Source organism: Ixodes scapularis, unplaced genomic scaffold, assembly GCF_016920785.2.
Source record: "Ixodes scapularis isolate PalLabHiFi unplaced genomic scaffold, ASM1692078v2 PGA_scaffold1__304_contigs__length_218370807, whole genome shotgun sequence".
Lineage (NCBI taxonomy): Eukaryota > Metazoa > Arthropoda > Arachnida > Ixodida > Ixodidae > Ixodes > Ixodes scapularis.
This window is the reverse complement of record NW_024609846.1, coordinates 35,743,414-35,804,361: the sequence shown is the minus strand read 5'-3', so window position 1 is coordinate 35,804,361 and position 60,948 is coordinate 35,743,414. Positions and strand designations below refer to the sequence as shown.

At 44.2% G+C, this 60,948-nt stretch overlaps 1 protein-coding gene across 1 annotated transcript; it reads left to right on the top strand.

Moving 5' to 3' along the window:
- The first annotated feature begins 1,141 nt into the window (after positions 1-1,141).
- On the top strand, positions 1,142-56,247 carry LOC115316324 (cytochrome P450 3A41). Its single transcript, XM_040216521.2, has 14 exons — positions 1,142-1,318; positions 2,514-2,610; positions 3,914-3,966; positions 5,041-5,137; positions 5,364-5,483; positions 11,413-11,501; positions 12,385-12,530; positions 27,006-27,121; positions 28,221-28,296; positions 29,738-29,862; positions 31,937-32,025; positions 49,318-49,455; positions 51,394-51,556; positions 55,867-56,247. The coding sequence occupies exons 1-14, from the start codon at positions 1,266-1,268 to the stop codon at positions 55,945-55,947; spliced, it is 1,443 nt and encodes a 480-aa protein (XP_040072455.2). The 5' UTR covers positions 1,142-1,265; the 3' UTR covers positions 55,948-56,247.
- The last annotated feature ends 4,701 nt before the right edge of the window (positions 56,248-60,948 follow it).

The following is a 60,948-nucleotide window of genomic DNA, read 5'->3' as shown; positions in this document are numbered from 1 at the left end:
CCGAGGCCTTAGAATTTTAAGAGGCCTTGAAACCTCTTAAAATTTCTTAGAAAGAGAGAACACACTGGCACGCTGGCGCCACCTAGGCAGTGACCCTGGAATTGCATTACGCTAGGGCGAAGGTTTTGCGGAATTTCCGAGCTCAAAGGTGCGTAATGCCTGAGAAGCTGCGTTTATGACGTTGACAAAAACTTTTCAAGCCAAGAGGGAGAGGATGGTGCGCGAGAGAAATAGAAAATATGCGGTACCGCCAAGTTTCCCCTGCTACCCAAGAGATAGCACCAGTGTGCCCTCTCGTTCTAAGAGATATTAAGAGGTTCCAAGGCTCTGTGGCTTAAGAAGTCTCAAGTGTGTGAACGAGCCTTTATGTTTGTTTGCTAGTTTGTTTCACTCGGCTGGTTGTGGGGTTGACGGGTGGAGTCTCTGACGATGTGGGGTGTTTCGTTGTATGCAAGCTCTCGTAAAAATAGGCTTTTGTCCGTGTCTTTTGTTCCCCTTTGTCTTGGTATTCTCTTTCAGCAGGACCGTGCACAATCTCGCCTGCGCCTAAACTCTTACTTCAAGCACATCTTGATGGGTTAAGATCAGAAGAGTAAATGAGGCGGAATTTGTGTGCGGTGTTTTGCGCGCGAGACGCACTTCCTTAGTACCATCCTTTTATTACTGTGTAGCACCCGACAGGACTACTCGGCCACTGCAATATGACAAACGTAAAAAGCACAGGCGCCTCAGCGTACATGGCAGAGACGACGACGCATGTTGTCGCCGGCGCCGGTGTAGATGAAGACGTGTATCGGTGCCCTTTCGCCTGCCACCTCTCAGCCTTAGATCCACTACCTCACTCTCCGGCCAGGGAACCCATTTTACAGCTATCAAGGCAAACATGTGTGGAGATTAAACAATTTGCGTCTATCTTTCGGTATCGTCAATTGTTTCTACTGTCAAGGACATTCGAGTTTTGTAAATACGTTTACACGACTCCTCCTGGTTTACTGTTCGCCGTTCGTGTTTTCGTCATGCCGGCAGAATGCCAGCTCTGTTGGCACGCTCGGGACTGCCTACGCCTATTGACAGTTACTTTTTGCGTGCGCCAAGGACGCCCAAGTGCGCCGCGCAGATAGGGATGAAGCCATTTTTATCGTTGTCGTTGCACAACTCGATTTTTCTTCGTTGAGCCCATGATAGCGACAAGCTCTGCCGTCTGGGTCACTTTGTCGTGGCGCGTCACGGGTGAAAAGTAAATTAGTTCGGACATCGACTCGACCATGCTGCAAGCGACGCTGGCTTTGGTGTTTCTATTGATTTTTCTAATTTTCTGGTAAGTCAGTTTCTCAGACTCTTTCTGCACTGCTCGCTTCTATAAAAAAAATGTATTACGCGCAGTAGCTTAGAGGGACTTTTTGGATGTGCAACAGACTGCGAAGTAACGCCTGAAGCAAGGATAACATCATTGTTATTTGAAACGTATTTTTGGTAACTTTATCTGTCAGAAAACTTCGTCAGGAATAAATTGAAAGTAAACCTATCGCACAACGAAGAGCTTGAATCAGCAACGTTGCTAAAAAAAAGACATATAAAGACAAATAAGTTCCTGGTAAACGTCAATATTTATGAGTGCACAGTCGAGTGATCGGAGATTTTGTTCACTCCCAAATTGTGTCAGAATAAATGTGCTCTGAGCACAAGCATTCCAACAGTAAGCATAATTTTTGCTTTACCGTGTAAAAACAGCGTCGAAGTATATGACCCTCGAGCTATCAAATGCGTCTCCAAGAAGACAAAAAAAAATGCAATAGGTCCTTTTTTTTTGGGGGGGGGGGGGGGGGATGGGGGAGGGGGGACATGGTTTCTTTTTTTTACAAAATTATTAGTTTTCTTTTTATAATGGGCCTTTTCAACTCTCATATATTTCGCCATCAATGCCCACGAAACAATAAAACTAAAGCTCCTAATTTTTCTTGCTCCTACTTCCTGGCTTTTCTAAAGTCCGCTATGGTCCCGGTAGGCTTAAAGAACGCACGGGGCGGCGATTCCCGAGAATGTCATTAACGCTTCACAGCCGATGAGATTGCGACAATAGTCGGTAAGGACCCCGAAAAATGAATCGCGAAGCAAGGAACGTTAAGATAAAAAGTCGGGCCCCATGGGTTTCAGGGACGCTGGGAGAAGGTGTGTGAAATGCATGGTGGTCTGTTCGGATGACTTCCTTTGAAACCTCGGTTTTTATTAAATCTACATGGGCATTGCCCTGAATCCTGCAGAACTACTTGCACCTAGGCACCTGTGCCACGATGAAAAATATTGGTTATAGGTACTGAAATGCGAGCGATTCCTTCTCGCAGCTTTGTGAAGTACAATTCTTGTTGAAGCAGTGATATTTCTCTCTGAATGCGACTGTACATTTTTTTTTACGGTGTCTGTTTCAATACTAAGATCATTCATCGCCGCTTTAGGTGATTACGTTTGTAATGCAATTATGCTTGACATCTCATTAGGGATGCTTATTTTTTCAGGGTAATAAGAAGAACCTATAGTTTTTGGAATGGAAAAGGAATTCCATATCTGTCTTTTACCGACTACGTGAAGTTGGTATACGATAATTTCACAAAGGTAAAGGTGTACTTTTTATTTGATTGTAAACCTTGATACACTCTACGAGGTTATGTTAGACTGCGTTTTGCCTTGATATGAGCGGGTCAGAAATATTTTAACATGAAAAAGCTTTCTTTACTACCAGATAAAAAAGCAGGTGCCAACACTATTCTTTTGCACTAATTGAAAATGTCCGGAATAATTATAACTTAAGTGTAATCAATGATCAGACACTTCCGCGCATCCTATTTTGTGAGTTTCGCTAGCGCCCATGAGCTGCTGAAGCTGCGTGCCCTCGTTTTCATATTTGCTTATCATTTGTTTGGGTGCATAAATTACCCCTTGACGTTTAACGTAAAACGTTTTTTCGCCATACCTGTTTTCACCTCAAGAACCGAAGTAAAACAAGTCCGGCTCCTCGCGGAGCATTACTAATTTCCCACTTCATGTGGATAACTAACACATATGTAGGTGCCTTTTAGGTTAGATGTATGTTATCTCATGAAGACGCACACGTTCCAAACGCCAAAAGCATCGCTTTTTCCTTCGACAAGCAAATCTCGTAAGAACTACTTTGCGCCGCGTATGAGCCATGCGCAAAACTTACTTTTTTCTTGAGGTGAAAACGGGTATAGTTGATAAGGAGTTTTTGAATCCCGCAAGGTGAAGCCTGAGAGGCGTGGCCGCGAAGCTCGACGTTGGTTGGTTAACGGAGGACGTGACGTGACCAGAGGGGTAGGCGAGGAAGAGCTCGACAACTTGTGCTCAGTGAGGGAGTAAAGCTCGAGATTGTGGAATGCTTTCGAAGATCACCGGGTTTGTCAGCTCGACCAGAGGACACCATGATTAAAAGAGATAACTTTCGTATCACACTGTTCATAATTTTTAATTTAGATTTTTACCTATGCTTTGAGTTTAAATTGCAGTGAACATAATATTCATATATGTTGTCCGGAGTGTACTTTAAGGGACCAAATTATAGCTTTAATCATTAAAGTTTAGCAGCGCAAGAATGAAACCCTAATATAGAGTTGTCTTCGTGACACTTGGAAAAAATAGTTGAATCGTTTTGCTTCTTTTTTTTTTTTTTTATTAGGCTCGTCCCTTCCAACTTTAAAATGATAGATAGGTCTGAGGAACGGGCTACAATTCTAAAATTTGGAATGGCTAAAACCCCATGAATGTTAGTTTACTATAATTCATTATTCGCCACCATAAAACATTCTGCACTTACAAATTTGTGCCCGTCAAAGAAAAAGTCCGGTTTAGCTGGGTTAAAAGGGATGTGTTTTCCTTCTAATAATTTTTTTTCTCGTTACAGCCCATGCATGAGGTGGCCCTCAAAAACTATCGCCGACGTGGTCGTCTTTATGGGTTTGTTCCTACAATTTTACTTTCTGAACAAACTAAAGAAGTACAAATTAATGATGTTAAAGGCCAGCACGACCTGAACTCCATAATCAAAGATAGGTGATATAGATGAACAGCGAGGAGAAATTGTAAGACGTGAGACAATCCTAATCGAAAGTCATGACACAAATGCATTAGGCTTGCATGAGGTGATCTGACGAGCAGCCAAGCCAATCCAGTACTAATGGGTGGGGCCTGGAGCGGGGCGTGGCGAGTGTACCTCCACCTAAATTGTGTGTTCCGGCGTAAATGCTGTCCAACATTTTTAAGGGTTGATTTTTTACATAAAAGATGACAGGCACATAGAATGTGTGTGTGGGTTCAGTTTTTTTTAAAATTGGCCCCAAGTCCACATTATGCAATTAATACTATTGTATTTATTCGAGCGAGAACACCAATTAAAAATAATTATGAATCACGAAACTTTGCAAGACGAATTAAAGCCGTATTTTGTTTTCGGTAATAAGACGTTTACTTTGTTTTACATATAAAAACACGTTATTCGTTTTAAAAGAGATCGAAGAAAGGCAGTTTGGGAAGCGATTTGTAAACTATTATAAATCTTATAATATACTCTTTGTGAAAGAGTAATATGTTATTATTTCTGTTATATCTACGCTGATCTCTCCACGACCTCGTTCTTAAATGCGTATGCTTTTAAATTTTAACTGTTTAAAACGCTTTATTTAGTCGAAAAATGTGTTATGTATATTTCGCAGCATGCTGGATGGCGAGACAACTTTAACATGAAACCACTGTAAAACTTCGCAAACGACCTGTGTCATATATTGACCTCCAGGATTAAGAATGGCATCCATTCATATTTTTTACCAAATAATTATGGTTAGATCAATATCAGTCTCGAGTTGAACCGCTCTCATTTGAACAGTAATGTTTAGATGTTAACAGGACATTAACAAGTTTAAAAGTGGAATGGACTGGCCCGTACATTTCAAAAACAAGTTTCGAAAAGAATTTGTTACGCTCGGAAGGGCAGTTATCGTTATCATAAGTAAAATAGCTCCTGTTAATTTGCAGCTCCTACGAAGGGTTTGTGCCCACTCTCGTAGTCGGGGATCCACTGCTCCTGCGAGACATCTACGTGAAGGATTTCAAATCCTTCTCGGACAGAATTGTAAGCACTGCCAACTATATTTTCTTGATACTATTCTTAGTATCAGTAGCACGTTAAATTGGGATCCAATTACATTTCTTCCACAAAAGGCGTGTACATAAAATTACTAAAAAAACAAAGCAAACAAAACAACAACTGAAGATTAAAAAATGAAATAAAGAAGAAAAGCGTTTGTCAAAGGAGATGCGTTTTTCTGATTTCCCGGACACTTCACTCTTCGTTTCAGGCATCCAATGCCACGGGAAACCCCTTGTGGGACAAGATGATGTTAAACTCCCCGGAAGAAGAGTGGAAAGCTACAAGAACTATGATGTCACCTGCATTTACAACGAGCCGATTGAAAGCAGTTAGTAACCAGTTTGAGCCCCTTTTGTTCCTAGCATACTTACTTCTTTTCATAAGAAAAAAAAAGTAGCTGACCTAGACGCCCGCACTGTGTGAAACGTTAATTGCGTTGAGTTCTTCGGTAGGTTTTTTTCTGTCTACCAGTTTCGTCAAAATAGATAATTTACCCGTGGATCTCGAGCTTATGGCGGTTAGAACAGCTACTTCTTAGCGCTTGAATTTTTCGTTTTAAAGCCCGATTCGCGTGGTCAGACTTAACTTGCAATTTCGCAGGTGCCGTTGAACACCGCAACTTCCACTGCAATGCATAAAATCGCATTTTGTAACTCGTGTTTTAGACGCCTTTGATATAAAAGAAAACAAAAACTAGAGGCAATAGTGACCAACGTTTTAAGATGATACGGAATGAATCCATATACAGGGATGCCTCGCTAATATGGACACTATATGTGTCCCCCGAAAGCTTCCATATAATGTGAATTTGTCATAATGACGAGACAAAAATGCATTAATATTTTTCCAGTTTGTCCCCGAAAATAATGTCCATATAGCGGGGTATTCATATTGACGAGACATTCCTGTATACCCTGAATAAATTGAGAAATAATTCGCCAAAAAACCCTCTAAATATTTGTATAGTTAAAAAAATACACACAGGCTATAACGACCGGCTTTTTAAGGTTAAAATGAAACGATTTATGAATGGATATTTAAAAAACTACCCCCCCCCCCAAAAAAAAAAAAAGAGAAGAAAACGTGATATTTTAATCTATATATGTCAAAACTGTTTCAATGTAAAACATAAAAAAAAAAATAAAAAGAAAGTGCTGAGAATTATACACTGAACGGACTCTGTCGGGTAAGTTAGATGCGATCCGGAGCGACAAAAGTGAAACGATTGAACATCCTTCTCAATTTTTATGTTTTCATAGCCATTGATTGACGATCGGGTCTGCTTCCGCTTCGTAAACGTCGTGGTAAGGGTACACACTTGCCTGGAAAATTGTTTCTGCACTCAGCGCTGCGTTTTGCTCAAGAACAAAAACCAAAACAAAACAAAAAACGGGTAACCTTGAATGGCGTTTTAAAAATGAAAAATAAGCGGTGTATTCGCAAAAATACACAAAAATACAAGAACTTTTTGTATTGCTTTTGAAACGTTTAGTTCAAGGAACACAAGGCTCGGCGGGTCCTAAAATAGCGTCCTATATACTGACAAAACCTGGCGGATCGTTACGAGAAGCGGCCACTGAAATGGAAAAGGTGGAGCAGCAAAGGACGGATGAGGGGAGAACCACGTGACTGGCGCCCCGCTGCGACGAGGCGTCGAAACACACTTCTCCTGAGCGAAGGGGTGTGTTTCGAGTCCTCGGCCACAGCAAAGGCTAAGCGCTGACGTCCAGGTTCCTCGAGAAATGGCTCTTTGATGCTTTGTGCTACCAGATCCTCGCGCTCCAAATCTGCGAGCGGGCCTCTATGGCTCCGTCGTCGAACTGCCAGGCTTTGTGAGTATGGAGGTGGTAATAATCCTGGCCACCTTACTCTTATTCCGAAAACAGTGAGATTGCGCCAGTGACAGAGAACACCGAGGAAGGAATTAAGACACAGAAAGCTGAAACATAACAAAGTGGTGGGCTGGCAGGCGCTGCACGTAAGGTTTCTCATCTATCTGTCCAGCCCGGCACACCGCCACCTGTGTCCTTGGAAGTGCAAATAAAATTATTGTTATTAATAATAATAATAATAATAATAATAATAATAATAATAATAATAATAATAATAATATTATTATTATTATTATTATTATTATCATTATTATGATTCTTAAGGAACGCCTTGCGTCTATTAAACTCCCGGTGACTAGACACCTTCTTTGAGGAGAAACGTTTTGAGCAATGCAGTCATTATTGGAATACCTTCAAAAATGTTTAGGTAATTAAAAGTGATTTGAAGGACACTGTTAATAGCGGAGACCATTTTGGCGCCCGACGTCAAAATAACTTCGAAATTATTTTGACCTCTATGAGGTTAGTTCCCTAAGACATTAAAATAGTTTTTAAAATATCGTGACGTCCACCGTGGAAACAACAACTTTGTTATTATGACGTCTTAGCCGTTATAGTGGTACGTAGCTGTATCCGTTTCGTTCTATTTGGCAGTGTATACGATGACGGCGGTTCTGTTGTGTTGGCGAAGCCACGTGTCACTGTGTGGCAGGTCTAAAGAAAGCTACGGTTCTACTTGACATTGGAAATGTTTCATTCAGCGAGAGTGTGTTCCTTTGTGCTCGACAGTTCAACGATTTTTTTTTTTCGGCCGTGACAATGATATTGCTGCGTGCGTTGCGCAGCTGGTAACGCACGCGGCCGCCACGTGGATGAACGAGGTTCTATAACTGTATGAACCCCACACGGCACGGATATTTAGTATTAGAATTTGATACTCTTTTGGAAAACTCCAGCACATCTTCGGGTTGTTATCGTGTGTTCTGCTTCGGAACATTTCTGAACTATACCGCGTGTATAAAAGCACCGGTAACGGCCTGGTTCGGACAGTCGCCCTTCCGTCGCCCACGTAAGAAGATGGTACCTTACTGTTTTCGTTTACAGACATGAGTTCGCCTTCCTAAATATCATTTTCTGTTTCAATTTATCTTATATTTTTATTCGTGGCAGTATCGCCCGGCTGCGATGCTGCCGGGGGATGCTGCCTAGTCGTCCTCCGTCGTCCAACTGCCAGGCTATGTGAGTATAAAGGATGCTTTGCGCATGCGCTTCCTGCTACAAAGACGCCGTCCGCGCTCAAACGCGTTCAAAGGCAAGGGTGTTGATGGGCCTTCTTATATAATTTTGAGCCCACAAGAAAGACGAGCTGGACAACTCCATTTTTTGTCTTCACGTAACAAATTGAAGTGCGTAAACTACGTATACCACTGAGAGTTTTAAATATGTTTTGTACATCTATGCCTCCACTACCGCACGAGCGCGTCTTTGAATGGTTGGGAAGTCTCGCTTTGCATCTTGTTCGTGGGTTTGTCGTTTCGTTCAGATTGTGTTCTTCTTCGTGTTGACGAGCCTGGGGCTGCAACTAAGCGAGCGAGACGTTGAATATAGTGTTGCAAACTTTAACATAGCCTCCTTGATGCTTTTTGACCAATACGAACGAACAACGAAGTCTTCAACCCGCCGAGCAAAACTGAATCGCGGTTTAACACGGATTTTCGGACACTAAATGTTGCGCAATCGACTGCAAATTTTATAACCCGATTTTTGAAGAGATTCAGAACTCCTTTTTTCTATTATTAATTGGCGGCGTGCGCGAACTACAGGGGGCGCTTCTGTAGCTCTCATCATCATAGTTTGTGACGTCACGGGTAGAACAGACTGGAACAGATCGCGTAGATCTCGGTTCCCTTTCATGTGCTGTTTGAGAAACGCGCAGCAAAGCCTGTTTCACGCGTTGTATTTATTTGGTGAAGTAATATTTTTAGTAGGACACTTTACCAAAGCTAGAAACCGTGGCGCGCGTTGTCGTGCTGACACGCACTTTTGTCGCTGAGGTGTCGAAGCTTTCGGATGCTGGTGTGCTGTTCTGTATCCTAGTACAAAAAGCTGGATGATGAGAAAAGAATATCCAGCGCTTTACCCAATTACAACATCTACCACGGCAAATAGGGTGTCTTTTTTATTATGATACGGACAAACTTACACTAAGAGAGGAAAATTTTGTCAAATTGCAAATAGAAAAGCGAAATTCGAGAACCTCTTGCATGTGTAGTAAACACTTAACTGAAAGCGACTCCTCCTATCCTGTTGGTACCAATTTAATCTCTGAGCGGTGTCTCTTGTTGGTTCCGAGTTGATTCCTTTTTGAATTTCATAAAGCAGTAAACAAACATTTCCTCAAAATAATTCGCAGGAAGAAGCGGTGGCTAGCTTCTGGAGTCATTTCAATGAAATCCCTGCTTATTCACTCGGTCGATGTGAAACGTGCAAAACCCCCTTGCGATCGAAGCCTTAAATCCAGTAACGCGGTGGCATTTCAGCGTCCCAGAAAATGAGGTATACACCCACTATGAATTACTACCGTTTGTATGTTTCATTTTTTGCGGACACAAATGCGCATAATACGAGATGCGCTTCTCAGAGAGATATTTTAAATTTGTAAACAATATTTAGTTAACACTGTTTAGAACAAATACGTCAATCGCCTGAATTTTCCGGATCATGTCCGACATTTTTAGAATTGATGAAAATTATTTCTTTTTTTTTTTCGAGCAGAAGTCGTAATGTGACAGAAGTCTTTTCCACGTGTTTGGTGCGGGTGGAGCTAAACATCAGTTGCTGACGAGCATTTGCCCGTCAGATACTTCGAGTCACGTTTGGATAGAAGCGTCAGCTTCGGCAGCAGGATGAATGTAGCTAAAACAGTGTGCGGCGCTTTGCATCACAACTGTACGCGCGTGCACAATTAAGAAGACAGCACGTCATTTACTCTGGGGAATGCAAAACATTTTTGTACAACAACCTCCATAGATAAAAAAAAAAGGAATGAGAGAGGTTGTGAATAGCCCTGACGCACGCCTCGGGCTTGTTTTCGGAACATTTTAAAGCCTTTTAATAGAAGAAAGCAACCTCGAGGTGCTGTTATTCATTAGAAAGATCACTCACGAAAACGTCATACACGTTTTCTTTAAATAAATAAGCCGTTTTTAATCGGCATAGGTGCGAACAAACATAGCCACTCCGTGCTTTGACGTATCGCGTCATCTGCTCGCATCCTACCAGTAGCGTCACTGGAGGGCGCCCGCGAGGTCGCGCCTCCAAAACATCTTGTATCCAATAGCGTAGAATAAATCATGCATTCGGTGTTGTTTAGCACAGCAAGTAAATGTTACGAGGGTTATATTTCTAAGTCTTTTTGGAGATTTTGGTATAAAAGCTGAAGTCGATTGAATGGCATTTCTTGTCCGAAAATTGCGCGACGCCGACTGCAAGCAGGGTGATAGTGTTTTGAGCGCAACTTTCGAATGCTTTCCATTCTGACACTCCACAGTTCCCTCCCTTGTTTGTGATGGCAAGTTTGACGGTAGATGTCCAAATAGGGAGACAGATACTTGATGGGGGGGGGGGGGGGGGGGGAGAGAAGGGGGGGGGGGCAGACATATATAAAAAAGATATATATATATTTTTTTTTACACGTCCTCAGGAAGTGGCGTCACAGACGTCAAAATAATAGTGATATCGTTTTGACGGTGGACGTCGAAATACTCCCTACCTCGTTAATAACACGTGTTAAAAGTTATACCATTGCGACTAAATGTAGCGAGCAAAAGCTATGACTGCTTACAGCATATAGTCTGCTTCAGTAAAATAAAATCCCATCGTCACGGTGCTTGGCCGTTTTTGCGCATTTACTCTCGTATCACGCACAGAAGAAAGCGCAGGTTCATGGTGCATTCACTGGAGGTGATTGTTTTAGCCCATGCAGGTAGGAAGCTTCTAGAGGTGACATGACGTCACCAAAGGTGAAGCCAGAAGTGTGGAAAGACACGCCCCCAACAATGACCAAAACCACAGCTGCCTTTGGTCATGCTCGGGAGCACCAGAGCGTGACCAAAAACAGTTGTGGCCATCGTTGGGGGCTGTGTCCCTCCGCACTTCTGGCTTCATCTCTGGTAACGTCATGTCGCCTCCAGAAGCTTCCTACGTACGTGGTTTAGCCGGTAACGGCAGACGCAGAACGACAGCGATTGCCGTGACCATGGTCTTTAACCCACATTGATCCTATCCCATCGTAGCGTCGGCTGCTCTAGAGAATAAAGTGAAACTGAGCATAGCAGATGGTCGGTTCAACCGATATACAAAGGTTTTATTCTATTTGTAGTTTTTTTCTCTCTTTTAGTTAAATGTTTCCTTCTGTTTTCTTAGATGATTCCAAAAATTATCGCTACGTCCGACGAATTCTGCAAACGACTGGTGCTGGAAGGAGAAAAGAAAGGTGCTCTTGAAGTTTCCGAGTAAGTCGCTGACCCACTGCGATATGGCACGTTAAAATATTGAAATATACAAATTACATGTTTATCATATTGACCGGACGAGTCCCCTTATAGACTGGTACCTTCAAGTTTTGCCTTGTCTAAGAGAATCTAGCCGCTGCTCGCCCAGTTCTTGTTTAAAATGTCTAGTAATAATCGAGGCAAAAAAATAAAAGACGTTTACAATTCTTTGTAATGCCAAATTAGAGCGCTGCTCTTGAGGAGGAGGAGGGGAGGCTACAGAGGGGAGGGTGTGTCCCTCCCCGCTAAATTTAGCGGGAAAATATTCCCGCAAAATTTAGAGGGGAAACTGAAATGGTGATGAGGTCACGTGACGTCCATTTCCCCGCTAAAGTTTGCGGGGAGATTTTTTTCGCTAAAATTCACGTGACGTCACATTCATTCCCATGACTTTACACGTGACGACACGTGTGACTTCACGAGGGTAAGATTTTCCTGCTAAATTTGGCGAGAAATTTAGCGAAAATTTCTCGCTATATCGGACGGGGGCAGGAGAGGGGGAGGTGAGGGTACGGAGGGGGAGGAGGGGCATACCCTCCACTTCGTACCCTCCCTTCCTCCTCCTCAAGAGCTGCGCTTTAATTCTGCATTACAAAGAAGCGTAAACGTCTTTCGTTTTTTTTGTGTGTCAATAACTGCTGTGTGTGACACAACAACTCTTACACTGCGGTGAACATACCGTGAAACAACCACTTATAATGCCTAATAATCTACAAAACAAGTACGCATATAGTTCAATGTATTCATAAGTGTGTGACAGGTTGAAGAAGGAAATATTTATGTGATCTTGATAAATAGGTCGCGATGTCTTCTTCTAAAATAATCTGATATATTTCCCTTGCAGGATGTTCGAGTCATGCGCCATGGATACAACGGCAGCCCTGGTCTACTCTCTAGACTTGAACACCCACGAAAATCTCGACCATCCATTGGTCAAATGCTGCAAGGGATTTTTCGGAAACCTGGGTGGATGGAAAATGATCTTGTTGTGTGAGTTTTAGTTAAATATTTTATAGTCCGCCCAACTATAATCAATATTAATATAAAATAACAAATGGACGAGTTGAGAGTCCGATTTTCATGTAATACTGCTTCAAGAGCCTCTTTTACTTTAAACATATTCTCCGCGCACAAAAAAAATAAATGTAAACAACTGTGTTCAAAAACTTACTTCTAGACTCTTTTAAGTGCCGAAGTGTCTTAATAAAAATGTAATGTTCTGATACGCTTTCATTATATCATTTATATTTACTTGCGTTTTTGAGAAAACAAAATGTTTCAGCATTAATCTGGAACCGATACGCCGTTTAGAATAACCGGCTCCTCATTAACGCAGCTTGTTGCTATTATCTGAAGGGGCGCAGTTGGGTCCCACGCGTACGTTCTAGGTGTCTAAAGGATATCTTTATTATTCTGAGAGCTAGAAATGTACGCGATAAAAAACTATATTCAGCATGCTTTAGTTGGCTGTGGGAAAGTAGAAAATATTTATTTTAAAACCGCGTCATTTTTCCCTAGAAGAGGGAATATAAAAGGAGATTTATGTATTTATTTATTTATTTATTTATTTGTTTATTTGAAATACTATCGGTCCTACGCAGGACCGAGATAGGATTGGATTTGCACAACAGAAAAAATACACGCGCTCAAAATTCACCGATCAATAACACGCATTCAACACAACGATGAAATGACAACTCTAGGAACTGTTGGCAGAAATCAATAAAACAAGGGTACGAAACTCTTCTCGAGTTCCAGCGGTCACGACATGTGCCGGTAGCTTGTTCCATTCTCGCGCTGTCTGCCAAAAGAAGGAGTACCTTTAAACAGTCCTTGGAAAACTTCTGTTCCTCCACATACCGAGCATGCTTGTTGCGGGTAATACGCGACATGCTCTGATTAATATACTGTTGCTTATTTACTAGAACCAGTTTATTCATTATGTTATAAAAAAGGTTAAGCTGCTTCTGCTTTCTCCGCACTTCAAGGTGGGGTAGATTTGCCCTATTATAAAGAGGTAACAAAGAGTCCAGCCGTCTATAACAAGAGAAAACAAAACATAAAGAACGACGTTCAACTTGCTCCAGATTTGATAGTAGATATTTAGCATGCGGGTCGCAGACTTCATATGCGTATTCTAATAAAGGCCTTATTATCATCTTGTACGCTGCGATTTCTGTTTCTGAGGAAGTGAGTTTAAGAGGGCGCCTGGTGTATCCTAGTCTTTTATTAGCTTTTTCGACTATATCGCTAACATGCGGTGTCCAACTTAGGTTTGAAGCTATAAGACTAGGTATCTAAACTCTGACACTCGGCTTAATGATTTTTTGTGCAGCGTATACACATATTCTCACGGCCGTCGTTTATGAGTGATCGTCATAATACTGTGTTGTCTAAGTTTAACGACATTTGCCACTTAACACACCATTCATTGATCTGAGACAAATATTGGTTTAGCACAGTTTGATCATTAACGGAGTTCACTTCAGCATAAATTGCACAATCGTCCGCAAATAATCTGGCTTTTACAGGTGAATCTTTGATAAGGTCATTAACAAAAACCGGAAACCAGGGGACCCAAAACAGAACCCTGTGGAACACCGGAGTTCACGTAACATTCATCCGAACTAACCCCTTCAATACTTAAAAAACTGTCGACGATTATTTCAGCAGGCCTCAATCCACCGAACAATCTTGTTTTCTCCCAAGATGGAAATCAATTTAATTAACATTTTTCTATGATTAACCTTGTCGACTTAAAGTTTAAAAATATGTATGTTTGTCCATTACAATCCAATACCTCACCAAAATGATGCATGGTTGATGATGCAGGAACAATTGGTTGATGGGGCAGAAACAAAAATGATGCAGGAACACTGAAATCGGTTACGTAAAAACCCACAAGTTTTCAGGAGTATTTTTTCAAGAAGATTTAAATTGGTCTTACCATATTGATCGGATTCTACCCGACATATTACGGGCAATCGGAATTATAAGTAGGCTAAAATGTATTCTTCCGGTTTGTTTAAAGCGCCAGCTCTATTATACTCTTTTTCATTCTCGTTTAAGCTATTGCGGTTTAGTATGGGGTACATGATCAAAGACCTGTTTATCCAAGTTACTTCTGTTGTATAAAAAAGTAGTGCGCTCAATTGCCAATGTATCATATCGGGAACACTCCCGCCCATATTTCATCAAATACTCCCTTCTTACAACAGAACAATCACTCACTCAGAAATTGGCAATATACATGTTCCACAAAATTAAACTACACCCTGAGTCCGTGCAAGAGAATTACATCAACAGGGCATCCGCATACACCTTCCGTCCTACGCAAATACAGTCGAGAATACGCACCAATTATGGTAGCCAAAAATGCTTAATTAAATCGCACAATTATAAAAGAACCATCCGAAAATACTGTCCATGATTAATAGCTGTAATACAATACACACATTTAAAACAACTATAAAAAAGTTTTCTTCGTTTTCATTTCATTTTCATTTTATTACCTTAAGGGCCTCTACGTGAGGCATTACATAAGGGGGGTACATCAAATTCACAAAAATTGGGGAAAACATTGAATGAGAACAATGAGAAAGCATCATTACACAGAGATTCCTCAAACAACTTAACAAGCTCCTGCGTAAAATGGTTATGGTCACATATCGTCACCAGGCTTGAGGGCATGCTATTCCATTCAGAAATGCATAGAGAGAGAGGTGAATATTTGTAGGCGTTAGTTCTAGAGAAAATGGGTTCGACTTTACATGGATGATCTAGGCGAGATGAAATATGATGAGCCGGGAAAATAAATGTTTTTGGTGACCATGGTATGTGCATAAAAGAGAGCCGTTCGTTTTTTCTACGAGTTTCGAGTGTATGGAGAGGTATGGACTGTTTTAGACAGGAAATGCTTTTTTGAGAATAATCGCGAGTACTAAAACGAGTGGCGCGATTTTGGACACCTTCGAGTTGGTTAATGAAATACAATTGATGAGGATTCCATATGATGGACGCGTATTCCAGTTTCGTCCGAACTAACGTAGTGTATGCTAAACGTTTGACAGACGGGTTTGCGAGATGAAGATGTCGTCTTAAAAATCCTATTGTTTTATTTGATTTAGAGCAGATATAGCCAACGTGGCACTTCCATGAAAAGTCTGCAGAAAGGAACACTCCTAGATATTTAAATGTGGCCACACGTTCTAGTTCACAAGATGAAATAGAGTAGGTGTAAGTGAGTTTATTTTTTGATCTGGAGGACGATATAATTTCAGATTTATCCAGATTAATCGTCATGAGCCAAGATTCACACCAGGTAGTTAATTTTTCTAGATCGTCTTGTAGAATTATGCAATCATTGATGGAAGAAATTTTGCGATAGAGCACAAGGTCGTCAGCATACAATCTCACGGTGGAAGAGAGGGAAGAAGCAATGTTGTTTATAAAAATTAGGAAAAGAAGTGGGCCAAGAACTGAACCCTGAGGTTCAGTTCTTGGCCCACCAACACAGATTACGTCTAACGTAATCTGTGTTGGTATTTTTATGTGTTTGTTTTATTATATCACAATTCGTATATGTCACTGTGTCCTTGTGTAATAATATAATTGTTTTGATTCGTTTTGTTTTCTGTACATTTTGCTGCTGGGCTGTGCAGGAGGACGAGCCCTTGTCAGGCGCCTTTTGCCCTATCCTCCCGAGACGTTTGTCTGGATAAAGTATATTCAATTCAATACTAGCTGCGTGACCCTTGACAGCCCCTTACGGAAGCCGTGCTGGTACAGGCTGAGCACGTTATTTGATAATACAAATTGCCGGATATGTATAGAAACGATATGCTCAAGGACTCTGCACGATGTAGACGTTAACGCGATGGGCCCATAATTGCATACTCACTTAGCATCTCCACTTTTCAGTATTGGAATTATCTTGCTGAGCTTCCAGTCATAGGGATTCATAAGGGAAGGTGCTAGTCAAATTCGACTTTTTAAAAATTAGGTGTAGATACATTGCCGTCCATTCTGCATATCGCTTTAGAAAAGAAGTTAGAATTTCGTCTGGCCCCACGGATTTGGAAGTTTTTGAGGCAAGCAGCAAAGTTCAAAATACCCTGAACTGACAGTTGCTGGTCATCATCAGCCCGTGAAATTTCAGCAGATGATCCAAACTCTACGGACTGCTTATCGTCTTTCGTGAAGACGCTTGCAAAGAACTCGTTGAATTAATCCGCGTCGCCATTCTTTTTCCTTTTTTAATTGAATAGCTCCTCTCGTCACCCAAGGATAGCTCATTCGTTTACGTTTTCTTTTCAAGGGTACATACATATTTATACATTTATCAACGAGTGTTTTAAATTTCAACCAGAGGTCATTACCACTTACTGACTCATCACGACTAAGTTCCTCAAATGGTCCATAGCGGTAATCTAGCTCGTCGAGAATAGCCGTGTCATTGGCCATGCCCAAGTCTCTGTAGGACGAAACGGGTCTGGGCGTTTTTCCAGACGGCGCCAAGGTCATGGTCACGCTAACTATCACGTTATCTGAAAAACCGGGGAAGAGTTCAACTTCGTACGGCCGAGATGAGACCCCTTCGCTTAAAAATATGAGGTCGAGAACTGACTTACCATTGCCTTGAGTGTATACTCTCGAACAACCTGTTTTAGCCCATGGGAAAAACATAAATCTAGGATCCCAGCGGCAGTTTTACGTTCTTGCGTTCCAGGCAACATTTCTTCATCCCACATTACGCCCGCTATATTAAAATCTCCCGCAAGTACAACATTTTTGTGCTCTACGCGCAAGTGGCGCAGAACGTCATCTAGTTTATCAATGGCTAAGTATTAAACTTTTTGCACTCTAATTTCTCAGTGAACGTTCTGGTGGCAATGCAACGATGCTCACAACCTGGCAAAGCGAGGCAAAAAATCAACTTCTGCACTCAGCGCTAAACAAAAAGAAAAAAAAAACGATAAAAACTTAGTATGAAATATGTAGTTTGGTGGTTGATTTTGAGTTGTCAAGGAAACGCTTCCAGGCACCGCTCTCATTTCCGGCCGAGAAAGAAAAATGAAATAAATATTATCGGCGTGCCGGACCGTACGACCGACTTTCACATAGAGCGCTCCAATCAGGCGGTATCGCCACAGCAGGCTCGTACGATACTGATCACAAGAAATTGATTTTTAATAAAATGAATTGATGGGCTAGTTGTTTAAACTGCCCTCGTCCTGTCCAAGTCTTCTAGTAGTCTTCGTCCTTCGCGAGGTTTGTGTCCGTAATCAAATTACTTATGATCAATTACTTGTTGGAGTAATTTTGTATTCATTCGAATATATTTATATATGAAGAAACCACGAGACTTCTGTGGTTACTTTCGGAAGTACTAAAATTGCTTTAACCGCTATTATATTCCCTTACCTTTTTTATGGCGTTCTGTTTGTACAAACAGGACGCCATACGCTCCTCGAGGAGGCAGCGCTCCTCGAAGAGGTACGAGCGTGACAGCGCATTTTCCACTTCGGCGCTTTCTTGAATTGCACTGAAATTTATGGTAGCTGGAGACGTGAACATTGGGCTAGCAGACGGCCGGAAGAGCGCAGTGGCGCAGTGAGCGCAAGTGATAATTTATCTCGGCCTCAGCGTGCGCCGTGTTTCGGGAGCGATGCGAGAGGCAGCGCAGGTAATACCGTGCACAGGCCGGAGCGCTGTTTCAGCTCATATTGTCCGCGATAGTACAAGTTTCCTACCAAAGAACCCTCGAAGTTAAAGGGACCATGAAATGACTTTTTTTTTTTTTACTTTTGCCTACTAACTTTTACATTAACTTTCAATATTCACTGAACGTTAATGTAAAAGTTATAGCATTTCCAAAGGCATCTGATTCGTTTCTGTTTATTAACTTCTACATGGAAAATTAATCGAATATCGCGTTTTTCTTCCTCTTTAACTGACCGCAAAAGCAAGCCGAGGTGTAATTTTGACGGTCGTGACGACCTCTGGCAATTTCACCGGAAGTTCTCTCGGCTGTAGGAGAATAAAAGCGTTAGCGGCGAGCTTCCGGTGTGCCGGTAGGTTTTTACCTACCGGCACACCGGAAGCGCAGTGTTTTACTGCGCTGATGGCACCGATGCCACCGATATATTTTCTGAATCGGCGCCTCTCATCATCGCGATACACATTGACACATCGCAGCTGATCTAAATTCAGTTAGATATGTTGCGCAACAACGGTAGTATGAGATTGGTCCCATACGCCGGTACGCCTGTTAAAAAGTGCGGCAAATCTTCCCACGAAGACTCCAGTTCATCGTCAGAATCGGACGACAAGGAGTGGCGACCCCAGGGTACGGAATGTTTCGAGCACACACGGAGGACCTCAGTTAGATCTGGGGTCCCTCAAACCGATGAGTCTGCACAAAGTGCTTCGACGTGGTTCCTTGAGTTGTAAACGGTGAAACTGCAGCCGATTCTTTTTTAGCTCCAAACTGCACAAACTAATTCGGGCACTTGCAACAAGCGCGTTAGCTACGACTGCGTCCGTGGTGACCGGAGCGACCGGAACAACCGCTCTGCGCCGCGCGTACACACTCGTGCAACCACTGCAACAAGCGCAGCAGGTCATCAGCACGATGGCCGCTTCTCCGCCGCCGTCAGCTGTTTCCGCGGTGCCTCTAAAAAGGAGGGGACGCGCTGCCACTCACTGGCGTAGCACAAAATGGACAAACTTTTCTATGGGCTCAAGCTTTATTAATTTTTATTTTGTAAGGATAGCCTCGCAGGGAACAGAGTATGAAAAAAGAAAAGAAAAAGAAGCAGTACGCCGTCTTGGACGATCAGGACTATAAACACACGACTTTACCGATAGTACAAATCTCGCCACACGCCTTTTCTACGAGTTCGAAAGACGATGTAATCTTGGCAGCAATACAGCAACGTAGAAATATGATTTTTAGATCATATACACGTTGCAATAGTTCAGGAATTCTAACATTAATCACTTTTCTCGGGTGGTGAAAACGCCTCGAAATTCGGATCCGTCATACACGCTTTTAAATACAGTACGCACCAGTAGTACCTTGACTTTAGCACGCGCATGGAGTGCGCTAAATAAGAAATCCTGGGATGTTCGAGGACACAAATGCTAAGAAAGCACCACAGTAGTCGAAGTAAACAAACAGGACGGCACTAGTGTTTCTGCCGTCTTCAGAGTGCCGCCACAACATCGCAGCACGAGCAGATCGATCTCGCATTCTAGGACGTGTTGGGTTATATCATCGCAACACACGACGAGAATTCAGTCCGTGGTGATCGCCCACCACGTCGACGATCACCACCGACGCCATGTTTTTTTCAGGAGATACCAGAAACCGCGACCGGCTTGCAGCGCGCGTGGCTGAGCTCTCTTCAGGAGACGACGCTCGTGGGTTGACAGCGTTGACGGAGTCTGATATTTCTATTTGCTCGTTTACCACAGGATAGATGGCGCATAGCTCCGAGATATTATACAATTCGGAAATTTCCGTCACTTCGCTAATTATGCTCCAAAATGTAGGTAAGAATGTTCTTTAACAAAACTTTTAACAAAACATTCGCCGGCTATTTATTATATAAGATAGCGGTACTGCTGGGGTAGGTTTTTATACAATAGGCGAAGTGGATGTAGCTGACGTGCTTTGGCCCCGCGGATGCATCGCAGTGAAAATGCAGAGAGCTTTCGAAGGAAAGACGATCTAAAAGAGTCCGTTCTTCTTTAAACAATTCTATGGCGAAAATAATTTGTTGTGTCTCTATTTTTGTGTTTTGGTTTTCTTCCTCCAACAGGAAAGTGGTTTACTAACATTGGTGGTTTAAGAAGAGGTGTAGCTTGTAATTCGGTGATTCTGATCCAACAATATAGAGTACAAAAGACCCGTCTTCGAACCGGCAGATAAATTTGTATTTCTGATAACCCGAAGTAATTTGGAAAACTAATGGGTACTTTTCAAGCAATTGAGAATTACTTTTCTTCTCGAGTAATTGAGTAATCTAATTTATTACTTTTCAACCGAGAGTAATTGTGATCGATTACCTTTATTGAGTAAAGTGAACTAGACTGCGCCAAAGGTTATTGAAATATTGCAAACGGGAAGGGGGGGGGGGGGCGGGAAAGGAGGAGCGGCGTGGAGAGTCCTGAGCAGATTATTAATGCGAAAGCATTAACTGGTCCCATGGAGCGAGCCGACATCATCAGTTTGAAACGCGCCAAACGGCACCTTAAATCCTTTCTCCAAGTAAAGCCAGCTCCCAGCTATGAAACTACGCGGAAAGCCTAGACAACGGCACCAAGCTTCCCCGATCCCAAAGGAGCAGAGTAAAGCAGATGGATTTCGCCTTCGATCCCATTGGCTGGCGCGCGTTGACGAGGCTCCCATTGGCCGCTGCGCGCGTCAGTTTCAACGACCGCCGCCCCATGGCGCTGCGTGTCCGCGCCGCGAGCGCGCCTGTAACACGAAGCGTCCAAGGTCAGAGTTGCGAGGAGAGCTGGGAGAGCGCTCGCACGGCCGGCGCAAATACGCCGCAAGCGAAACGGCACGCATGCTTTCGCATTCACGACTCATAAGTGCTTAAAGACCGACCAACGAAATCATTTTCCGCAAGGTAGGAAAATACACCTCGCGCCCTCCTCTTTTCACCCTCTCCCAAAAATCACGTGACGGCAGGGGCTTCTTTTGTGTCGGCTTTTTCTGTAGGGATAATCCTCAAAAACCGCGAAATGAGCAGCTAGCTGCGAGCGCCACAACGACCTTGAGACGTCCAGGTGTCTTCCCTCGTTGACGCGGGCACGCTCAATCCGCGAGATTGAGGAAGCCAGCGCGACCGAACGCTTTTTCCCATGAGCTGCAGGTCCGAGGCCGCTCGGTCGGTGAAGATAGAGGGTCTTGGTATGCTGGGTTCGTTCCAGCAGCCGCTTTCCGGCATCGCGCGGCTGCTGGAACCATTCCCGTCTCTGCAGAATGATTGGCTTGGGCAATAGAGGGTTCAGGCTGTCGATAATACATTTATTTTTGAAACTGATAAATCAAGTGGCTTTCCCTAGTCTCTTCATTACTGTTTGAAACACATCTCCTCTCATAGGTTGTTCATCCCATTTTGGACTCTTTTGCGTATTTATTCGGTCTTACCTCTGCTTGATGACTGTGTTATAACTTGATAAAGAGCTTTAAATATTGGAGCGGGCTTGCAAGGTCAACGCTGTCCCGGATTTATCCGAAATTGGAAAGATTGGCGTCAGGAGGGGTTGAAGAAGCAAACCGAAATTCTTGCTTCTAATGAAGAGGGCACAATCGTAAGATAGGTCTTTGCTTCACTTGCCTCCACAACGCCCCATCGTTTACACTATCGCAAATTCTCAGTAACATAGCTGTATACCACATTTTACTCGTGGTTACTTTAGATGTGGCCCCACAGGCTTTCCCGTTATCTGCACGTCGACATTTTAACGACCGGCGACTCTCCTGAGTGAGAATAAATATTATCACCTTCCCACAAAATCCACCCCTTTCTCTCCCCCCCTCTTGCTTTCCCGAGTTGGGGAGATATCAGGCCACTCCAGGAAGCAGCTTGCAGACTCCGATTTTCGGCTACTCATTCTCAACACATTCGAACGTGGAAGGAAACACATCGCATGAACGACGCCCAGTTTATTTGCAACTTAAATAATCTGGCTCTACTGTTGGGGCCCAATCAATTTCATCATCAATCATTATTTGTTACGATTTCATGGTGAAAGTATGTTCGTCGTGATGCCACAAAAGTGGTCGATTCAAAGGGAGAAATAGGTCCTCGTATTTATTTTGCGCAAATTCTCGCTCCTGTGACGCTCTAGTGCGTAAGGTCAATGCACCCGAGGCAGTGCGTAATACTTTAAAACTGTCGTTGACGATTGTATTTATAGGAAGTGCGTAAAATCGTTTACACCACAAAAGCATACCTAAAGACAGCAAAATACCGCAATGGCAAAAAAAAAAAAAAAATCAGCTTGCGAAAACCGTTGTTTTCCTCTCTCTCTCTAACTCTCTTTTTTTCGCGCCACTACAAAAAATAGCGGCCGAGCAACGAAATTCTATCAAAACCTCGCTTCTTGGAGGAAGGAGACCAGGCTATATGGTAGTGAATCTGCCAGGAAGTTTGTAGAAATAATAGGCGACCATTGAACCTAGCCTTCTGCACAAATCATGCCCGGGATATTTTCATTTTCCTTCCACGCGATTAGAAGGCAAGACGCTGGGAGAATTCATGTGCACTAACATGCTGCTTCTAAAAGAAATTACCACATTTATAGTGCATGTCAGTTTAGATGTAAATAGTTTAATCACTGTGCACTAACATTCGCGGCCTGGAGGATGACATGGAAGCATGGCGGAAAGCAGCTTGCTAAAAATAGAAGTCTCTATTGCATTGCACTGGAGTGAAGAATTATTACGTATTTTTGTCTTATTTCCGTGCCAAAATAAAAACAGCGTTTAGAAACCGAACCATGTGCGTTTTGAGGAGCGCCGAAAGGACATGAAAAACTGGGACAACCAGAGCTTGTCCTGCTTCCTTGTTTGTTCGGAGCCTTTCAAAAGGGGATGAAAAATTATGAGCCGAGTGACCCGATTTACCACATTAGAGCAGTCAGTTCATTTTCATTGCAACAGGCTGTCTTCAAGCGTCTTGCATAGTCCAGCTCGTACTGATCCGTTTTTATTTTCGGTTCCTTTCAAAACGTGGGGCTCTAAGCCACTGGACTAAACTACCACAATCATAATCTGCGGAAGTGGAGAAGTGGAAGTGCAACAAAATGAATGATTTGCCCACGTTATTTGAGGCCTATAGAAAAGCGGACCGGATAGAAGGGGGCCGAAATTTTTTCCAGAAACACAAAATCTTGTTTTCAATTCTGTCTAACAATTCGATGTGAAGGCGTACTTGCCTATGGCATTATTCGTTTAGGAATCAAGCTAAACTTTATATCGGATCATTATACGTCTATGTTCATTCCCAGTTGATGCTTATAATGTTTTAGACTATGTACATGGGGTGGTTTTCAGCGGTAGGTTTTTAATCTGATTGCCGCCAGAGCGCGAGCCAGAACGCACTACGGCCGCGGGCCGTCGCGCTCTTCTCCTTCTTCTCCGTATCAATGTACAATCAAAGACGCGGGCGGAGCCGTCAATCGTGCTGGTGTCGGGAACCATTAAGTCTGACCCTTGAAAAGCAGGCGTGACGCAAAACCCAGAGGCGTCTCGTTCGCCCATCGTTCTTCCCAGGCGGCGGAGATTGTCGTTTAGAGGGGATTATCTTCTGAACGGATCCAAGTTACTCGAGCAAGCTCGCATTCTGCTCGCAAAGCCCAGCCACTAAGCAAAGCTTACGGACGGTGGTTCGAAAGGCGTGCAACCCTTGCCCGCTTGACCCTCCCAACCACTTCTCCGCTTCCGTAAATATTGAATGTTGTAGGTTTGTCGAGTGGCTTAGAGCTCACTTTTTGAAAGGAACCGAAAATAAAAACGGACCAGTACAAGCTGAACTATGCTAGACGCTCTAAGAGAGCCTGTCCTAATGAAAATGAACTGCTCTAATTTGGCAAGTCGGGTCAATCGGTTCATAATTTTTCATCTCCTTTTGAAAGGCTCCGGAAAAACAAGAAACCAGGAAAAGCTGAGTGACGCAAGACGCCTCGTATTGTTCAGGTTGTCCCGGTTTTTTATGTCCTTTCGGCGCACCTCAAAACGCACAGTGTTCGGTTTCTAAACGCTGTTTTTATTTTCACACGTAAATAAAACAAAAATACGTAATAATTTTTCACACCAGTGCAATGCAAAAGAGACTTCTATTTCCAGCAAGCTGCTTTCCGCCATGCTTCCATGTCATCCCCCAGGCCGCGAATGTTTGTGCACACTGATTAAACTATTTACATGTAGATTGACATGCACTAGAAATCTGGTACTTTCTTTTAGAAGCAGCATGTTAGTGCACATAAATTCCCCTAGCGTCTTGCGTTCTAATCGCGTGGAAGGAAAATGAAAATATCCCGGGCATGATTCGTGCAAAAGGCTAGATTCAATGGTCGCCCATTATTTCTACAAACTTCCTGGCAGATTCACTACCATATAGCCTGGTGTCCTTCCTCCAAGAAGCGAGGTTTTGATAGAATTTTGTTTCTCGGCCGCTATATTTTTGTAGTGAAGCGAAAAAAGAGAGAGAGAGAGAGAGAGGGGGGGGGGAAGCAACGGTTTTCGCAAGCTTATTATTTTTTTTTTTTTTGCCATTGCGATATTTTGTTGTGTTTAGGTATGCTTTTGTGGTGTAAACAATTTTACGCACTTCCCACAAATATTTCATCGTCAACGACAGTTTTAAAGTATTACGCACTGCCTCCGGTGCGTTGACCTTACGCACTGGAGCGTCACAGGAGCCAGAATTTCCGCAAAATAAATACAAGTACCTATTTCTCCCTTTGAATCGACCAGCTTTGTGGCATCACGACGAACATACTTTCACCATGAAGTCGTAGAAATAATGATTGATGATGAAATTGATTGGGCCCCAACAGTAGAGTCACATTATTTAGGTTGCAAATAAACTAGGCGTCGTTCATGCAATGGGTTTGCTTCCACGTTCGAATATGTTGAGAATGAGTAGCCGAAAAGCGCAGTCTGCAGGCTGCTTCCTGGAGTGGCCTGATATTTCCCCAACTCGGGAAAGGGAGGTGAGGGGGGGGGGGGGGGGAGAGAAAGGTGTGGATGTTCTGGGAAGGGGATAATATTTATTCTCACTCAGAAGAGTCGCCGGTCGTTAAAAAGTCGACGCGCAGATAACGGGAAAGCCTGTGGGGCCACATCTATAGTAACCATAAGTAAAACGTGGTATACAGCTATGTTACTGAGAAGTTGCGATAGTGCAAACGATGGTACGCTGTGGAGGCAAGTGAAGCATAGACCGATCTTACAATTGTGCCATCTTCATTAGAAGCAAGAATTACGGTTTGCTTCTTCAACCCCTCCTGACGCCAATCTTTCCAATTTTGAATAAATCCGGGACAGCGTTGATCGCGCAAGCCCGCGTCAAGATTTAAAGCTCTTTATCAAGTTATAAAACAGTCATCAAGCAGAGGTAAGGACGAATAAATACGCAAAAGAGTCCAAAATGGGGTGAACAACCTATGAGAGGAGATGTGTTTCAAACAGTAATGAAGAGATTAAAAAAAGCCACTTGATTGATAAGTTTCGGAAATAAATGTATTATCGACGACATGAACCCTTTATTGCGCACGCCAATCCTTGTGCAGAGACGGGAATGGTTCCAGCAGCCGCGCGATGCCAGAGAGCGGCTGCTGGAACGAACCCAGCATACCAAGACCCTCTATCTTCACCGACCGAGCGGCCTCGGACCTGCAGCTCATGGGAAAAAGCGTTCGGTCGCGCTGGCTTCCTCAATCTCGCGGAATGAGCGTGCCCGCGTCAACGAGGGAAGACACCTGGACTTCTCAAGGTCGTTGTGGCGCTCGCAGCTAGCTGCTCATTTCGCGGTTTTTGAGGATTATCCCTACAGAAAAAGCCGACACAAAAGAAGCCCCTGCCGTCACGTGATTTTTGGAAGAGGGTGAAAAGAGGAGGGCACGACGGGCATTTTCCTACCTTGCGGAAAATAATTTCGTTGGTCGGTCTTTAAAGGGGTACTCCACCGATTTTTTGAGCTACCTCAACTAACTATATTTTCTGACTCCCCGGCCTTTACTCTCTCCGGTATGCTATTTAGAATCGCGAAATTCATAATAGTTATTGCGAAATCAGCAAATGAGAATGATGCAAAAACCAACATTCAAATATACGCGCGCTTTTCAGGGCCGTGACGTCAGTGGCAGGCAGGCTTGCCAGTCGAGCAAGCAGCCAAAAAATAGAATATGCCAATCATTTGTTCCGTGCTGGAGCGCGGGTACTGCAGCGAGCTTCCCAAGCATTCATTTGACACCATGAAACTGCTTCGAATCAGTTTAAAACGAAATCTACAGCCCAAAGAGTGAACCCCTGCCTTTCACTGACGTCACTTTTTCATTGTTGCCAGTAGAGGCTTCGAGCTTGAAAAACACGGTGAGGACCAAAACTGTAAATTCAATAACTTCGCGAAAAAACAATATTTTGACCTAATATTTGGGATACTATTTTCGCGATGTTTGTTGGTTAGTTTAGCAAAATTTCAAGCAAATCGGAGACAATGAAAAAATCGGTGGAGTAGCCCTTTAAGTGTACCTCGAGCCTTTTATCACTCACAAGCCTATGCGATTTCAGCATCAACCGGTAAGAATGTCGAAGGGCAAGTTACTATCCAAGAAGCGTGAAGGTGATAACATACACTCCACGTTTATTAATCAGTCGACGAGTAAACAGAATTTGGCGATCAATTCACTCGTGTAATTCTTTTTCACCTTCACACGCAGTCACCATGTCAAGAGTCTTCAAACTACTTCCGTTGGAGTTTCCCAGCAAGAAGGGCACCGAATACGTCAAAGAATTCACGAAACATATGGCGCATCAGCGCTGCGGTTCGAAAGAGGTAACGTTAATTAACGTGTTTTGTGCATCAGTTATCTGTAGAGTTCATATAATAAGTCCGCAGGGAAAGGCCCGCACTGTTATTGTGACGCATTTCAGCCACCTCGGAACGGCGGGAAATAGAAACAGGTGATGGTGGCGCCAGGGGATCCAGTTAGATTGCTGGCGAGGCTTTAATGAACAAACACTAAAGGAAAGCTAAATATCCCTCGGAATGTCGGCACCTTGTCTTCTTATTGCCGCTGACAGTTTTAGAAACGCGCAATGTGGCATATTGTGTTCGCATTTCTAGATTTGTGATTTGTTCTTTTTGTCATTTTCAACGGCTGATTCGGCAATCTAGCTGGCTGATGATCGATTAAAAAATTTCGGGACCCGCGTGCTCGGACCACACCCTGGGCTATAAGTAATAAAGCTGGTGGCGACTATCCGAGTAGAAAATGAGGGAGAGGAGGAAGAGACGAGCGGGAACGTCTGAACGCCGATTCCTGATTGGAACGATTAGTGGGTAGACCTAAAGCTGCTGCCTTTGTGCCCACTGCGGACGTTGAACGCGTTCAAATGCGAGAGCCAGACGCCAGACCAGTCACCCGCTGACAAGCCCAGATCCTTCTGCTTGAACATAAGCCCATGGTCAGAGAGATCACGGGGGGCCGAGTTCACTGTTGACTGCTCTGAGCAATTATGAACGGCTTAATCATGTTACATGCTTCATGTGGATCACATCAGTCTCACACATTTTGTCGACTAAAAAAGGAAGAAAAAAATATTAAACACTTAGAGTACAACCATGTAACCGATGTCTTCGCATTCTGCGGTAAAATTTGACTAGTGTTGCAGCGAAATCCTCGAATATTTTCAAATTAATCAGACAGCAGGAATTTTAGGTGAGTTCCAAAGAAGTTTAGGACTTCATTTTTTATATATAGCAACCGTAAATATTCAATGAGAAGTATTCGATTAATGGAAGTTATCGTCCCTTTAACAACAAACATTATAGATAGCGTATATTGACCCCAATATACTAACTCGACACATCTTGTTCCATTTGACATTTTGCGTAGACGGCAAAATAATAATCTTGGGTATTGTTTTTCCAGAGATTTGAGGACGTCCTTGAACTCTGCCTCAATGCTGTGATGAGCGGACGAAGCCCCGACAACTTCAAACTATCCGGTATGCAGTTTCATCTCGACTTATTTAAGCGCCTTTAATGCATACGCTCTTGGACAAAGTAAACTGGAACGACGGAACAACAAACGACAGATGGCAGTGTCCTCACCCGGAGGCACGAAATAAATGACAGATGTGCTACGGAATTACGTATTCCTGGCCGCACTAAACCCGTGCAGGGAAGTGCGAGGCAAGCGCACAGCCAACCATGCTAGTTTGACAGAAGGGTCGTTCCCGGTGTCACCATTCACATTTGAATCAGACGAAACACCGGATACTATCAAGATACGCGTAAGGACTTTAGAAATTAATACTTTAAGCCCCCGCGTATTAGGCGAGCTCATAGGAAGGGTTATTTCCCCGTGCCGATTTGTCTGATATTGCTACGTGCCCTCCATATACAAACCCACATCAAGCTATCTTTGTCGGTCACCGTGTTTAAAAGCATCGACTCTTGCGCGAAGCGTGTCGCATCTATAGAGGGGTCCACTCCCGAAGCTGGCACGGCGTTCGTGTCCAATATATTTTAGCCCATGTCCACGCCGAAGGCCCACTTAGTACTCCTGTCCAATAATTAATGCTTAGCGCGCGTGCCCAAAATACGACAGCCTCAGATAATCGGCACTGCATAGCTACTGAATGGTTGACGACTCCTAAGAGAAGAGGATTATATCACAGTTCGTCGTCACTTCTCAGTGAAGGCCCGCGCTGCGGCTCCCTCGGTGGTCGACGCATCCCATTGCAGTTTAAAAGCTCTGTCAGCGTAGTTACAAATTGACGTGGTCCTTATGCGACTAAAATGCAATTCTGAAGAAAGAAAAAGGATGCAGAAATGAAAAACGTATCAATTTCTTGGTGATCGACTTGAGAGAAAATATGCGTTATGTTATGGGCGATTCAATCTCGCCCCAAACGTTTGAGCAGTAGCCCTTCACATTTGAAGTAGCTGGGTCGCGCATTTGTTTGGAAGATATAAAACAGCCTAATGCAGGACGTGCTCCACAATGTATAGCAAATGTTTTCCGTAGCCCTACGAGTTCATGATGTCAATGCGCCACCATTCCGAAAGTGGTGAAGTCACGAACGGCTTGGAAATCTCTATTTCGGGTCGACAATTTCTAAGTCAGGGTCTTCTCCGATGCCTCACGTTCGTCCAAACTCCAGAACTAGTCTCGCAGAGGGAAATGAGAAAAGCTGGAAAATTATAATGGTTTTATTAGAATTGCTTTCTGCAACCTAATATTGCACAGACACTCAACGTTTCGCGCCGCCTACATTGTCGTGAATCTTACTTCGCTTGTTTCAAATTTCACAAGTTGTAAAGCATCGAGAGCAGGTGAGTGCCAGAGAACACTCGTTCATTATGCAAATTTAGACAATTAACATACTGTTAGCAAGTGCTTCTAATGCCTGTGAACTTATTCTCCCTATATTGTTCTTTTAGAATCAGAAATAGAAGACATCGCAGCGCAATGCATGCTCTTCTTCATCGCCGGCAGTGACACCGTCACGCTAACGTTGACTTGGACGGCCTACTCCCTCGCCTTACATACGGAGTGTCAAGAAAAGGTGATCGAAGAGCCGACGACGGAGCGCACTTGCCTTCGCCATCGCGCGTTACCTACGTGTTCTCTACGGGGCCATTTGATGGGCGTGCTCCTCTTCGCGTTCTAATGCGCAAAAGACGCACTTTGGAATACTGGCTAGCCATATTGTTCGGAAGCCATAAATATTGCGGCACATAAGAAAACTCAAGAACGATTCACGAAGCAACAAGCAGAAACATAATAAAACACGGCCTGCGTTTCTTCAATGTCAGTGACTATATAGTTCAGAATTTGGCGCAGAACGCATTTACTCAATGTTGAATAAGGTCCCCCTTGAAGATACATCGGTTGCCTTGATGGCATGTTTCAAAAGCACGCATAAAATGGTAATTAGTTATGCATTTAGTAGGGGAGGAAGTGGGATCTGATATTTTACGTTTTGGATACGTTTTAGATTAGGATTGGGGAGAGAATAATATATAGCTGAAAATCAACGAATTAAAGATGGCCTATGTTTGTACTAGATTTAACTTCTCTACAGGGTGTGGGCGCCACTTCCGGCCGGCATGAAGGGGAGAGAGAAATACTTCCGGTTCTCCCATGCCAACCTCATGTTTGGGTGGATACGCGACGGCTCTTGGTTCGCTAGCAAGCAATCCCGTGAGAGCTACACTCTAGAAATGCCCGGTGTCATGCGTTTACGTTGCCGATGCTTACCGGTACGAGCAAAAATGTCGCAAGTGTAGTTACTTCGATTATCTCAAAACCAGGGACGCCACCGACGCCGCGGAGCCTGGGTGATCGCAGGACAATGGCATTGGTAGACGGTGCTAGCCCACTTCGATGTGCTGCCGACAGATGGCGCCACACGACAGCCGCGAGAATGCGGCGCCGGCGCCGCGGCGTCTCCTTCGACCTTCTCCGCACAACGATGGGCCATTATGGCACGTACAAATGCAATATGCACGGTGCTCTGGGAAAGAGACCTTGAATACTGAAGCAACAAGTCAAAACAATAGAAAATCGAGTTAGAGAAGCACGCGTCGAGCTAAAGGAAGCCTAATAAAACCTCTTGGAAGATTGTCCGCTAAAACTAAGACCCGGCTCGGCTACACCCACTAAATGAGATCGGCACTCCGTTCCCCGACATTGTTGTGGGCACCGCCATTTTGGCTGGTATGCACAGCAGACGCCACTGTTGATCGTTATGATTCAAAGGTGCGACTTCCTCAGCATTAAATTCGGTGTTAGGAAGCTCATGCAATATTGATTTGGTTTGTCGCGAACTGTTGAAACATTTCTAGAGGGCGGAAAAACGTTTCTTGTGATTTCAGATAAAGCTTCGGATAATTGGCAACCATGATTTTAAGTCACAATATGGCAAAGGGTCGTTACTCTGAAGCGTAGCTTATTCAGTGGCGCTAGGCTCGGCGACCCCTGCGAGGCACCTCGGCCTTAAGATGCGCCAACGATACCTTCGGCAGATTTGTCATTTCCTTGAGGAACAAGTGCTCTTTCTTTTCATCCAAGGGAACAGGAAGGATGTCTATCCCGTATAAGTAAATTTCAGTGGATACCGCAGTTAGACGGCGGTGAGACTTTCAAAGTATGCGCTACTTACTGAGAGTGCTCGAAAACAAGCGAAAGCAATAGCCCACCGGAAGCAACACACTCCCCCCGGAAGTTCGGATTTGCTTTTCTTTACCTCGACATACCCTGCATACATGTCATAGGCAATAATTGTTTTCGAGTGAAATCCCAGCTAATAGTCTCCGTTACTTAAGTATTCACACAGCTCCCATTTCTCAGAAACAAATCACTGTGTGTGGCAATGCATATTATCTTGGTGAATGTTTATAATATGCCCTTACACTTGCTTCATCCAAGCAAACTTTAACAAAGCTATTTGTACACTTGGATCACTTGATTAGGAAATCCTTAAGAGAAGTAAGATTGTTCTGTTTGTGACCTCGTGATTGCGAAAATGTAGAGGGCGTGTGAATAGAGAATCATTTTTGCGTGGTTACAATCAAATAGAACGTGCGTTACGTACATGATACGTATATGCTTAAGAATGTACCGCCCCCTTTCTCCAGAATGGCGTCACCTACGAATCCCTCAAGGACATGCCATATCTGGAAGCCGTCATCAACGAGACTTTGCGCTTGTACCCACCTGACTCACTGTAAGTGTGCCTTTATTGTGATGCATAAACTGTAAAATGATCAAAAAAGGATGGAACTCGCTTGAAGAACAGGCGGCTTCTGGAATCTCAGGTGGCGAGTTTGAATCCCAGCCAAGATGTCTGCAATCCCTCGACGAAAGGCACCTTTAACTTAAATATCGTTGGTGATTTCGGCGTGAATGAGAGGCTCTTCCCGCGCTTCCTTTGCTGGAACGAACAATGTCTTGCAAGGAAGGTGTTGTTGGTTTCTGAGTTGAGCCCTCAAAATAATATTTATACGTGTTTCTTCAGTGACTCAACGCCCAAACAATAGATAAATTTGAACACTTCACCAGGGCAAACCCGAACAGAAAGTTTGTAAAAACTTTTTGCGCATCATGTTTTTTTATTTTAATTTTTAATTTTTGTAGGTTATTTTGATTTAAAAAAGGCTGCAGCCGTTCTATGGTCAGCGCTTGTACGGCTTGTGTATTTGGCTAGGCGGATATTAGATGAAGGAAGATCCTGGAAAATCCAATTGCTTATTAAAAAAAATCTGCTAATTACCTTTTCAAAGAAATCATTAAGTGTTTAAGCTGTAATTGTCGAAAGGGGTGACAATCTTACACTCGTCACCCCTTCAAAGAGAAAAAAAAAATCAGTGTCGATTATAATCGAACACATAATTTATCATGATGATTGTAATCCGAGACTGGGGTAGAAGGAGGAAAATACTTTGACAGTAGTGGAAAAAGAAACAGAACCAGAGAACGTCTCGTTTTGGTACACATCATTTATTTGTGCCGAAACTACGTCTCAGAGGAACAGTCATGAATATTTCACTGTTGATATTCTGTATCAGCTGAAAGTGCCTAACTGCAGGTGGTAATTTAAGACTCCAATGTTGTCATGGTTACATTGAACAGTATTTTCCGGGCTGTAGTTCGCGGACTCCTTATGTTTAAAAGTTGAATACTTAAGCTTTGCGGACTCTCTATGCATTAGGACTATACAAGAATTTTGTTTTTCAAGATCGTTCGTTATGACGAGAAATGATGATTTATGTAGAATACGAGCTTCTTGGCGGGCTGAGAAATCAGGCATTTGACAAGGTGTGCTGTGTATGAGAATAGTTTTGTGTCTACTAAAGCACCAGGTGCGGACTATGCGCGGCATGCGGACTATGCACCGGGTGCCGACTATGGCCCGTAAAAAATAGTAGACATGCTAATCCGACAACGAAAAAAACATTAAGGGAGCGAACGTCATGTTTACAAAGGGATTCGAGTCGAGAGTCAAATAATGGCAACAAAACCATTTCGCTACTTTTATATCACGTCTTTTCTTAGAGCGCAGATCTTAGGCGCCCGTTTCCGCGTTGAGCGGTGCGGCGTCGCCGTCGGCGTGACCGCGCGCGTTGCATTGTGAGACGTCACGATTTCCCCGATAAATATAGCGGAGAAATTGAATTGATGTCGAGGTCATGTGACGACAGTTTTACCGCTATAATTAGCGGGGAAACTGCATGCACAGTGTTGCATTATGGAACGTCACAGACCTACACACATATTCAGTTTCTCCACTAAATTTAGCGGGGAGTTGAATTAGTGTTTAGGTCACGTTGCGTAAATTTTCCCGCTAAATCTAGCCGAGGAGCAGAATTTGTTGATAGGTGATGTGACATGAAGTCATCTGAGGTAATTTTCCGCTCTAAATTTAGCGGGGAAATTGAATTGGTGTTGAGGTCACGTGGCGTCAATTTTCCAGCTAAATTTACCGGGGAAGCTGTGGGAGGGGGGAGGGTATAGAGGAGGAGGGGAGGGTACGAAGGAGGAGGAGAGGAGGGTACGGAAGAAGAGGAGGGGAGGGTAGAGAAGGAGAAGGGTACGAATGAGGAGGGGAGGGTATGGAGGAGAAGGAAAGGAGGGTAGGGAGGAAGAGGAGGGTAGGGTATGGAGGAGGAGGGGGGTACGGAAGAAGAGGAGGGGAGCGTACGAAGGAGGAGGCGAGGGTATAGAGGAGAAGGAGAAGAGGGCACAAAGGAGAAGGAGGGGAGTGTATGGAGGAGGTTAGGGTACGAAAGAAGAGGAGGGGAGGGTACAGAAGGAGAAGGGTACGAATGAGGTGGGGAGGGTATGGAGGAGGAGGAGGGGAGGGTATGGAGGAAGAGGAGGGGAGGGTACGGGAGAAGAGAAGGGGAGGGTACAGAAGGAAAAGGGTACACATGAGGAAGATGACATGGAAGAGGAGGAAAATGCAGAACCAGTATCTGAGTGGAGTGGTCTATATATACATATATATATATATATGGGTGGTTTCATCTCAAATCGTGCAGGCAAAAAGGGTCGAATTTTTAATTTCGATGAAAAAAATATATGTTATGCCGCCGTTTCTAAAACCGCAGTCGACACAAACCGCAAGTTCGTCGGATTTTTTCTTCTCGACTTATGAATTTTTAAAGAGGCCGCGGCGAAAAGCAGTGTTTTTCACACCCGTCGTGGGTCGGATGTTTCGCTTGATCTCCCGCCATGGATTTTCAGTCCACATTATATTATCTTCTTTGAAGCACTCTGTGGACAAATTTAAAAGGCTCCAATACCATGAAATAATTTTAGGCTTTTTGCTTTTTTTCTGTAAAAATGTCAAAAACGCCTCCTCGGTCAATTGTTGACGAACTTTGACAATTAATTACTGGCGATCTACTTGGGTTACACCGATATTTTTTATGTCCACGGAGAGCCCAAAACACGCTCTTTCTATTTATTATAAAATGCCTTGACTGTATAAAATATCCTTTGCGGTACGTTTACGTTAATATTATGCAAAAACCAAAAAGTACCATTTTTGAAATTGATTTTCTCAAAAAACCCATTTTTTATTTTTTTTATTTTTTGTTCAACTGTAGATATGATAGTTCTCTACACGAAAATCAAGCCTAGAAAGTGTATATTTTGTTTGCATGTTTTATATTTAGGCCTCAATATCGGAAAAAGACGTCTTTGTTATGCAAGACCTAAGTCAGACTTAGCGACCCATGCGTCTCTATGAATTGTGAAAAAGTTTTCTTGAATTTTCTTCTGCATTTTGTAATCAATTATAAACGGATTTTGTGATATTGAATATTTATGTATGTTTTGATAAGAGCGGGAACCATGAGATACATATCTAACCAAATCAGCAGGCCTAGTAGACTTTCAATAACAGAAAGGCAAAGACGTTGTATTGTTTCGATTTATAAACCTTTCAAAGTAAACTAGCACGACTAGCTATTAGCTGTCATATTACTAAGACAAAGAAAGTCACCACATCGTCGATATATTATATACAATTCTTTACGAAACCAAACACTGGGGCTTGTTCACCGCACATCGCACAGGTCACCAGGGAATGTCCTTTCACTTCCGTAATACACAAAAGTGGTGACACAGAAACGGTCCGAAACACACAAAGAGTGTGTCATATAGAGGGGTAGGAAATAAAAATAAATAAATAGGAATTAAATTGCCCAACTCCGATCTTAACGAAAATTGCGTTAAAAAAATAAATAAAGTATTTAGGTTCGAGCGGTGGTAAGGCGATAGGTCCACGCCTGGTGGAGAGTCAGACAAAGAAGTCGACGGCACGTAAAGGTAAAACAAAACAAAAAATCAATAATTTAATAAAGACGGGAAAACTCAGCCGCACATAGCAAGAACATAAACCAACTCCCCCGGGCATTCCCGAAACGGGACGCAACCAAATGCGTGCGAACACGCTCTCTACATCACCGCCAGGCCGCTCCGCCACGATGAAATAAACCCAACAACTGAACAGTGCTAACAAACAGTTAGTAAGAAAACATTGAAAAAAAAAAAAAACGTTCAGAAAAAGTCGCACCCGAGAAACAAAGTTCAGCGGGGCGAAGAAACACACACGAGTCGGTCCCACGACATTGAAGTCTGGCAGGATGACGGCGTCCACATGATGCTCGAATCTGTTCCTCCCTCTGTTACGCACATCCACGACGGCTGTGCGGAACAGCACGTGGCTGTACGAAAGAAAGTGAAGAATAGATTCCAGCAGGCGATGCGCGAGAAGGTAACCGAGACTATGCTTCAAGCTTCACATCGGGAGAGGAGCTTTCGAGGTAGTTTCTGCAGTTACTCAAACTTTCTCTTTCCCCTTCCCTTTTTCAAAAGAACACGTCAGCCGGCGCTAACGTTTCATCTCGGGAGAAGCCCACTCTTCACAAACGGTTATACTTGACAAGGAGGCTGACTTCGACCCAACTAGTCTCCGGGCAGAATACAAACACAAGCATATTTACCAACACGCTCGTTTTAATATCAGTCTCCGGGCTTTGCTGTTTCCAAAAGAGATAACCCTTTATAAGGACAGAACAAGCGGGTTGGTGGGGATAATTAAACTTAAACACTCCCTTCTCGTTTTCTTCCTCAAGTTTAATAGATAACCCTTCGGTGCTATCGGATCTCCCCGGAGAGAGAGAGAGAGCACGGCCGTTTCAAGGTAAGGATAGGGCGCTCGAAGCTAGGGCAAACAGGCGGTATCGTTTCACGCATGCACGGATGGCTGGTTTCAAATTTCCCCACATCCCTAAAGAAACCGGCCCATCTTCGTGTGTGCGTCTGCGGGATTTCTGTCCCGCGCCGCCGGTTTTAGCGCGCACGCGGCGTTGTTTTGGCTGGCACAACAGTTGTTGACCGTCGACATTGTAAGGCCGTGGTGTCCTCATCCTTTCAGGCAACGATTCCTTTGCTTTCCCTTGTGCAATACTCTGACAGACTCCTCCTGGGTGGCTGTCGCTGTTCGCCGCGTCAACGAAACAATCGTACCATTTCACTCCTCGTGACACAGGGTGCGCTGCTCGCTTTACTGTCACGAGCCGTCCCATCTAACACAACGAGAGCGAAAGGTCGTGGTCATCTGCTGGCTCCGAAAGGGCGGGACGTTCATGCAGGCCAATGAGGGCCCCGAATCAATAAGACGTCTGCCGACTCCTACACGTTAAAAATTTACGACACCTGCTGGTCTGTTAAGAAGTGTTGCTTTCTCTTTTTGGAACTCCTCCGATGTAGCTTGCCGCCTAAAATAAAATTTAAATAATCAATAAATATATCAGGGTGGAAATACTGTATTTCAGTTTTATGTGGGAACGTTGAAAAAAAGAAAAAAACTATTTCCAAGCTTGTGAAGACGCGCAATTCGCAAGTCCATTTCGAGCCGTAAAAACACGTTTTTGTACGATATTGATGCTTAAATGTAAAACATACAAACAAAATATACACTTTCTAGGCTTGATTTTCGTGTAGAGAACTATCATATCTACATTTGAACAAAAAATAAAAAAAATAAAAAATGGGTTTTTTGAGAAAATCAATTTCAAAAATGGTACTTTTTGGTTTTTGCATAATATTAACGTAAACGTACCGCAAAGGATATTTTATACAGTCAAGGCATTTTATAATAAATAGAAAGAGCGTGTTTTGGGCTCTCCGTGGACATAAAAAATATCGGTGTAACCCAAGTAGATCGCCAGTAATTAATTGTCAAAGTTCGTCAACAATTGACCGAGGAGGCGTTTTTGACATTTTTACAGAAAAAAAGCAAAAGGCCTAAAATTATTTCATGGTATTGGAGCCTTTTATAAGTGTCCACAGAGTGCTTCAAAAAAGATAATATAATGTGGACTGAAAATCCATGGCGGGAGATCAAGCGAAACATCCGACCCACGACGGGTGTGAAAAACAATGCTTTTCGTCGCGGCCTCTTTAAAAATTCATAAGTCGAGAAGAAAAAATCTTACGAACTTGCGGTTTGTGTCGACTGCGGTTTTAGAAACGGCGGCATAACATATATTTTTTTCATCGAAATTAAAAATTCGACCCTTTTTGCCTGCACGATTTGAGATGAAACCACCCATATATATATATATATATATATATATATATATATATATATATATATATATATATATATATATATATATATATATATATATATAGATATATTTCTTTCCCAACTTGTTTTGCAGGGTATATCGCAAAATCAAATATTTCAAGAGCTGCGCTCTAATTTCGCATTGCAGAGATTTGCAAACGTCTCATTTTTTCCTCCCTCCCTGTCTGTATGCACATTTTTTCAATGAAACCCTCACTGAAGGTTCTTAAATAAAAGCTGGGAACCGACTAGAAAACTGGATTAAGAACGGCCTTTTCTTAGAGTTTTAATTTATATATTTAATTATCGCTGTTAAATTGAATATAAGTAAAAATAAACAATTTTTATTACGGGGAACAAAAAAGTGAAGCTAGCAAAGTGTTGTGTGTATGCTTATACAGCCGGAAGTTAGTCTGCCTCAGTGGGCGTCTGGTGTCTCAGCTGTTGATGAGCAATTTAGCCAGTGCGGTACAACCGCTAGCCTGGGGTCTTTAACGTGCACCACGCACTGCAGTAGCGATACACGAAAGCACGCCGGTACGTTGCTCATCCAGATCGAAACAGGCAGGGGCGGGGATTGAACCCAGGATCCTGGGTTCTGCAGCGGGAGCTTTCACTCCACGCGCTCCGAGCTGGTGCCGCGGTTGCCGCGGTTGATGCGGGAATCTTCCTGCCACCATTTTCTGCCAAAGGCTTCGTGACGTCATCGTGAAGGTCACTTTTGTTAGTTTTTTCCCTTCCTCCCTTCCTCGTCTGCGCTCAGCGGGCAGCAATGGGGCGGAGCTATTGCGAAAGTTTAATTTGCAATTACGTTCCTCATAGTTCTAATATAAAAAAGTATATCCAGTAGTTTTAGCTTCTATTACAAATACAACCTCTCACTCATTTGTTTTCTTTAATTCTAAATTCATTCCAGCTTTCGTTTAATGTAAGCATAGTAAAGAAAAATATCTATATATCCATCTCCCCCTATCTCTCTCTCTCTCTCTCTATATATATATATATATATATATATATATATATATATATATACAGGGTGTTTTTTTTTTTATTCATACAGATTTGTTTGAAGAAAACTGTGAAAGCTACACTAATGCGGTTTGAGCAGATGGGTTATACGGTCAGGCGGACATTATGGGGGTGGCTAATCTTTGCGATAAGTCGTCTAATTAACTAAAATTTGTTAATTAACCTTTTTAATTAGTGGAAATAGACATATGGTTTCAGTTAGAAACTTGTAGAGCATCATCGAAAACCACTGAATCAACTATTTTTGGAAGGATATAACGCCGGAGAAGCATGTTACAGCGTTCTGTAAAAACGCTCCCTTTGGACGCGTTTCTAGATTTCGGTTTGTTATCGGAGCGCATCACCGCGCCCGCAGTCCTGCTCCCCGGTGGCTGAGACGCGCAACACACGTGCGCCCTACTTCCCTCTCAACGAGGCTTAGAGTGATAAACCGGAAGTTCCGAAGTGGCACCCCCCCGGTTGCCGCCATGTTTTACGCAAATGTGACCACTCGTCACGTGACCTCACAAGAGCCGTGACGTCGCAGGTAAGATGGCAGCGCCCAGAGCTGGCGGATGCGAGTTTGTTCGGTGCGCGGCAGCCGTGATGTGCAGCTGCTTTCCGACGATTTCGGGCTTTTTCGTGCTCGCTGACGCAGGTATATTGTGAAAATATGAAGGAATGAAACTTTATACCCTTTTTGCGAAAGATCGCTCTGGATCATATGGATATTTACACCTGCCAGACAGCATCAGCCGTATCGCCGTACCGGTGCTCGGATTCCGGGTTGTGTTCGAGGATCGATAAAACTTTGAGTGCTTTCAGCATGAATTTTTCGCGTTCTCTTAGCTTTGTTTGAACATTGAAATGGCTATGAATCGACGCGAAAGGTATACGTCGCGTTAGGGCCTAGGAGAAGTTGTTTCAGGCCTGCGTCACCGAATAACCATATCAACTTTTAGCGAGGAAGCTCCTGCGCCCTTTGTGCTAATCGGCGATTCTACATTCGATCGCCTTTCTTCCTTTTTTGGTGAGTGCGAAGTGCACAGTTATTTTCAGCTACGAGGATGACGTTTTATTGAGTGTGGGGATGAATAAATCGTTGCAGGCACCTGCTTCAAAGCTATTCGACTTGCTATAACAACTGTTTTGGTGTACGCATAGATTAACTGCACCTTTTTCTCTTTCGTAGGATTTATTGCAGCAATACTTTTTTTCATCAAAACTGCATTGTATTAGTCAGTCAATTATTTACTTGGTCTAGTTACCTGGATAAGATGATTCATATTTGTTCATCCCTTGCCTGAAGAGCAGTCTTGTTAAAAAATGTTGACCATTCCTTTCGGTCTCTTCAATCGCCTTTTTTTGAAAAGTGTGGGTTGTCTATACTTCGTATCATTGTAACCTGGAAAAGGACAACCGCCACTGCCCCCTCGAGCCAATCAGAGAGACAGAGCGAAGGTGTGTGACAAATCTGTGCAGACGAGCACTCTGAATGACATGTTGTCATGTGACTCTCTCCAAGGTGCATATTGGCTCACCGAGACTGCAGCCTTTGCTGTTTGCCAAATTTTGATGAAACGAATTACAGTAGCTACTACTCTAATTACCCCAGGCTTTCATACTTTGGTCATTTGTTCGACAAGAATGTTACGTCCGCCATCACTGTGAACTCGGCTCAGCGCCCATTGGACTCGAATGCTGCATTAGCATTTGACGTGAACTGGGGCCCATTTGTGTGCTTTACGCCGAAAAAAAAATGGCAACAGTTGTGTTGCTTGATGGGTTTCTGCAAAGGGTCTACGTATAGGAAGTGTCCTGCTATATAACAATGCATCAACACATGCGATATTAAAGTATATGCTCAGAGGTGTGTTCAGGAAAAGTGGAATGAGTGCAGCCCAATGCAACAAGTCTGCCAGTCTGGTATGTCCCATCAATTAATATTGAAGGGTCAGAGATGCGTGCGAGTGTCCTCAAAAGGACCTGCGCGTGTGGTGAACACAATTCTTGGTGTATAAACTCTCAAGGCATAAAGGCAAGCGGAAATAGGTTTATCTGGTTAGTGTATCAACTGTTTATTTCCACTGCATTACATAATTATTGATTCTTAGTTAATGGTTCTAGAACGAGTTCTTTCTGCGACAGTCTCCTGTCAGGCGTTCAATCGTAATACCTGTGGACCTTGTTGTGGGATGACGCTCCTGGCACGTCGGTGTTCAGTTTGGTCGAGTAGCAACTTTAACCGACTGATGCCGTCTTGCAATCATACGTCATGTGCGCCTACTGACATCTGATGCACTGAGGCTGCAGGGCTGGCTTCTAATCCGCAAAATTTTCCTGGTAGTTTTCTGCATCAATGCAGCAAGCTCGAGCATATTGGTTATATGGCTGTGCCTTTTGCTGTACCGTTGACTTGATAGCTGGCAACCATGTTTGCTATCCAAGCCATTTCACTTCCATTTCATAATGGAGATTTATTGTGCATCCCACCGTCCACGACCACTGCAACTTGTGCAAGTCTTGTGTCGCAAAGTGAAGTCTCGTGATGCTTGCAGTTCACTTTTGAGAGAAACCAACCATTCTATTTCTTAAGGTCACTGAGCGGCATTCTCCCTCAAAGTTGGAAATTGTGTGCTTCATGGCGTGGACACAGATAATTAGTGTCAGCAAATTATTAGGTATTGTCCTTGGGCGACAACCGACACCAGATCAACTCTCCTTGCATTGCCGCTCACCTGCTTTGTCGTGCTTACCTCCCGTCCAGATGAAGTAGATCACGAGCTTCGGGGTAATGTCGGCACCAGGGACAAAGACCGCCGAAGATAATCCTCAATCTTCCCCGGACGCTCGTCAAGACGTGGTTGAGGGTCGTTCGGCACGAACCTTTGCAAGCCAATTCATTGGTACGGGCACCTCCAGTAGATAAGGTCGGCCTCATGCAGTGGCAGCAGAGTGGTTTTCGGTTGGCCATTCGCAGTACCTCCGTCTTCCTCCGTGTACTTTGTTCAGCGCGGACCTACACTGGTTCTTCTCGATATCGGGAATGCTTCGGCATTGGGGTATTTCGTTGAATTGGCATTGAATAGTAACAGGTAGCCGGTGGTGGTCGTTGTGACTTTGTGGCATAAGTCGCCCTCGTTTCGTCAGATGCCGCTTCGCTCGAAGAAGTCTCCAGTTGAAATGCCTGTCAAACTTCTGAAAAAATCTCGGCGATCAAAATTAAAGCCGGGCAACTGATGACAGGAACTAACTTCCTTATCTCCTCCCGGACACCGTTGTGAATGATGTCACGGATGCCTGGGGGGCTGGCGTCGAAGTTGCAGCTGGACGACTTGAGTGTCGCGACGTTGGGGAGTTTTTAATAGTGACGTGCTCGGGCCTGCAGTGTGCATTCAATGTTGGAAGCTGCATTGATATGAACCCCTCGACTGTTGTCGTGGGGTTGCGGACAAGGCTGCTGAAGGTGTCCCTCACATGAGGAACATGGGAGTCTTAGCTTCTTGTCTTCGGTAGCATCAGGGTTGGCGTGGGTGCTCGATCAGAAGCAAAACATCCTCCACGAAGGTGGTGACGCTCTCGTTGGGGCCGTGTCCTGGACAGAATCAGGAACTCGGCTCTCTCTTGTCAATGTTGGCTGATGAACATGCACTTTAGCTCGGTCTTGCAAACTTCCCCCTACGTTAAAGAGGATTCGTGGTTCTCAAACCAGTGCCTAACAGTTTCTTCCACGAGAAGTATAGGTTCTGCAGGAGCTGGTTGTCCATCTACCCACTGTGGCGGGCGACACGGTCATATTGTTCAATCCAGCCCTCGGCGTTTTGTGCACCTTGCGTGAAAGGGCATCGGAGTGCGGGGTGCGACGGGCATGCAAACGATGGTGGGAGTGAACGTGGTTTGCTGCGACAGGGTTGTCATTGTTAACTTAGTCAGCTTCGGTTTTTCTGGCAAAAGACCTAATTCCGTTGGTTCTTGCTGGTAGCAGCGCCTGGCTTGGATTTCAAGTTCTTCGTGGTGTATTTCCGAGTTTCGCCCTTGTGGTACTCGCTCGTCTTGCAATTTTGCTGCCGGGCACGGGATAGGACTTGGTTCACGGTTCGCCGGGGGTTTAAGACTGGGATAATGTGCCAGCCGTGTCTTGTTATCGGGAAACTCGGCTGAGGAGCCGCCAGGGTAGACACAGAGGGAAGGGCTATGGGTAAAGTGCGCAGCACCTCCACCAGAAAATGCAATGACAGCTGAGCATGGCCTGGAACTTTCCAGAATAGTAAATATTGGTAGAAAATAAGACTGGAGCAAGCATCCGAGACACTATAACAAAACAGACAGAAAATAGTCTATCCTGACCACTAAAGAAGCTGCACTGCTTTAGTGGCATTCTGTCCGAACAAATCCTCTCCTTCGGGGTCTGGCGACTGCCGTGGACGAGCTGAACTGAAATCGATGTGAGACCACTTTTCTGGTAATGAGCCGCTGCAGACTGCCGTCGCAAAGCGGCGTGAATGGGTGGACTGGGTAGGTAACGCGCGCGATGACATGTCCACACAGCTTGCAATTCGCGTAACGAGTGTTGAAACTTTGGTGTCGACGAAACGTGCGACAGACCAGCGGAATCAATACCAACTGCAACACCTGTGCTCAGTGAAGGTGCACGTCTACGCCAGAACAATTTAGTAGGCAGCACAGCATCACCTAAAGCACGGCACAGGAACTACTAGCTTGAAGGCAGCTCTTCGGCGTGCCGCACACCTGTGCTCCGTAAAAGAGCACGTCTACGCCGAAACAATTTGGGAAGCAGCACAGTATCACTTAGCACGGCACGGGAACTACAAGCGGCAAGGCAGCTCTGCGGTGCAACGCACAACGAAAGTGAGCCTTCGTTCATTTGAACAAAGCGACACCACGATTGCACACTGCCAAGCGCGACTCACACAATTTCCGTCGCTAAGCTGTAGTGTATCCATACATTGCACACGCTTTACTGCAGATCTCGAAGGTTCCGACGGTCAACGAGAGCACAGAAACGTCGCATTAAATTTTATCCTAGCGGTATCCGAATCAATCCGAGGTGCGAGCAACGTAGGGCAGATTGTCTCTTCCGTGGCAATATCGCCGTCGGTCACCAGCGAAATGCACACCGTTCCTAAGTATTTTCACCTTGTACCTACGTCAGACACCACGCTGAACTCTGAAGTCGCTGTCGACCGGCCTCATATGACGGCTTCTGCGCCTGAAATCAACTCGCCGAGACGAACGACAACCAACAAAGCACCCGACAAGCTCCGGCCCAGCTGGGGCCAGCCGCTGCATGGGCGCTCCCATCTTTCCTGTGACGTCACGCATTTGGTTCGGTCATGTGACGAGTGGTCAAATTTGCGTACAATGGCAGCCGCCTTATGGGGGTCACTTTCGAGTGCAGACCGGAACCCCGGTTTATCGCTCTAAGCCCCTCTACCTCGTTGTTCCCTCTATTCTATGAGGGAGGCGAGGAGGTGGCTTCGCGCCGCGACCACCGGGGGGCAGGACCGCGGGCGTAAAGATGCGCTCCGATAAGAAACCGAAATCTAGAAACGCGTCCAAAAGAAGCGTTTTCACAGAACGCCGTAAAATGGTGCCCCGGCGTTGTATCCTTCGAAAAATAGTTGATTTAGTGATTTTCGATGATGCTCTACAAGTTTCTAATTGGAACTATGTGTATACTTTCACTAATTAAAAAAGTTAACGAATTTTAATTAATTACCCGACTTATCGCAAAGATTAGCCACCCCCATAATGTCCGCCTGGCCGTATGAACCACCTGCACACACCGCATTAGTTTAGCTTTCACAGTTTTTTTTAAACAAATCTGTAAGGATAAAAAAACACCCTGTATATATATATATATATATGAGAAGAAAAACCTTGGTGAAAACAACAACGACGGACGATTTATTCTTCGACGTTTCTGCCAGAGTCCGGCCTTCGCCAGGAAGAACTTCTACAAATGAACGCGGGTGGTATTTATACAGTGCTACGGTCGAGTCCAAGTTTCAAAAACGGTGGGATGACGGTTGGAGTTTCAAAAGAAGCGTAGGAAGAGTTCCAGATGGGCGAACGTTTATACAATGCTACGGTCGGGTCCAAATTTCGGCGGGGTGACGGTTGGAGCTTTCGTGAGAGGGAAGCGTAAGAAGCTTGACGGTCGGGGCCAATTTACATGGACGGTTGGATGACGGTTGTAGTTTCTTGAGAGGGGACGCAGGGTGACTTTGTGTCCGGGCGGGCAGGAGTGACCTGGACGATAGCGTACAATGGACGAAAGATACACGCGCAAACCAAAATGGTGTCTCAAAAGAAAACAAAAAAAAACAACAAAAACGGCACGGTTATTTGGGTTGTTTTTTGGGGCATGCATGAGTTAGACCGGGAAGGGAACAATGTTAAACCTAGAAATATAGAGAAAGAAAATGAATATAAAAACCTGGAAATAAAAGAGAAAAGTTGATGGTCCAGTTCGGGCCACAAACACAGTACCACTGCTGTTAAACCTGTCACCCAACCTATCAGTGTTACCCGATGCTTTTATGTCTCCCGAGGGACTGTTTTAAGCGTTGCTCAATCTTTCGACAAAAAAACAAATGCTGCTGGTCACGACGGCATTCCAAATATGTTCCTCGTTCGCTACGCAGAATGGTGCTAAAAATATCTTTATTTAATATTAAAAAAAAAAAAATCATTGTCAGAGTTCGTTATACCTGTAGAATGGAAAATTGCCAAGATCGTTCCCGTTCACAAATCTGGATCTCATCTCTTGCCTGGGAACTTCCGGCCAATTTCTTTGTTTCCTTACTGCTCTAAACTCTTAGAGCACGTTGTTTTTAAACATTTGGCAGCGTATTTAGAAAGTCACAACTTTTTTAACATGAATCAACATGGTTTTCGTCATGGCTTTTCAACCACAACGCAATTACTTGAAACCGTCCATGATTTTGCTGAAATATTAAATCGTTCTAAACAGGTTGATGTAATTCTTCTTGACCTCGCCAAAGCGTTTGACAAAGTGTCACACTGTAAACTGCTTCTAAACTTATATCAATCGTGCAACAGGATATCATCTACTCCTGGCTTGAAAATTATTTGCTAGAAAGAAAACAGTACGTTCAGATAAACTCCAGTGCATCCTCGCCAGTCCTTGCTATCAGGCGTTCCACAAGGGTCAGTCCTTGGGCCTTTAAATTTTAAAACTTTTATAAACGAAATCACTGCTAACATTCCTGTGCGAGCACGTTTATTTGCGAACGATGTTGTTATCTTCACTGAGGTAAAGGATGTTAGTGACCAGACATTACTTAACAGCCGCTTATCCAAGATCCACGATTGGTGCGACTCGTGGCAGATGTCACTAAATGTCAACAAATGTGTTCGAATGCATATAACCCGCAAAACTAGTTTTCTTTCCTATAATTATTCCATTAAAAATACTGTGCTAGCCGAAGTGACTTCCTATAAATACCTCGGTGAGATCATTTCAAACGACCTGGGTTGGAACACCCATATCAAGTACATTGTTCGCAAAGCATTAACTAAGCTCTGGTTTCTCCGGCGAAATTTAAAACAAACCTCGTCGGATGTAAAATTAACAGCGTATAAAACGTTTGTTCTGCCTAAATTAGAGTATACGTCCGTTGTCTGGGACCCGTTTACTAAGACCAACATAAATTTACTTGAATACATTCAGAGAAAAGACTTGTGTTTCATATACAACAAATTTCGGTTACAATACTCGGTTTCCGAACTATATGTGTGTTCCAGCACCCATAGACACATTTTTCAAAGATAAAAATTTTTGCTCGACCTACTACACAACCGATTTAATATTGACACCTCTGCATATATTTCACCCGCTTTTCATAATTACCCCACGCGAAATTTTCATTGTAGATCATTACAAGAATACAGCTGTAGGGTCGATGTATTTAAGTTCTCATTTTTCTCAAGGACCATTCGTGATTGGATTGCCTTACCCAGTCATATAATAAATGCTTCATTTGAGTCATCACTCATTGCTAACCTCCGCAGTTTTTGTAACTCCTGCGATTGACAATAACTTTTGTAGGTTTTTTTTTCCTTTAATTTTACTCAATACTGTATAATGATGACATTGATTGCCTTATTCACGTGTGCTAAGATGACTCGAAATATATGCCTTTATACAACATTATGTACCCCCTCTTACCACATCTCCCGAAGAAGATAGTAGTATGAATAAATAATAATAAGGTCTGGGACCTGAAAAGATGTCCCCTGATCGCGGTTGCTATTCGTCTGTTAGCATTTTAATCGATGCCAGAGTACCGGGGCTTTCATTTATTCCTTGTTTAATAGCGTTGAATCGGTAAATTATTTAAGATTCATGCTGTTCACGTTCGCGATTTGATTTAAATACGAATTCTAGGAGCGTCGCTGACAATTTATCAAACGAGTGTTTTGGGAGAGCGAGATGTTTGGATGGAGGCAGTGTCGGAAGATTTATGGCGTGAGATTGGTGATTATTAAAGCGCAGTCTAAACGCCGTTCTAATCTGCCCTATGTATTGCATTTTGCATACCGTACACTCGAATAAGTGCACAACATTCGACGAGGCACATGTTAAGTGCCCTTTAATTTTGATCGAGAACTGCGAGTGCGTGCTGCTGGCCGTGTTTGTGTGCTACCTGTGTTTACAGATCAGATATCCTGGGTGCATGCAAGGCCTACATTCGTTAGGTGGTGGCGATTAATTTATCCCAGAGTTTACTAGCGCGTCTTTCAGGTTGCGAGATCGTCTGTGGACTACCCCAGGGGTGAATGGAAACGCTTTTAATGCGCTCGCTTTGTTTGAGAATGTTATAATGCCGTCTTAAGATATTATTTACATTAGGATGGTTCATGCTGTAAGTTAGATATAGATTTGTGCGTTGTGTGTCGCTTTGCGTGGGGCGCGGGCTAATAAGCTCTGCTCGGTTCAGTTGCTTGGCTTTTCTGATTGCATCGTCAATTATACGGAGTGGATACTTTTGTTTCTCTAGCACTGACTTTAAATTTTTGCTGCTCGCATCAAAATCTGTCCTCTTGGAACAAATCCGTTTGAGGCGATGAGCCTGGCTATAGGGAACACTGTTCTTGCAATAGTGTGGGTGGTCGCTTTGATAATGCAGAGATTGCTGTCGATGTGTTGGCTTACGGCACAGGCTCGTGGCGAGTTTACCTTCGTCTATTTTAACGTTGACGTCTATATGAAGTTTATTTCGGTTTGAGAGTACAAATGTGTAAGGCGCATCGACCTATAAAGTCCACCAGCTCCTCCTCAGTGTGCGCCCAGACAATGAATATATCATCTATAAACCTTTTGTATATTAGCGGCTTTACGGAACATTCAGAAATGAACTGAGATTCTAATTTCCCCATGAACACGTTGGCATAGTACGGGGCCATTTTGGCCCCGACCGTCAACCTTCTTCACCCGGATACGAACTGCCCTACGCTTCCCTCTCACGAAAGCTCCAACCGTCACCCCGCCGAAATTTGGACCCGGCCGTAGCATTGTACAAATGTTTGCCCATCTGGAACTTTTCCTACGCTTCTTTGGAAGCTCCAACTGTCATCCCGCCGTTTTTAAAACTCGGACTCGACCGTAGCATTGCATAAATACCACCCGCGTTCATCTGCAAAAGTTCTTCCTCACTCCGGCCGGACTCCGGCCGAAACGTCGAAGAAAGTTTCGGCCGAACGAATCGTCCGTTGTTGCCGTTATCACCAAGGGTTTTTTTCTTCCCAGTTATATACCCACGCCTTCGGCCTCCCGCCACCATGCCCGTTGTATATATATATATATATTTATCCCTGTTAGCTCTAAAGTTGCGAAGACAATTCCTGATCAAAGTATATATGCATTTCAGGATGATTAAGCCCGTGATTTCGAAAAGACTTTTATCTTCACTTGCTCGTCATATGTAGGCATCAGTTTGCCAGCATGCACTGCCTAAAATCACATTAAACAGTGCGTCGTATGTACTTAGGTACGAGGAACTGAAATATAATTATGTATGTGGCAAGGAGGGTCATTTTTAGTTTTATCCTTTGGCCCTATCAACGGGTATGATTTCGGACACATATCCACGCGAGTGCATGACGTATGTTTATCTATTATGCAGATAGGGAGGGGGGGGGGGGGGGTAGTTTTCTTCGCTAGGATGCTGCGCAGATCTTCATCCAAAATCTAAATTATTTAATGAATTGGTTGTGTTTTGAAGATAATATTGATTCGAAAGCTTAGAGCATTACTCAACCCTCGTCAGCTGAGCAAATATGCACGACACTGGTGTTCCATGAGAGTTCTACTTACTTCAGGCTAATGAGAAGATGCACCCAGGAGACTTCAGTGGCTGGTATAAAAATTCACCCCGGAATGGCCATTGAAATTCAGATTCACGGCATGCATCGCGACCCGGAATTCTTTCCCGAACCCGATTGCTTCAAGCCAGAAAGGTTGGTGCTTCCATTCGAAAATGTTCACATGTTGCGAGCACAAAAGCAGCGCACTCAACAGAAACTTATGACTGGTCCCTAGCCCCAGGAAAGTGGAATTGAATTTCTGAAGTTCCTTCTCTTTCGAAAATTTATAATTTTAATTGTAGAAACATTGCATAGTTAGGGTATTTTTTAGCCAGAACGAGGGTTTTACTAATCATTTGTGTGTGCCTACTCTGTCATGTAATTTCTTGTTCACCCATGTGCAGCGAGCACTGGTGCGAATACAAAGATGAGCATGGCTAAAAAAACATTATTAAACTAAGATAACAGTTCTGGTTTCACATTTTGTCGTTGTATTATACGAAAGACAAAAACAGGCTGTCAGCTTGGAGATGTGTTATATGTCATAAGGGCTGGCAATACTCGCATACTCGGTAGAAACCGATAAAATAATATTTTACGCGTTTTACGCCTCAATCTTTTAATAATATTGTGCAAAAATACGATTTTAAAATAATTTGATAATTAGAAAGTTACATAGTTTTTTAGGCGAAAAGATGGTTTCAGACGCGTTTCATAGAATGGTACTACGATGCTAATGTTTGGTTACATTACTATCGTAGTAACATACCATTGAACTCTTCTAAAACCACCTTTTCGCCTAAAAATCGAGGTAACTTTCTATTTATATAATTAGTTGAAAGGTGCATTCTTTTGAACTTCATGATTTAAAAAAATGAGTCGTAAAATGCGTAAAACTTTATATCAATTTTAATGAACCCAGTCGCAAAAAGGCTATGACACGGATGAGACCCATTCTGTTTATAAAAAAAATTACGTTCATTATTTTAGTTATTTAATTTTCCCTGTCCCCAACCGGGCGATAAACTAGGTGCAAACAGTAAGACAAACAAAACTGAATTTTATAAAAATGAAACAATGTTGGCTAAAAGTTAACAGCCCTTCATGTCATAGGTATTTCGGGGCCTTATCAGTTTCGGCGATGTGTTTAAAGGAGCTGTGCAACGATATTCAATTGGAATGTTTTTCTTTCTACACGAGCTTACTGGCACACCTGGGACTCAAGGATACTCACACGCAACGCCATTTGCCAAGAAACTCTTTTGTTGCGGTGTAATTTCAAGGACAAAAGCGATCATTTTCATTCAATCTCTCCTTTGCAAATTTTGATGACGTAACTCGGGGATCGCAGTACACCCAAGTGACGATATTTGAATGCGGTTCAAAGATTGGACCCGAGCATTGCGTGGGCACTCGACTTGGGCTCGTGACAATTGCTAGCTCGAGAAGCATTCGGGTTGTGAGCCGTGTCCAATCGCTGCAACGACGACAATAGCCGAGCCATAACAATGTCTGGATCTCAGCGCGTGTCCTGCGCTTTGCCAACCCCAGCGCGTGGCTATGATCAACACTGGCGGCATATAATCGGCTCCAGATCACGTGGCCACTTGTTCTGGCTGCGAGTTGAGGGAGTGAACGCTGCTCGTTTTTGTTAAATTTTTTTCTGGGACTTCTGTTGCGTGGGGTGAAAAACGAACGCGTGTTTCATAGGTCATTAACGTTACGGATCCGTTTTAAGCGGTATTTGTGCACAGTACAAAAATTGTTGCATCGCTCCTTTAAGCAGGAAGTATAATTGGCGTCTGGACCAATTGTGTGTTCGATCCTATACCTTAATAAAATATATAGACTTGATGCTCGTTATCATAATCCAAACCAGCATTCGTGTCACTGTGCTCATATACAATGCTCTCGAAGAGTCATTCAACAAAGAACGCACATCATCCATTTTTAACAGAAGCTGCTTGTGTCATCGAACATGCGCTGATCTACAATTCGGGTGCAGCATATTTATGTTTTGTTCAAAATTGCACTTTTGCGGTCTGCAGTGTTGCATTAATCCACTACGACTGATCACGTTTTTTTTATTAGATTCCTGCCGGAAAACAAGGAGGCTCTTGTCCCGTACACGTACCAAGCTTTCGGTGTCGGGCCCCGAAACTGCGTCGGACAGAGGATGGGAATGCTACAAACCAAGGCGACGCTTGCTTGTCTTCTCCAAAAGATCAAATTTCAGAGGTGCAGTGAAACCCAGGTATGTATACATTATTTCTGGAACGTCGATATGTTATCAAGAAATAGAACTGAAATTGACCGCGACTCCTTGTGACAAAAATATTAATATCGTGTTGAAAGTAATTCATAAATTGGCTCAGCCGTTTCGAAGTTTTTCTAAAATAAATTTCAGAGAAAAACGACCCGTGGGCGAAACGTGCTCGAAACCTTATTACTTCACTTATATTTGACAAAACAATTAAGAAAGGTTCGCATAAAATATTTTATTATTTCGAGCGTATATTCTTTAACCATGCTCTAAATACAAACAAGAAATAAATATAGTAGACTCAGTTACTGAGACCAAATCCAAGTGTTTGAACAGCGCAAAGACGACAGGAAGATAGAAGAGAAGAGGAAAGGACGAGCGCTGACTATCAACTGATGCTATTTATTCAGAAGAGGATGAAGTGCGCGAGACTCGAGAGTGCCAAAATGGACTTTTTTCATCAAGCACACGCGCGGCAGCTTTTTGCACGGGAATGGCCTGTGCCAGCAGGCGTCACCTTTTCTTCAACCGAAAGCGCAACCAGAAAACAAAAGAAAGAAAAGCAAAAGAAAGAAAAGAAAAGAAAGGAAAAGAAAAGGAAAAAAGAAAGAAAGAAAAGAAAAAAGAGCGTGCTATAGTTTGCTGACCCAGGCGTGGTAACCTTCGCCACCTGGAGACCATTGAGCGTGCGATTGCCGCCTTTCTTCTTTTAGGAGCCTTTGTGTAGATTCTGCGCATTGTGATGTCCAGCGGTCTTCGCCTGATGGTGACCAATGATCTTGGAAAGTGTCAATTAAACAAAGGCCTTTCCCGCACATGCCTAGGTTGCTCTTCAAGGTATTCTATTTCTTTGGCAAGCAAGGTTATTGATGGAGAGCTGATGGCTCCTTCAGAAGGCCGAAGGCCTTCTGAAGGAAGGCCGCGGAGGCCTTCCTTCAGAAGGCCGCGGAGGCCATCACAAGTAACTTTACAAGAAGGCGGGTTCGCCATAGTTCCCGACGACATCTACAATCAGAAGGCCGCGGAGGCCATCACAAGTAACTTTACAAGAAGGCGGGTTCGCCATAGTTCCCGACGACACCTACAATCAGAAGGCCGCGGAGGCCATCACAAGCAACTTTACATTATTGAAGAGTTACAAACCTGAAAAGACGAAGAAGGAAGCCGTCAAGATGTGCGAGCGGCTAAATGTAACGAAACTCTCTTCATCAGTGAGGAATTGCAAAGGCCTTTCCCTGGAGGCCTTCTTTTCGGCCGAGACACACAAGATGGCTTGCCCTTTTCGGGTCATTGTCTCGGAACGAGGAACATGGCAGCGCCTTATGGGGTACTACCTCTAGAGGTCCTTATTCGTCTTGGACGTTGAAGATCCCTACTTGGTCAGAACACCGTCCATGGTGTCAGATTACCTTCAACAACTTCCCAAAGGGAAGGATTTGGCCTTCTCTGTGGACATTAAGGACTTATACTATTCCCTTGCTCACGACTCTATTTGTGAAACAGTCAACGACGGCATTGATAGATATGGACCTCTAAAATTTCAGAACTCAGTCGGTATCGCAGCTGAGGACTTCTTGAATCTCCTCATGCTTTACTTACGCTCCACAACAGTAGTGTTCAGGAGTGAGTTTTACCGGCAACGCGAAGGTGTTTGTATAGGATCATGCATAGCCCCGGCGCTCAGTGATCTACTCCTAGCCTTCTATGACAGATTATTAGAAATTTCACTCCGGGACTCGTCAGTCATCAAAATATTTCGATACGTTGATGACTTTCTTGTTTTGTACAGACCATCCGATGACACTGGATCAAAAGATGTGGGAGATATTTTTAATACGTTCAAGTCTGCTCTTCGCCGTTCACTCTGACAAATGAGTTACCCGAGGAGCAACAGCTGCGATTTTTAGATTTGACACTTCTATTCGGAGATCATGTCTGTTGGAAGTATTCGCCCCGCTCTAAAAAATTCTTCCTTCCGTTTTCATCCGCACATTCAAAGCTAGTCAAGAGAGGCATTGCGGTGGCAGCCATAAAAAACGCCCTTCACAGGTCTTGTCACCACCAGGTCTCGAGTAGCTTTACCACTCAAGTGAATCGACTGAAAAATGCGGGCTTCCCAGATCATATTATACGCAGCGCGGCGGAGAGGCTTCTACAAGAGTCCCGTAGCCAAGCTGAACCTTGTCAAAACGTAACCAAGGAAAAGTTACCCACGGCAGTCATCCCGTATCTTCATGGAATCTCCCACAGCCTCAAAAGAACTGCAGCCAAGGTAGGAGTCAGAGTTGTGTTTTCGGCACCCAACAAGCTTGGCCGGATGTGCAAAAAGGTGAATTCTACATCCCTCTCCATCTCCCAAACACCATGCGGGAAGAAGCACGCGAGACAATTCACGGAATGTACAGAAGGTGCTGTATATGACTTACCTCTCTCCTGCGGTCGTTCATACATTGGGCAGACCGGAATATGTATCAATGATCTACTGAGGGAACATGCCGCCTTCATAGGAAACACCTCAGGCAGTAACTTGGTTAGGCATTGCAGCGACTGTTTGTGCTCCCCTTTATTCGGTCAATGTACCATCCTAAAAAGACATCACGACTTTAGGACGCGGGAGATCGTGGAGGCCTTTTCGATACACAAAAGAGGGGAAGGAGCCATCAGCTCTCCATCACTAACCTTGCTTGCCAAAGAAATAGAATACCTTGAAGAGCAACCTAGGCATGTGCGGGAAAGGCCTTTGTTTAGTTGACACTTTCCAAGATCATTGGTCACCATCAGGCGAAGACCGCTGGACATCACAATGCGCAGAATCTACACAAAGGCTCCTAAAAGAAGAAAGGCGGCAATCGCACGCTCAATGGTCTCCAGGTGGCGAAGGTTACCATGCCTGGGTCAGCAAACTATAGCACGTTCTTTTCTCTTTTCTTTCTTTCTTTTTTGCTTTTCCTTTCTTTTCTTTTCTTTCTTTTGCTTTTCTTTCTTTTGCTTTCTGGTTGCGCTTTCGGTTGAAGAAAAGGTGACGCCTGCTGGCACAGGCCATTCCCGTGCAAAAAGCTGCCGCGCGTGTGTTTGATGAAAAAAGTGCATTTTGGCACTCTCGAGTCTCGCGCACTTCATCCTCTTCTGAATAAATAGCATCAGTTGATAGTCAGCGCTCGTCCTGTCCTCTTCTCTTCTATCTTCCTGTCGTCTTTGCGCTGTTCAAACACTAAGTATGAACCAACTAGCCCACCGCAGTACCTTGTTGTACCAAATCCAAGTCTAGTCGGTTTCATCAGACCTTTATTTTCTTCACGCGTAAGTGTTTAAACCGCGTAGCGTTACCAGATATTTTTTGTAGCTGACGCATGAACCAGAAACAATCCACCTCACCGCCTTGCTTATACATTTTACTAATTAAATTAAAACTTCACGGCTCAATGAAAACCACCCCAACATTTGCTTCAAACCGGCTATACTTTGTCTCATCCTACGATGGACTAAAGGCCAAAGCTACGGGACGCCAGGTCCAATCACGTTCCACGCTACACTATGACATGCCTAGCATTGATTAGGGGTGGACGAATGATGATCCGAACCCAAAAACGCTGCATCATTTCTATAGCTTCGACACTGCAAACAGCCTCTTTTTTGCAATATAAAATTGTTGAGTCACTCAGCGCTATTTCGATTCAAACCACTGTCCGCCCATCCCCATCCGTGATTTCAGACGCGGGCACTGATACGTGCATCAAAACGCAATAGGCAATTTCTAATAGGCTCGTGATTGGATCTGGCGGTCTGTAGCTTTTGCCTTTAGTCCATTGTAGGGTGAGACGAAGTATAGCTATCACATAATGGTCGATTTATCGAATTAATAAAACTCAGCAAATTCCGACCGGCTTACACAGAGTATAAATAATGTATAACGTGCGTACCTCTGTCAGACGGGTACGTCGAAGGCCTTTAGAACAAACTCATTTAAAATATGAGCGAAAGTGCGCACGCCGATTGCCTTGAGATCGCGAGCTGACTCGCCGATTCTGTAATTCTTATTCTCTGTCTTTGTTACGAAGGCCTTTAACGTGCCCGCCCGACACTGGTTTTAGTCTGTGTTCGTTAAATAATACCTGATTGGGGAATATGAACAATATACACTAGGGTAATTCAACAAATTACGGACTTCTCAGTGACATGCCAAATGACGAAAGAATCCGTCTTCTGTTGGAGCAAACCTGTATTCAATTGTTTTAGCTCAATTGCGTTTGTTCTCTTCATCAGAAAGAGTGTTATAAACAATTTACTCTTATTTGTTTTAGGTGCCCTTGAAGTTGCGAACAAGATCTTTGATTCTGCAACCCACTGAGCCAGTGAAACTGAGATGTGTTCCTCGCGTATGATGACTGCGAAATGTGAAAGGTAAAAACAAGAAAGCAGGAAGGAATGTTTTGGCTTTAATGTGTCGTGGAATAGGCCATCGAATATGGTGCGCGAAGAGCTTAAAGTTGTGTCATCCTTCATTGTTGTGCGAGTTGATTCCCGGAAATAAAGGTAGATATATGTTAGCTATAAAAATTCAACGTTTGGGAAATGTTGCACGAATTTATCAGTATTGGAGAGGAATAAACTTTTGGCGCCGTGATACCTTAGCGTATTGTTTGAACAACAAAAATAAAATGACTGCCTGATGGCCAACGAAACATGCTTGTTGTGTAACGTTCGTGAAGATAATAGACACGGGAGAAAACCAGCCACCCGAGTTAAGTGTTTATTTCAAACACTTTTTGTTCAGGTTCCACCCATCAAAAAGCACGGAAAAAAAATCCATACACGCACCTGATCTCGCCACACCTCCGTCTCCTTCCGAATGACGAAGTCCGTCTGCTATGGTCGCCGTTTCTATGGCAACGAATCGTTTGCTGAAATGACGCCCACGCGAATGCAGTCTGAAGAAAGCAATAGCTGACACCATATTCTAACTACATCCCGCAAGTCAACTGAGCACTGGTAGCCAAAGCAGTAGTAGTAGTTACGATCATTCAACCAAAGCACAACGGAACGAAACGTGCGCTGACTCGAGGCAGAGCTTCTACTGCATCTTTAATCTTGCCACCGACTAATGAGAGATGCAATATCTCTCTTTCATTTTTAATTACTTAGAACGGTCCCAATAACGTGACAGTGTGAGATATTGTAAGCGGCGTGACCATACATATCTATAAAACCATCATTTGTTTTATTTTCTTTCGATTCTTGAGAAGGGTTGAAACCAGTGTGTCGAACCAAAAAAAATACGGGTTCGGTTACGAATCAGGTTCAAGTAAATTTATTTTGTTCCGGTTCAGTTCCGGTTCAATTAATTTGATCCGCGAACCGGTTCGCGAACCGGTTCGGGGCGCTGAACCGGTTCGCGAACCGGTTCGAAAATTATAAATGACAAATTGCAACATCAAAATAACAAAATCAAAATAACATCAAAATAAAGAAAAATTGCAACATCACGTTTTAGAAACGTGTTATGAAATGAGCACACAACAGCATTTAGAATTTACGAGATTGTAGGAAAATAAAATCCCCTGACGCGATTTTTTTTTTTTTTTTGCACAGCCTTTTAATTCTTTTTTCCGTGCAAGCCGCGACCAGCGCAATACTGGTTCCTATGTCAAGATTCATGGATGCAGCGTTTGTCAAGCTTCATGGATGCAGCGTTTATATTCCTAAGACTGAGTGCAGAAGAAAAATATGTAAGCGAGGTGTGTGTGAGTTGACGGCACTTAAAAAACAAATGGCATTGATAGCACATTCATTGTCAACAGCTCGAAGCAGAACCGTTTTGACATGAGCCGGTAACCGTTATTTTTTTTCCGGTTCAGTTCCGGTTCGGGTTCATCGCGATAACAATATAACGGTTCGGGTTCGGGTTCAGTTCCGGAAAAAATACCGGTTCGGTTCCGGTTTTCGGTTCGGTTCGGTTCCGGTTCGACACCCTGGTTGAAACAATGTAACATTGAACTAACTTGTAGCGTAACTAGGAAGGAAATCAACTACATTTTTACAGAAGTAATTAGTTACAATAATGAATTTCATGTGTGGCTGATTAATTTGTAATTGTAAGCCATCACATTCTTGAAGGATCGGCCGTAAATCTGGAGAACGCTACGAGTCATCCAAACCTATCCAAAGCCGCGGGAGTGTCACGTGACTTCTGGGAGGACACAGGTGCGTATCCCCGTCTATGGTCATGGAAAGGCTAGGATGGTTCATAGCATCCGCTACGGTCCATTATAAGGTGAAAGGGGGAACAGCACCACCGCGCGAGCGTTCCTTTCCGAGCAGCTTGCGACGGGAGTTTTGAAGTAGCATTCATTTGAAACGAACGAATGACAACACATGAGACAACGCGGATTAGACTCGAAAGGTAGCGTATCTCCCCATGAAGCTTCCGCTAATTCCGCTCTCCTAAGCCGACCATAACTTGAACTTTCGCCGCTGTTCGAGGACAGCCCGCACATGCGCACAACTCTTCTTGGAGAAGGTTCATCAGACTGGTGTTGAGAAAGGTGATGGGCAATGAGGCGAAAAAGAATAAACTGTTCACTTTCTCGAAATTGATAGTTATCAGATACCAAAAGAACTGTTTTCTGCGATCCAACAAGATTGGTCATACGTTGTACCATGCTGAGCGTGTTGAATCCGAAGCCCGGGAACAGGACATTGCAGACGGTGACATTGATCTAGTGATCTTCGATCTCTTTAAATTGATGGACTCTTCCGATGAATCTAGACCAGCTGTGGGCAACATCAAGGAGCAGTCGTTTTTTTTTTTGCTGGTTTTAGCGCTGCTTTTACCAACTACGAGCCCAGTAGCACAACTACAGGGCATATCCATCATCGTAACCATCATCGTAACCAGACTCCTAACGTATTTGAGCAAAAACATGCCATAGAGGAAGCATGTTTATATTTCGTTTCTTCAAGTTCACTAGTATGTGATGGCGACAGTGATGTATGCACAGAAAAAAAAAGTTTCTTACTGTGGACCGAGTTTCTTTTTTAGGGAAACTTACGTGCCATGTTTGCAATTTTCTGCGCAGTGATGTAAGTGGAACAATAAAATGAAACCCCAATCTTCAGCATGCCCGCCCCAATAGCCTGCATCATTTCTATTGTTTTTGCAAATCCTTGTAGACTCAGTCGGTCTGTCAGTCAGTACAATTTTATTGGTGCCCGAAAAAGGAATTAGGAAGTGGTGAGGAGCCCACTAAGGTTCCCCCCCCACCCCCCCTCAGACGACGGCCAGGATCCCCTGGACCCTGGCGGCGTCTTCGGCCAGTCGGACTAAGTCTTCTTGGACCCGAGGGTTCGAGCTGAGCAGAGTGGTCTCCCAGCTCTCTTCATCTCTGAGCTGCGTGAGTAATTTATTCGCGCAAGGGCCCCTGTCTATGTTACTACACTCCCACACCATGTGTTTCAAGTTCGCCCTCTGTCCACATAGTTTGCACGCGCCCGTATACCTGTCCGGGTACCACCGATTTAGTAAAGCCGGACACGGATAGGGTGTTCGTTTGCAGACGTCTCCACACCGTGGACTGTCTCATATTCAGCGCGTGGTGCGCGGGGGGAAAGCTCCTCCTCCCGTCCGTGTAGTGGTCGAGAATTTCTCTAAATGTCACCAGCCTGTCTCTCCCGGACGACGCGACGGGGGCCCCAGACGTTGTGCCGGCCCGAACGGTAAGTCCTCGGGCCGCGTCGTGAGCCTCCTCGTTGCCAGGAAGCGACGCGTGTGCTGGTGTCCACACGAGTCTCACTCTTTCCCTCCCACCGAAGCACGTCGCACCCCTGAGGACCCGCAGAGTCTTCGGCGACACTCTCCCTTTGGCGAAGTTGCGAGCCGCGCTCTGCGAGTCGCACACGATTGTCCTGACGCCGGGCATGCTTAGCGCGAGCGCCACCGCCACCTCTTCCGCCGTCTCCAGGTCGTCGGTCTTCACGCTGCAGCTCGCGACGAGGTGTCCGTCACCGTTCACCACCGCCGCTGCCATGGCTCCTCTTCCCTTGTACTCGGCCGCGTCGACATACGCGACCCCCTCCTCTTGTTTTAGCGTTCTTCCCAAGGCTTTGGCACTCGCTTCCCTTCTCTTGGCATCGTGTGCAGGATGCATGTGCTTTGGGAGGGGGGAAATCTGCAGCATCTCCCTGATGTGTAGGGGAACGTCCACTTTCTCGCCTCTCTGTGTCTCATACCGGAGGCCGAGGCTCTTGAGATGTGCCTGCCAGTCGCGCTCCTCGTGAGCCGTTCCAACTGGGCGGTTCTTTGAACCTCGGTGAGCTCGTCGATGGTATTGTGTACCCCGAGGGCCGCCAGCTCCTCGTTTGACGTCGAGTCCGGCAGCCCTAGGGCTCGCTTGTATGCTTTCCGCACTATACATTCCAGCTTGGACTTTTCGGCCACTCCGAGTCTCATGAAGGGAACCACGTATGCCAGCCGACTCATCACAAAAGCTTGTACCAGGCGCATGAGGTTGCTTTCCTTCATGCCATAGTTCCTGTTGGAGATCTTGGCGATGAGCCGGGCGACCTGATAGGCCGTCCCTTTTAGGGCCTCTATCATCTCCCTGTTCTTCCCATCTGCCTGTATGCGCAGGCCTAGCACCCTGATGCTCTCGACCTGGGGGATGCGGTGCCCTTGCGCGAAGAGTTCGATGTTTGATTTCTCCTTCCCGCCGAGTTTGGGTCTCAGCAGCAAAAGCTCGGACTTCTGCGGAGAGCACGCCAGTCCCCTGGGAGCTACGTACTCTTCTACCACCCGGATTGCCACCTGGGGTACTTCCTCTATGTAACCGTCGCTGCCGCCAGTCAGCCACAGCGTGATGTCATCGGCGTAGATGCTATGCTGCAGTCCGGCTATCTTCTCAAGTTTCGCGGTCAGGCAGATCATCGCCACGTTGAAGAGGTACGGGGACAGCACCGATCCCTGCGGCGTTCCTTTTCGCCCAAGGCAGATGTCTTCGGACTCGACCCCGCCGACCACCAATCTCGCCTTCCTCCCGCTCAGGAAGTTCACGATGTAATCATATGTTCGCTTGCCCACGGCCAGCGCCCTGAGGTTGTCGAGGACTGCGTCGTGTATAATGTTATCGAAAGCTTTCGTCAAGTCCAGGCCCAGGATCGCTTTGGTGTCGAGGGGGGAGCTCCCCGTTCCATCCACTATCTGATGCTTAAGGCGCAGCATCATGCCCTGAGTGGACAGATGCGGCCTGAAGCAGACCATGGTGTGCGGAAAGAGCTCTCTCTCCTCCATGAAGCTGTTCAGCCTCCCTAGGACGACGTGCTCCATGAGCTTGCCCGCGCAGGAAGTTAACGACATGGGTCTAAGGGAGTCCAGCTGCGGCCTCTTGCCC

Excerpts from the sequence above, each read along its gene's own strand:
- LOC115316324 (XM_040216521.2), top strand. The coding sequence starts at position 1,266 with ATGCTGCAAGCGACGCTGGCTTTGGTGTTTCTATTGATTTTTCTAATT. Across the intron at positions 5,484-11,412 it reads CAACGAGCCGATTGAAAGCA|ATGATTCCAAAAATTATCGC; the intron begins GTTAGTAACCAG and ends CTGTTTTCTTAG. Across the intron at positions 11,502-12,384 it reads GGTGCTCTTGAAGTTTCCGA|GATGTTCGAGTCATGCGCCA; the intron begins GTAAGTCGCTGA and ends TTTCCCTTGCAG.